We start from the raw sequence: 72,089 nt of genomic DNA on the forward strand, positions 1-72,089 counted from the left end.
CTTGTGGAAGCAGATATACTGACTTGTGTTTAGGCATACCGTTTTAAGTTCACACCGAAGGAATGCTTGATGGGAAAGCTAAGAGTCTAGCTATTACATTTAAAGGAAGAATTGGTATTTTTAAAAATTTCCTGTTAGATCCTACGGCCCATTTCAAAATCCCACATGAGAAACTTCCCCCTTAGCTTCAGCTTCTCCAGGGAAACTGATATAATTTTGACTAATGGACCACACAAAAATCCATCACCGATAGCTTCCACTTTGTCCTTGGTTACCAGGAAGCTCAGGCCTTACAGCATGAATTCCTGTGTTCTAGCTTTTTCTCCGCCTCACATGTCTAGTCCTCCTCAATTTTACTTTATCCCAATCTGTATTTGTATGTAATTGTAGTGTATCATGTTTGCAAGCTGCCTCAATTTCTCTTTGTAACTCTGCAGAAAAGGAGAAAGGACAGGTGGCTCAGAATATTCAGAAGGATTGGCAAAGAGGTCTGAGCAGCACAGACAAAGCAGCACAAATCCATGTGTTTTTTTTTTTTTTTGAGGGATGAACACCAAAAAATGTGTTTTCACTAATTTGTCACATATCCATTATGATTTTCTGAATCACATTCAGCGCACATTCAATTTGGTACAATATTCGATTCTAGGGATATAAAATCAAACTGATATCCGTTAATTTAACACATATTTATTAGGACTCGCCAGGAGATAGAAATATAGCAGTGAACAACCTGGCTACAGCCCTGGCCCTCATGAAGCTTACAGATGGTGGGGGAGGCAGGTGGTTTAAACAAAAAGCTACCATAAAGTATGAGAAAACAGGGACACCTGGGTGGCTCAGTTGTTGAGCGTCTGCCTTCAGCTCAGGTCATGATCCCAGGGTCCTGGGATTCAGTCCTGCATCGGGCTTCCCGCAGGAAACCTGCTTCTCCCTCTGCCTATATCTCTGCCTCTCTCTCTGTGTCTCTCATGAATAAATTTTAAAAAATCTTTAAAAAATAATAATAATAAAAACAAGTGTGAGAAAAGTGTTCCTGGAGGAAGCCCTCAGAGCCTAACCTAATCCTGCCTAGAGTCTGAGAAGCCTCCCTGGAAGAGGGATGTTGAAACTGCTGACTGAAGAAGGATAAGGAGGCAGGCTGGCAAAGTGGAAGAGAAGGGGAAGAAGGTCCCCGTAAGCAGAAACACCAGGCAGGAGTATCAGGAATCAAGGGGGGCATGTCGTCAGGGGAGGGGGTAAGCAATGAGGTCTTTATCCATAAAATGAATACTAGTTGGCCCTAAAAAGGAAAACAAACTCTCAACACACACAACTCGGATGAGTCTCAAGGACACTGTGCTGAGCAGAAAAGCCAGTCCCAAGGAGTCGCCCCCTGCATGGTCATCATGCGGATGGCACTTCTTTCAAAGAAAACTAGAGCAGTGGAGAACAGGCCAGGGCGTTTTCCGAGTTAGGGAAGGGGAGCAGTCCGACCACAAACAGCAACGCAGGGAAGATGTTTCGGAACTAGGAGACTGGTTTGTACCGGGATTGTGCGGCTGGGGTATACACCTGCCCGTGTCATATCTTATGGGGCTGTGTGCCAAAGATAGAGACACACTGTAGTGTTGGTGAATTTCAACAATAAATTTAAAGTCACAAAAGCAGAGTGTATAGTAGAAGGCCTCAAAAAAGAAAAATGGGGTTGGAGCATGGTATACGGTGGATTTCGGCAATATCTGTGAGGTTTTGTTCCTTAACAGATCTGATGGGGGAAAAATCAGCCATGCTAAGGCTGTGTTTGCACATTATCCTGGTGGCAGTGGGAAGCCACTGCGAAGGGTTTTAAACAAGGGAACAGCATAACTGGATTTGCATTTTAAAACAATCCGTCTGGCTGCGGTGTGTGGAGTGGACTAAAGGAGCCCCGAGTGGCCCGTGAGGAGGCTGGGGAGGGGCAGTCGGGGAGGCCCAGGTGGCAGATGCAGCTCGGAGGAGGAGAAGGAAGAGAGACAGGTTCACACAGGGCAGCAGCCTCTGCCCGGGTCCAGAGGTCATGTGAGCACAGGAGGTCAGAGCCTCTGAGGGAACATGGAGGTGACCGTGGGCCAGAGGCCACTGTGCATAGAGCCCCGTGGCATGGGCCAGCCATCAAGATGGGATGTGTAGTCCCCTCCCTCATCTGGTCACTCAGGTGGGGACCTTTTGGCTCTCCTGGCTAGTTGGTCCCGTCTCCGGCTTTGGATAGCTGCATCCTTCAGGCCTGATGGAAAGGCAGGTGCAGGTTGCAGTCTGGCCCCCAGGAAAGGGAGGCTGTCCACTCGAGTGTCTCCTCCTTTCCTCATCCCCTCCCAACCCCTTCCTCTCTAAGATCAGTTTAAATTTGGGAGAGCAGGAGTGGGGGTCCAAGGGCAGAGATAGGGAGGAAGAAAGGTGAGTTATAATACTGTTTCCCACCAAGTCCTGCTGAGAAATGGCTTCCTAGTGCTTTATCTGCCCTGGATATCTGCTGCAAGGATCTTATCAGACTGTAATTACCCAGGCTGGGTCTGTGCTAATTGGTTCTCTGGAGTAAAGTTACCTGCAATCTGTGTGTTATGGGTGCACAGCAGGAAGTGATTTGAGCCAAGGAGGTTGTTGGTGATGACATGCCAGGGAATTGCTGTGGTGGCTGGGACGACGGAGTGGGACCTGCCTTACAGGGGAGGAAACGTTCCATAGGTCCCCATTTGAACCTGAAATGACCAGCAAGCCTCGGGTCACCTAATGCCCAGGGCCCTCTTAGAAAAAAGCCAGTGTGAGATCAGGTTCCTCCGTTTTGAAAAAGAGCAGGATTTGGGGGGGTGGGGATGTGAATTGGGGAGGAAGGGACAGGACGAGGAAGGAAGAAAGAAAAGAGGGCAGCCCAGGACGCAGCGGTTTAGTACCGCCTTCTGCCCAGGGCCTGACCCTGGAGTCTCTGGATCGAGTCCCACATCAGGCTCCCTGGGTGGGGCCTGCTTCTCCCTCTGCCTGTGTCTCTGCCTCTCTCTCTCTCTCTCTCTCTCTGTCTCTCATGAATAAATAAATGAAATCTTTAAAAAGAAAGAAAGCAGAAGGAAGATGCTGTTTGACCCCCCTGACTTCCCTGGTTATGAGATTCTTAAAAATTATCTCAGTTACAAGATCTCCAGCCAAGCCTCGTTACCTTACTACCCACTCCTGTCATCTGCCTTCTGCCTCAATCTGCAACAGAAACCGTACTTATAAAGGCCTCCAAAAACCTAGGATGAAGGAATCTGAGGATTGACAAGGATCTTAAAGATCACCCAGTCCTAAATGTACCTTCGGTACGGCTGCCTTACTAGGGCAGGTCCTACACACCTCAGATGGGAAAGCAATACCCCCCGAGCAGCCCATGCCATGCCCAGAGTCACACTTCTAGAAAGATCTGTTCTTGGGGTGCCCGGGTGGCTTATCAGTTAGGCATCTGCCTTCAGCTCAGGTCATGATCTCAGTGTCCTGGGATCAAGCCCCACATCCAGCTCTCTGCTCAGCGGAGAGTCTGCTTCTCTTTTTCCCTCTGTCTCTGCCCCTCCTCCCCTGTTTGAGTGCTCTCTCTTGCTCTCTCTCTTTCTCTCTCACTCCTTCTCTCTCTGAGCACGAGGTAATGAACAAGCTCTGGAGTAGGACGCTGGTAATGGTTGCACAACAATGGGAATGGATTTAGTGCTACTGAACCGTATGCTTACAAATAGTTAAAATGTTTATACACAATATGCTTTATTTGATCATAATAAAGAAGTCACAAACAAATTCTTCTGGCTGCTATGAAGAGAGTAGATTGTGAGGTTTCACAGGGGAAAGAAGCAGAAGACCAGCACAGGGCAGGGAGCCTGCCATGTGGTCTTACTGAGATGACGGGGCCTTGGACCAGAGAGGTGTGACGGAGATGGAGAGATGGCCGGAGATGGGTTGTAGGCGTATTTTGAAGGCAGAGAGCTGATAGGGTGCATCATACACATAGGATGTAAGGAAAGGGGGATTCTGGGTGACACCCAGGTTCTTGCCATGAGGCACAGGATGCATGATGGTGCTGGGTTCTGATACTTTAGGAAAAATAGCTGAAATGCTCTCAGCGGGAAGAAATATTCTATTTGCTTAGTGCCATCCAAGGGGCAGATGGAATTGTAAGAAGGGTTTGAGATCAACATTCAAGAACAAGAACAGATCTTTTTTTTTTTTTTTTTTTTTGAGATTTTATTTAGAGGCACTTGGGCAGTTCAGTTGGTTAAGTTTACTTCAAACAAAAATTCTGTACCCACAAGACCATAATTCCCCATTTCTCTTCCCCCAGCCGCTGGTAATCTCTGGTCTATTATGTCTCTATGAATTTGCCTCCTGGAGATACAAAGATACAACATAAGTGGAAGCAGATAATATTTTCCCTTTTGTGTCTGGCTTAACATCCCTTAGCATCATGTTTTCAAAGCTCATCCATGTTATAGCATCTACCAAAGTTGCATTCCTTTTTAAGGTTAAATAATATTCCATTCTGCACATGTACCACATTTTGTTCATCCGTTCATCTGTTGGTCTGTGTGATCTTAGGATCTTAGGATGGTTACTTGATCTCTTGGAGCCTTAATTCTCCAACTGTAAAATGAAATGAATAATATCATCTTTTGAAAATGGCTGTAAGGGCTAAATGAGATAGTATACCAAAAGCACATTGTAAGCAGTAGGAGCTTAATAGATGGGAAGAATCACTATCATATTACTGAGTATTCCTTTGTCATCTTCAATGTTTTAAGCCTGTGAATCACTCAGTACCTGCTTAATGCCATCCTTGGTCCATGGTTGGAAGTCAATAAATATTTGCTAAATGAATGAATAAGTGAAATTCAATTTGCCTCCACCTGAACATGTCATTTTCCTGTTTCTACTCGCTTTCTTGTTACGTTTTCTTATTCTTCTGTTGCTGCCATTTCTGTTCTTCCAATTAGTGAGTCTCATGAACAGCTAGTCATTTCTGACCCCATCATTATCTTTATCCTCTAAATCCAAAGAATAGGTAAAGAAATAATAGTCGTGATGCCTCCGTGCTGCCCCTCCCCATAGCTTTTTCTAAGGCCCTGCCTGCAGTGCCTGAGCTCTGTTTTTTATCATGTGACCCAGATCCTGGCCCTCCCACTCCCCCACCCCCAGACTACAATTGATTGGATCAGGAGTGGACATCAGAGCTAGGACCAGCCAAGCCACAGGTTGGTCGACCACCCACAATACTATAATGTAACAGGTACAGAATGCTGAGTCTATCAGGTGCCATGTCTCAGAAGTGTGAAGAAGCAAATAGTGAGCAGCTGAGTCACTCAGCAGTCAGAGGGTTGGAGGTCATGGCTGATCCAGAAAAGCTGAAGTTATTGAGAGGAAAGAGTAAGCGATCAGAGAAAGCCAGTGGACAGAGAGAAGGGAGTGGAGAAGCCGTGTAGGAAGAAGAATTGGTTGTAGGGTCCAGAAAAAGGGAAAGGGAGACAGAAAGAGGAGCCAGTTCCCCGGGTCTTCTTGGCTTCCCCAATAACTTGTACACTCAGTTCTCATTCCCATAATCTGCATTCTTTTAAGAGCTACCCACCCATCACTTTTACTTTGATCAGTGACTCACTGTGAAACAGTGTGACCAGTCCCCAAGTCATTGTGTCCTCCTTAGGGCCTTGACTCCTGTCCCTTTTGGTCCATCTTCATGGCCTCCATGTGGCTGCAAAATCCAGAATCCTTGGTTCTCCTGGCTAGTCCCACTGGGGGCTCTGACTCCAATGGCCCATACTCTCTGCTTCATACCCTCCAGGATCTGTCATCAGGCTACCTCCCTGTGCAAAAGATTTGGTGGCTTCTCAGTGCTTCTTAGAGAAAGTCTAAACTCAAAGAGACTCATGGCCTTGTATCTTTAGGTTCTCAGATAAACCTGCAACTTATCTCCCACATGAAGATCTCACACCAGCCAGTCAAGACTCTTCCCCATCACGCACTTCTCCTCCCTAGTCAACATCTTCCCCTTCAAGTCATGCAAAATTACCTTTTACTCCCTCTTTACTTTTCTTCCTCTAAGCTCTTCCTCTATTCTTCTCTGCTTCCCCCTTTTCACTTCTCATCCAAATTCTACTTCATCTTTTAAGGTTTAGATCGAACATTCCCTAACTAACCCCAGGCCACTTACTTATATTTCAACTATATTGACTTGTCCTCTCACCAAACTCCAAGCTCCTGAGAATATAGGCCATTCTACTACTTCCATATCTTGCACAGCACCTAACAATGTTCCATGTTCTTAGGGTTTTTTATTTAAACATTCTTGTCCAAGTGATTTCAATTATAAAAGTAATGAATGTGGGTATAAATAGGTATTTTATTTAAAGAAGTGGAAGTTGGAATGTCAAGCAAATTACCGTGTGCGTGTGAGAGTGGGTGAGATGTGTCTTTTTGGCATCCCACAAAGCCTACTGAGAATTTGGTTGTCTACTATTCCAACAGTCCTGGTTAATGTCATTCTAGATATTCTTCAATAGGATGTAACTTTTGAACTCATTTTTTAAAGAACTCTTTAGATTAAGGAAGTACATCAGCTTCTAGTCATACAAATTCAATTAAAATTCAAAAAGCACTTATTAAGCACACTGCAGGAAATAAAAAATGATTAATAACACCTAATCTCTTCTTTCAAGATGCTCACAGTCTGGTTGGAGGGCAAATGCATCAGTGACTGTAGTCCAGGTAGGGTAAGACCTGTGCCATAAGAGATTTTTATTGCTATGGTGCTATGGTGGCCCAAGGAAAGAAGCCACGTAAGGTAGGAAAGGGTCTGCAGAGGAGCTGCGGGAAGAGGTATTTGATACAGGTGAATGAACGGTAGTGCAGACAACAAGAGTCCTAGTGGGAAACCTTGAAGGGTGCAGTCGGTACTCAGTGCCTGATTATCAGATCTCTGCCATTTGTAAAAGAGGAAAGTCCTCATGGCCAGGAGGTGTCATCAATACACAGCTGCTGAGCATTTGTTGAGCATGTGGACTTGGACATGACAGACGGGGAGAAGGCACCTTGTTGATCTATTTCTTGTCAAACTCCCTTGACAGGAAATAAATTGTCCACCTTCCCCTTCACAAAGGCACAGAAGCAGAGAAGACTGTTTTCCATTCAATGAAAGTTTGAATATGATTATTACATTTTATTAATAAATGCTATCACATATTCATTAAATACTGATATAAAGAATCATCAAAATTCTGCATTCTATTTTTATCTCGCATTGAAAACACTGTTTCCTTTCTTCTTACCCCACCTCTGAGATGGGCAAAAGCTGGCTGTTTTTCTTCTTACCTGCCATCAAATTGGAGTTTTAAGAACTAGGGATCTAGATGTACCTAGACAGGCAGAGACAGTGCATGTCCCCCTTACAACCTTCCCATTATCATGAGATTTGGTGATGGGCGAGATCTCATGCTGGCTCATGAGAGCTGACTGTGGGCTTCTCTTCTCAGTTCCATAGTCAGTGACATCAGCTTGGCAGCTTGCAATCAGCTATGGTGGGAGTATTTACACCACGGACACTGGCAAAAGCTACAAATAAGGGCTTTTCCTTCCTGGAGAGCCAGTTAAATATTTACCAGTGGATTTCACTGTACAGAAGAGGAAACGGAAGCAGAAACGTAAAGTAATTTGTCCAAGGGCACTCAACCAGTTGGTCACGGAGCTAGCCCTAGCCGGGTCACCTGATGGCTGTGTGTTATTACTCTTTTCACTGGGAAGCTGCAGTTCTGATTAAAGATTTAGGGGATGCTTCTAAATACATAAGAATGTAGACAACAGCACAGATTATTACACAAAAGAAACAGATGCCATGGTCTTCAAGTTAATAGCTTGCCAGGGCTAAATGAGGAGCCCAAACTTCTCTCCCCAGATGGCTCTTTTGTACCCGCCCAAACTCCGACCCTCCTCAGAGGAGGGGTAACTGAGAGTCAAGTAGCAGGAGAAGAAATTTCCATTTCTTCCAGCTTTGCACTGGAAGGAGTGACGAAAGGCATTTCTCGGCCAAGTGCCTTGATGCTTTGGACTCCACGTTGCTCTGCAATTAGTGTCTATTTGTCTCCTTAACTTAAACTGGTTTTTAGCAATTTAGAGCCAGGGAGCCCATGTTATTTCAGTGAAGTGATAAAAAAATGGATATGTAATTGAAATCCCATTCTACTCCTCTGGGAACCTGGTATGTTGCTTCACTCGGCTGAATGATAAAGACTCAGGGCCCTGATCACAGGCAGATAAGTAGGCTGGTTGATTAGATGAATCCCATAGGCAATCCCTAATCTACTAGTCTGTTTGTTAACTATCTGTCTTTTTAGGATATTTGGTTTGCATAATATGATAATATAATAATGCACAAGCTCTTTAAAGGTGGAAATGAACCCAAATTGAGGACAAAACAGCCACAGCTGGCATCCACCCTCCCTGCTGCAACAGATCAATTATCAATTAGCCACAGGTTTGTATTGAGTACTTATTGTTTGCACAGCACTAGGTTGGGGAAGACAAGGTGTCAACTGTCCAGTTCCTGGCCTGTAGGAGCTGACGAAGGCAATAAGGCATACCCCCAGGAAATTAATAAATGCTGCGAGAAAGTGAATGCTCTGGTACGAAATGTGTGAATCAGACCAAAGGAGCTGCTGTAACAGGGAATTTGAATCTTGGCTGAATCAAGCCATGCAGCTCTGCAGAACCTCACAAGCCTCTGAATACTCCCTTCTAGAAAGCACTGAAGTGTCTGGCCCAATGTCAACCTTGGTGGTTTAAATGGTATCTTTGCGCCAGTGCATAGCACTGTCTGTCCCACAGGCACATCCTGAACACGGCCGGTTCCTCCCTCCCCTCTAACTTTCCTGCCTTCATGTTTCTGTCCCTCTTCAATAAACATACCGAGGATGGCCACGATGCCCAAGATCCTGTGGCCCGCCAGACTCTGTGCCAGGTGCTCTCCATGCAGCATTCCAAGGTCACTGCCCCCACAAACCTATGAGCACATTCAATAAAGAAGCTAAGTGAGGTAAGGCAGGGAAAGACAAATACCACACGGTATCACTTTCGCGTGCAACCCAAAGAAAGAGCCAAACTCCTAGAAACAGCACAGAAAAGTGGTTGCCAGAGGCTGGAGGGTGAGGTAAGTAAGGGGAAGGCTGGTAAGAGAATGCAAACGTTCAGCTTTAAGATGAACAGGGTCTGAGGATCTCATGTATTATGTGGTGACAATAGTTGATAACACGGTGTTGTGTGATTGAAATATGCTAAGAGAGCAGAACTTCACTGTTCTCACCAAAAAGAGAGAGAGAGAGAGAGAGAGAGACAAAGAGGAGAAGTGATGGATGTGTTAATTAACTAGATGGGGAGGGGGGATCTTGTCACAGTGTACATGTATATCAAATCATCTCAATGCACACTTTAAATATCGTATAGGGTTGTCAGTTATACCCCCATAAAGCTGGGGAGAGATGGAGAGCCTTGTGTGGGGCCACCCAGCCAACACTCGACTCCAAAGTACATGCTTTCCCCATTGGTCATACTCAGGTAATGCAGGAATTCCCCAATCTAGTCATAGTCACATACCAGAATATGCAGGTGCCCAGCCCCTCCCCGTAGATTCTGACCCTGGAGATCAGAAGCCAGGCATCTGAATTTTTAACCAACTTCCCAGGCTGAGAGTAGGCTCTGTTAGCTGTCCATATGCTGTCCCTTTCCCTTTCCCTCCCCACTCCAAAGGCACCTCAAGGTCAGAGATCCCGCCTGAGTTATCTCTGTGTGCCTGGCACACTTAAGGCACCCAATGCCCTTTTTGTGAAAATGCTGAGTAACATTGGGTGGGTTTACTTTCTCTGCTCGTATTCCACAGGTGGGAGGCTGTCACACTGCCACCGGTTCCTGAGACTCAGCTCACGTGGAGCCTCGGGGGGCCAGTTGGCAACATGTGCAACATGCCGGCATCTGCATTGCACTCTCAACTGCCTAGGTGGGGCTCCTCTTTTGGGTATTGCTGGCTCAGGGAAAGCTAGCTGAATGTCACCTAACCATAAAAAGCATAGTTGGGAAGGAGGTGGCAACAGCCTCCACAGGACTTTCCAAAACAGCACAACGCTGACCACCGGCCAATTGTGGCTCTGAGGCTAGACACCCCCCAACCCCCGGCCCCCAGTCTGTGCGGAATTACCATGTGAGTATCCTGGAGGCACAAAATGCTTGACAGAGAAGAACCCAAGAGCTTTGTCGCATGCCCCCTAAGGCATATTCCTGAGAGCATCAACATCTATAGGATGTTAATAAGGGGTCTACAAAATTCGGGCCAAACCAGGTTAGACAAAAACCGTTCTCCCCATTACAGGCCTTTTAAGAGATGTATTGGGCTAATCTGCACTCCAGTGATCTTTAAATATTAGGCAGCATCCCTCAAATTTTTTCTCAAAATCTTCTTTTTCAGGAACATTTTTCTTTCATGAAATGTTTCATCAACGTTCCAAGGAATACACTTTGAAAAATCATAATCTGGTTTAATTGTCTTTGCTGCAACCTCCAGAGCCCATTTTGCAGGTTAAGAAAGTGAGAGTCCCAAAAGGGAAAAGGAGTTGCCAAGACCTCACAGCTGGTTAGTGTCGGACGCAGGCCCGGGCCTCAGGGACGCTGGGTCACTTCTGTTCCCCGGAGTCCTCTGAGGTCCCCTGAGGTCGTCACATGCCTGCATGACGGTCCCTGTGGCCAAGACCCATGTCCAAAGCCTTAGACTTCAAGCTCATGGGGAGTACCCTTTCTGCCGTGTCCATGCCCAAAGGTGGGAGATGGGATGAGCCTCCATGGGACACTTCGTCCTTTACATTCTCCAGCTTGCCAAGCTCTGACACACTATGCTTTCCAGAGCCTCTCCACAGCCCAGTGGGGAGAAACACACAGGATTCAAGGGTTTCAGGGAACTGTAAGAGGTTACAGAATATATCTGAATCATTCCAGTAATAACATGACAGACCTGGAACTCGAACCCAGGGCTTCCAACCTAGTCTCCAACCACCCTTTGGCGACCACCTCTGGTGCCTAGGCACTGGCTTGCAGCTCACTTCGTAGCACGTGAACATTTGCACAGGGCAGGGCTTGCTACCCTCACCCTCCAGAGACAGGGAAGCGGAGTGAGCGATACCTTCCCCCTGGTGTGGCGACGTGTCTAATTCCTTCTCAGGGCCTTCTTAAGCCCTTGGCCTCAATTATGTTCCACGACCAGCAAGTGACACAAATTAATTATCTGCTGGGAAAAGAAGGGCTTTCTTTTATCTGTTTGAAAATAGTCACCTTCTCATTTCAAGGATTGGCCTTATAAATTCCAGGGAGGGACAAAGAAAATGGTTGCCATAGGAGAGAGGGAGGGAAACAGAGAGAAGAAAGGGGAAGAGCAGGATAGGGGAGTGGGAGAGGGAGGAGGGAGAGGAGAGGGTAGGGGACAGAGTGGGTAAGAGTGAGCGCAAAGTCAAGGGCAGTATGACAGAAGAACTTTAGACACTGGGCAGGTGCACAGGAGAGGCACAAATCTGCCAAGGGAGGATGGATGTCAGGAAAGCGAGTGTCAAATCATTCAGAAAATGTAAGCTCCACCAGGAAAGGAAGCACGGTTGTTTGGTTCACCTTCATGTCCTCAGTGGCTAGCACGGAGACTGGTGCACAGTAGGTGCTCAGTAAACATCCATCTGTTGAATGGATGACTTAAATCAGGAGACGCTGGCCAAGCAAATGGAGCAGGAAAAGCCACTCAGGGAAGCGATGGCTGTGTGGGCGAACATAGTCGGAATGACCGCCAGTGCCCATGTGCATGTTGTGGGACGGCCAGGCAGGTGCAAAGTGGGACAGGCAGGTAGGAACTGAAGATCTAGCTGGGCTGTGCTGGGGGTCCTTGATTATAATGAAGTAACAGAAAATTCTTTTTACATATAAAATTCTATTTCATCCTCAAGGTCACTCTGTAAAGGGTACAAGGAGGCTCAGAAAGCTTACAAGATCACAGAGTAGGAACGAGTACCTGATACTGAACCTAAACCCTGTGATCTTTCTGTGGCAGGTGCTCGCCCCTCAGGTATCTGCCCCAGGGGTGACTCACACACCTTCATGTTTTCCTCCAGCCACGCATTGTCCACTGGGCTGTGTTCAGAGCATGGACATGTGTTTTCATGGCAAATGAAGACGGCAAATATGCTAAAAAGAAAATCCATATGATTCATTCCAGAGGCAAGTAGGTGGTTATTTATATCATCGTCTGCTCTTCCCAATTCCCCAGGCCCCTGTAGCTACCCTCATTTGCTCAAGGTTGGGTAATCCAAGGGGAGCTATAGACAAGGGGATGGGAGCTCTATGTCATTTCCCCTGTTGCCTCAGGATAAAGGGAAAGACAAATAGCCTCATAAGCCCATGGACAGGCACAGGCCCCAAGGACTGGGCATTCACCTGCACACACCCACCAAAAAGTGTGCTCAGGATAGGATGCAAATGGTGTGAGGACACAGTGTCCGGCTTCAAGAGGCCTGAACTTACACGAGGTGGGAGGCCGTGTGGTACCAGGAGAATGGGTAACTGGGAAGCAACTGTACTTGATGCGGGCTTCCTGCTTGGGCACAGGAGGCAGCGATGCAGGGGGCTCTGAAAGCCAGATGGATGTGGGTTGCATCCCAGCTCTGCCCCTTGCTGGCCGGGTGAACTCAGCTGTCAAAATAATACCAAATGAACGTGGAAGACTGAGCAGTTCCATGCAAAATCTCATCTGAACCACATAGCACTGGGAGACAGTGTGGGAGCAAGCCCTTGCTGCAAACCCCTTTTCTGGATCCGGAAACTGAGAATCACAGAGTGATGTGGCTAAAGCTGCCCTGGAAGCAGTAGATCTGAGACTTCCACACTTTGGAAGGCCCCGGCCTCCCACTGTGCTGCACTGGGCAGGAGAAGCTCAGTTCCCTGAGCTACATGCACCAGGAATCTTAGCAAAAACCAGACAGAAGACAGGGTATGGATTTTAGATCCCTGAGGCCTTGTGCCAAGGGGCCCAGGAAAGGGGAAACCAGAGCCTCATTAACATAGAGGTGGGGACCCCAGGACTCCTGGGCTGCCTTCCCAGCTCCCTCGGATCCTTTGCCCACTGCCCTTCTCTCTCAGGTTGCTGCCTAATTATAGAGCTGTTGATGCAAATTATTCTAATAACTGGTGCTAATTTATACACATTTACATATAATTTGCAATTCATTTGCTGTCCACATTTCATCAAACCTCACTAATTCAGACCAAAGTGGGGGAACCTACTCTGAAATGAAGAGTCTAAAATATAAGATAATTCACTAGTTTATCACTGGAGAGTATCCTCTAAAATCAAGCACGCACGGTAAAAAGATGTATTGTCAAAATTCTCCTTGAAAATCCTTAAAATCAAAATGTGGGCTCTCAGAAGCTCAAAAGCCAAAAATTAATAAATTAATGGATAAATAAAAGCCTCTCTCTCTCTCTTTTCCTCCCTCCATCCCTCTTTTTTCTATAATGGAATTCAGAAAGTTGAAGTTCAGTTATGGATTGATTCCACCTACCAACTCAGTTTGAACTAGTAAAACTTTCAATCCCTCAAAATGTGTAGAGTGGAATCACTTCACTGAGATGCGAGAAATCCCAAGGTAAACCGAGCTTAGACATATGTGGGCCGAGTAGCTCATGAACGTGATGTGGGGAGCACAAATGTGACCACAGGGTTCGATGGTGTACACTGGATAACAACGTTGGAGAAAGAGGTACTGTGTTTAAAAATAATAAACACACACATATAATAACATAAGTGATGCATATATTGTCTTAGGCTGAGTACCCTGAAAACAGCTCCTGGGTTGGGATTCTTGCTCTCGTCATTTGTTGGAGGGAACACTCTTGGGAGAAACCAGGAAGGGTGGGAAGCTAAGTGAAAGCGTAGTCTCGGGTGGGCAGTAGCTCTACTGAGCCCACAGAGAAGCTCTAATCTAGAACACTAAATGCACCACAGACAGAGCCAGTCCTACCTTGAATACCTTTGTTGCCCATGTCTGCCAGTCGTTGGCTGAGATGAGTGAGTGCCTAGGGGCAGGGGCTTGTCTTTGCCCAGGTCGGGCAGCCACCATCACGTCATGGTGTCTGGGTCAAGCACCAACAGCATCTATTGCAATCAACCCTTGCACAGCACTGATCCACTTACTTCTCCTATTTGGCTTACTCCTTCCAGACGCAGGATCTCCGGGATTCTGGTAGGTCACAGATTCCTGGAAAACATCCAGAAGGAGGGTTAATAGAATGAACCACAGCCCTGCTGCCTATTCCCAAGGTCATGACCACTCACTGCTCTTTGTCTTTCTCCTCCAGCAGCCACTCTAGATAGATAGCTCTCACATTTCCCTAGCGCTTCTGCTGGTTTGTTTAAGTGACTTACCTGGTGGGTTGACTGGGCGAGAACTGTCCAACCCAAGGACCTCTCGATGCCACCTGATAAATGGGTTGTAGCAAAATTGTCAACTGCTGAATATGCTGCCTCCAGAATCTTCTGCTTCTTTCTCAGTGATCAGGGGTGCAAAGAGATTTCCTTAGGCCATTAGTCCTTGAAAAAAAAAGTCAATGAGATAACAGAATCCTAAGTCTCTAGGGTTTATCACCAGCCCTATGGAAAGCATGAGTCTTCCCATGGCATCCAGAGTTATCTGTCACTTATTCTCATTGGGTCCAACTAACAGGATGGCATCAATGGAGTGGACCATGCTGACATTTTGTAGAAGGTCTAGATAGTCTAAGATACTTTGGACTCTATTATGAATTAAAAAAATCAACAATCCTCCAGAGATAAGATGGTGATTATAAACTATCGTCTGTTCCGCATAAATGCTACTGCATCTGATCCTTCTTGCTTATCGGTATTGAAAAAAAGAAAGCATTCGCCAGATTGAGAGCTACATGACCATTAAAAAGGCCATGTTCATCCACTCTGGTAAATATAGGATGAGTGACACAGTGGCTACAGTTGGAACCACGACTTGGTCAAACTTGCAAAATCCGATATTATCTGTTAGATCTACGTGAGTCTTGCAGGGGCCAGACTATGTGAGACTATGACAAGGAACCATCACCTCGGCACCCTTTAAACTGGTTAGGGTGGCACTAATCTTGGCCATCCTCCCTAAAATGTGATATTGTTTTTGATTTATTATCCTGGTGGAGGAGGGAACCTTCAAAGAGTTCTACTGGCCTTTCCTACTCAATAGTTCTTGCTCTATAGGTCAAAGAACCAAGTAAAGGTTACATCTTCTGCTAACTATATCCACTGCAATTATATTTTAGCAACCAGGGAAATGATCATGAGGTGGATATTTTGAGAAAGTCCTGGGCCAGAACTCCATTCATCACCTGGCCCCCACTGACCTAATAGGGACATCATAATTGTGCTTTATTTTCCAGATATCAGTGTCAATTCAGAACTAGTCTTCAACTGACCTCACAAGGCTCTGGGTATTCCTTTCTCCAATGCCTGGTTATGCAAGTAAATAATTACAAGTCCTTTGGGGAAGGACTGGGGAAATCATTAGTGTATACAGCATGCTGTCGTATACACTTACCGCTGTGTTGCATGACTCAGCCTCTTCTTTAGTCAATGTGTTCTGGCTTTGAAAATAAGCTTAGGTCTGAAAACTACGCAAGGGAACATGACGTTTTTTGGAAAGACTAAACTTGGCCTTATGTTCATCCGTGCTTGATTATTCTTCATATATATGTGTGTATGTATATTTATCCGAGGCCACGTATCCTTGCTGGCTGCCCATCTGTCTGCCTCTAGGAACACTATGATCTCCATACCATTTCTAGAAGTCCCTGCAGGCCAGGCTGTCCTGGCTGTCATGCCAACCTTGTTGCCCATTATGGTAATTATGCTCACCTTGCCTCTCTGACAATTATGCGACCACCTGGTCTCTGCTATTCTGGGACACCCCCATTTTTACTAAGGAGCCCAATTCAGTAACAGAGTTTCCACCAGTCCCACCACTGAACTCTTTGGTGACTTTGGTGCCCCCATCTCCTTAGCAATCAGATTGTTGTCCAGGCCCCCTGAGGAACATGGTTAGTTGCATTTTCCAGATTCTATTACAGACCCACTCTAGCATGCCCACTTCTCTGGGCCTTTGGTCTCTTCCTACCTGTTCATCATGGCAATTCTGACAAATCTATTTTGTTTAATGTGGGTTGTTGCTTTAGCCAACCTTCCAAGAGCCATCTCAGCAGTGCATTAGAACAGATCTCAGGGCCCTTGCCAGGGCATATATCCTGTGTCATGGGAGAGGGCCCTGGATTGGAAAACTGTCCTCATCCAGCTTTGTATTCTGGTCTCCTCCCCACACAGGCCCTTTTCTGAATCCATTCCTGGTTCCTGCCGCTACCCTGCAGCTCTGGGTGTGACCTTCTAGTCCTTCAGCAGGTCCACTACTTCCCCAGTCTGGCTGTGCTGAGATTTAACCCAGACTGTGGATCTGGGAGCCAGAAAGGGGAGGTGGGGCAACCTCTGCATCATCTTCGAGCAAGAAAGAGCTTCTGTCTTTTAACAAGGGAGAGTAAGCCATTTGGTAAGGCCCAAATGGTTCAGGGAATTCTAGAGAATCAGTTCTCAAGTACATCTATCCAGATTTTTGCATACCAAGCATAGGGCCCTGCTCTCAGCACGGGTGACTCATCTTGGCTGAGAATTCATTCTTCTCTGAAGTTCTGTCACAGGCTCGTGCTTGGTTTCTAGCTCTGTCTGCCTCTGGCTGCAGGAATAGAAGGATCTCCTCCTTAAATGCGTGACTTTGCTTTAAATTGTTAATTAGTAGATTTGAGGTTGCCATTTTCTTTTCTTTTTACTTTAAAAATGTTATTTATTTATTTACTCATGAGAGACACAGAGAAAGAGGCAGAGACACAGGCAGAGGGAGAAGCAGGTTCCCTGCGGGGAACCCGCTGTGGCACCCGATCCCCGGACCCTGGGACCACATCCTAAGCTGAAAGCAGACACTCAACCACTGAGCCACCCAGGCGTCCCAAGGCTGCCATCTTCTTTCTTCAGCAAATCAGTGGTGCTTAGTAAAGGCCACCCAATTCTACCGTCTTCACAGTCCTTGTTTTCCCTGTACCTTCTGTTGTGGATTGAACTGTGTCTCCCCCAAATTCGTATGTTGAAGGCCTAACCTCTAATGTGATTGCACCTGGGCCTTGAAAGGGAGTAATTAAGAGTAAATGATAGTAAGTGTGGGGCCCCAACCCAGTATGACTTGTATCTTTATAAGGAGAGACACCAGGGATATACCTGCACAGAGAAAAAGCCATGTGAAGACTCAGCAAAAAGATGGGTGTCTGCAAGATAAGGAGAGAGGCCTTGGGAGAAACCAAAATTATGGACAACCTCGATCTTGGACTTCCAGCCTTTAGGAGCGTGAGAAAATGAATTTCTGTTGTTTCAGCCCCTCAGGCTGTGGTATTTTGTTACGGCAGCCCAAACCTCCCAAGACGTTCTAGCAGCTAGTACAGCATCTTTGCAGCTCACCTAGGTAAAGATCTCAGCCTGCTGGAGTCTAGCAATAATGCCCGTCTATGACCCACAATGTGGTCTCCATCACAACCCAATTCCAGAATCCCACCCTTAGTACCTGCTTTTGTTTTTTGTTTGTTTCCTTGCTTGTTTGCTTTTTTCAGGACCAGCCTTGATAACAAATGTCTTAGTTCAGATTTTCCAAAAAGCCAAACCTAAGATCAGGACTTTCACTCAAGTTCTTTATTGGAGAAATACACTCAGAAGAGGAGGATTGAGGAAAGAGAAGGTGGAGGAAAAAGCTAAGCAGGAATGTGCTCTTGACTGAAAAGAGTCTCCAGTCTGATCTTCTGGGGAGCTCTGCGGTACAAATTCTACTCCAGAGTTTGTCCCACGTTGGGGCAAGAGGGCTGCCCGTTTATCCCAGTGCCAGTCAGTCATTGTCTGAGGTCCGCCACCGGGGAAGTAGGTAGAGTTTTGTGGCAGTTACTAGAGCCTAAGTCTGGAAAGAATAGAATCAACATATCCCTGCTAGATGAAAAAGCATAAATGCCCTCATTGTATTATGTCCCTCCTAAAAAGTCTCTTGGACAACACACTGCAGCACACTGATGATGATGGCCAGAAAGGACACCACAGTAACACAGAGGAGGGTCACTGTCGCAGGGGGAGTTGCCCAGCCACCAGCGTGCAGGAAGCATACCCTGGAGAAGTCACGGGCCCATCACCTGTGGGAAGGGAAAGGAAGCAAGACTGGCCCAAAGGAGGGGCTGGGCTGTGATGCAGTCTCATTAAAGGCCACAACCAACTCCTCAGGAAATCAAAGCTCAAATGACATCTCAGACTTAGACCAAATGGAAACAAAGGACCCAGGCCTTGACACCTTTGCATGGGCCAATCATTGGAGACGGGCGCCCGGTGGAAAGGGCAGGACTCTGGACAAGATGGCTTTCTGCAGCGGGGGCCATTCCTAAAGAGGAAGAGTTAACAGAACTGTCTGCTGACAACCCTCTCAGCAGTCAGCAGAGTGAGCCCTTCAGAAGGTTCTGGGCTGCAAGGCACCACGTCCACTCTAATCACCTAACCTAGTCCAGGGAGCGGGGAGGCTTCCATGATGAGATGGCATATGAGCTGGGTCTTGAAAGGGAGTGGGAGTTCGGATGGGGGCCAGGCACAGCCCTGCTCAGTTCTTCAATGCCAGATTAGGAAGTACTCAATTAGGCTGTTTGACGCTGAAGACTTTTCGGGAAAGAAGCAATTAGGAACCATTAACTAGGATACCTGTTCTCTCTCTTTTGTTTTCCCTTTTAAAAACAAGCTGGAAAATATGCCTTAATTAACCCGCTTTTCATTTGGAAGACAGCAGCAGTGCTTCTAAGCATGTCAGCCTGCTTGAAGATGAAATGGAAGAGAGCTTGTCAAACATCTCCCTACAAGGGCAAGAAAGTGAAATCAGGAGGTGAAAGGTTGGGTAGGAGGATTGCTCAGACTCAAGAAACTATCTGCGAGGCACTAATTGGGCTGCCAAAATGTGCTGGGGCAAAGAGGAGAAATGCGGATAAACAATTTTGCAGCAAGGGGTCAATGATGAGGCTGGGGGCTTGGGGAGGCACAGCCAGGACACCCCCTCTCCTAACCACCCCCCAAAGCGAGGGTCTGAGGATTAAGCAAGGTTTCAGAATGAGGCTGGGGCAGCTCATGGGGCCTATGCCCTTTGAACTCTGTTTCAGGCTCAGGTCCAGGCCCCATCTCTCTCCCCAGCCCACCCACACCCTGCCATCTGCAACATCACCTGTGGGAGAAATTGCTGGTGTGGAACAGGTGAGGATCACCGAGCCTGACCCTCTCAAGGAGGAGGTGAGGAGGAAAGTCAGGAAGCGCAGGATCCTGGTGGCTCTCCAGAGGCCAAGGCCGACGTCATGGAAGAAGGAGAGTGACAGGGGTGAATGCTGGCAAGGGGCGGCAAAGAAGGTCGCTCACAGCTTTGGGGCAGAAGAGAAAGCTAAGGGTAGGGACCAGGTGCATGAAGGTAAAGAGAAGGGCTTGTTTCCTGGCTCATTCTCTACTTGCTGTTCCCCTGCTTCCTTTCTCAGCAAAGCTTCCTTAGCCAATTAGAGGGGTCACTGCCCATCCCCAACCCCACTGCTCCCCACTGTCACCCTCTGACCTCTGCCCAAAGTGAGTCCTTAGAAGACAGGAGGCAAAGCCATAGATCTACTGAGCCTCATGGCTAATTCAACCATCTTGCTCCTCCCTGGTTCTTTTCATGAGGGAAGCCCTGAGAAGCCAAGAGTGCATTTCCCTGATGTCCTGAACATTCTAGTACGGCGAAGTTCCATCCAAGGGTCTGGTGTTATTCATTCATTTATTCATTCATCCCTTTGTGCATTGATTAATTTCTTAAACATGATTCTAGCACCTAGTGTGCCGGGCACCATGGTAGTGGGAGGGTAGCACTCTAAGGTAGTGTGCGTACCATCAGTGGTATCATGCTGCCAAGCGAATGGAGAAATTAATTCTTCAGGAGGGGGATGCAGAAAGTTAGATAGGAGCTGGGGCTTTAAAGGCTAAGCAGGCATTGACCAGACATTAAAGGAGATGAGGAAATAGATTCCAGGCAGCAAGAACAGCATGTATGAGGATAGAGAGGCATGAAAATACGTGCCATGTATGTGATGAGAAAATGGTGAATAATCCTATAATGTCAGAGTACAGTCTGTACAGGCAACTAATAGAAGGTGATTGTGGGAGGCTGTATGTATGAGCCTTTTGCCTTAACATAGTACCCAGACTGGGGGGCTTACAGTACAGAAACTTATTTCCCACAGTTCTAGAGGCCAGAGGTCTAAGATCAAGGTGTCTGCAGAGTGAAGTTCTGAGGCCTCCCTTCCTGGCTGCCGGGTGGCCACGTTCTCCAGTGTCTTCATGTGGCCTTTCCTCAGGGTGTGCATGAAGACAGACAGAACAAGCCCTCTGGTGTCTCTAGTCTGATCATGGCACTAATCCCATCATGGGGACCCCATCCTCACGACCTCCCAAAGTCCCCCATCTCCAAATCCCATCACCTTGCAGGGAAGACCAGCGACACAGGGATTTCAGACCTTGAGTCCATAACTGAGGTAGAAAGGCAATGAGGATTTTTAGAAAGATTTCCTGAGCATGGAACAGTTTGATATGAATGTTTAGACACACTGCCCTGTCAGCAGAGGGAGAGATGAAATGGGGGAGTGACAGTGGAAGGCAGAGATACAAGGTGAGAGGCTGTTAAAGTAGTCAAAGCAAGAGGTGAGGAGGGTTTGGCCATGAATTCCACCAGCGGATGGATCTCTGTCAAATGAGTACAGAGTGGGTTCTGAGAGATTCCGTGGCTGTCCCCAGGCTGGGGAGTGGGTAAGGTTGGCCACAGTCAGAAAAGAGAAGTATTCAACTCAGGACATTCCCTTCTCTTGCATCCATGACTTGGCGGTTCTCCCTCCGGGAGGTGAGGCAATGGATCATTTGGGAGCACGAATGGCAAGGCGCATTACGGTCTAGCTTGTGGCCATATTAGACGACCTCTGATCTGTGACCACCCCTCTCAACTTCTTGCAGGCTGTCAGAGGCTGAGCTTGCTCTTTGGGAATGGGAATGAGAAGAGACATCCTCACAGAAATCATAGGATTAGTCAGCACTGACAGGTCCCTGGCCGACTGGCAGCTGCCACCCACCCACCTGCTCCCTCACCCTAATACCTGGATCACACACACGGTTACTCCCCTAGGTGACCGTGCATCTGGTTGACGCAGGACAGTCCCGGTTTAAACGTGCTGTTCAGGCATAATTTTAATACAGTCCCTTTCACTCTCAAAAGGACCCCAGTTTGGATGATAAAATGTAAGTTTACTTTACACATCAGCTGCAAACTTCCTTCCCGCTGAGCCCAGAGGCAATCTCAAAATCCTTCTGGACCCAGCCCATCTACTAAGCACCAATGACCCAACAGCCAGGCATTGAAATCTACTCGCCACCCTTCAATGAAAGAAAGAACACAGGTCCAATATCAGCCGGGCAATCTCAGGCATGCAATTCCACTTCTCGGAACCTCTATTTCTTTACCTGACACTTGCAATAATGGTGTCACCTACCCTCAGGGCAGCAAGAGGCAGAATGTGGAAGAAGCGCTACAAAATGGTGGTGGTGGTATGATTATTCAGGGGCAGAAACAGCTGGCTTTGCAGTCTCAGGGGTCTGGGCATCTTCCTTCCTTCCTTCTGCTCTAGTAGGAGACCATGATCCTCCTTGGGAAGGAGGCTGCTGATGCCAGCAACTCCTCTTGGAGAATAAACCTCCCCTCCCCTAATCCTCTCCTCCTTTGGAGACAAACAACAAACCCCTCCAGCACCCCCGCCCCTCAGATCAACTCCATCAAGAAGCAAGGCTTCTCTTTGTAGTACAGCAAACACGCGTCTCTTATTGACACTCCCCTGGGACCCTCTGCGGCAACACTTATAGCTTTGAAGCTGTGAGTGTGTTTAATGCGAGAGGGGCCCACCTCAGTTCAAGGACAGTATTTTAAGTCTCCGAGAAGAGAGGAACAAAGTTTCGATGCTGAAAGAAACAGATTCTTAACAGACTTGAATGATAAAACATCACAGTCCCATCTGATTGCCATAGCCAGCTCTGACGAGAGGAAGGGGAGAAATGATCGAGAAGCGTGACTTCTATCCCAGCCTTGAGCCAGATGCCTGACCTAAACCGGTACCACCTCCTTGACTTGTGACAGGCACCAAGCTAAGCATCCAGGGTGTGGACCTCTAAGGACAGTGGGCAGGGAAGCCCGCCTAATGTAAGGTATGAGGCTGAAGATGTGTATGGGGAAATGACCTTTGAAATGTTGCTGCCTGGAGAAAGTGTTCCCTAGCCAAAGCATGAAATCCCAAAGTGAGCAGGGCTCACCATCCGAGGTAGAGCCATTGGTATGAGTGTAGGCAGCCTTTCTCCTTTTCAGATGAGCCACGTTATTTCAAAAACAAATCGTAAATTTAGGAGCAGGTGCAAAGGGAGCCCCGGCTTCAGAAAGGAAGGCAAGAGTTAGTCTTCTGGGAGCTCCTGGAGGAAAGACATATGAGGCAGATGCATCCTGACATTCTGGTCTCCTTATGGATTCTAGAACGACCTGGCCCACAACCCAGGTGGAGAACAGGCTGAGCTTCACGAAACTCACCACCATCTGTGCTGCAGGCAGAGGGATCTGGGGGATGCCTGGGCCAGGAGAAAGACCACACTGGAAGCCAAGGTGAGCTCAGGGGTACCTGAGATTTGGGACGTGCTTATGATTTGAAGGAATAAGGCCAGCAGGCTGGGCTCATGAGCAAGAGTTAGATGGGGAGATCATTTCATGGTGTCCTCAGGAAGCTGGGGTCTCATTGTGATCCTGGACTTTGCAAAATCAGGAATATTATCCCCCTACCTCTCCCGGGGGTGGTCTGGTGCTAGGGCGATGGTTGACACTGAGCAAGGAACATCTTATTTATCTTTGTATCTTCTGGAGGCAAACAGTGCAGGGCATATGCCAGATCAATGATTTCACCCTGGCTGCTCATTAGAACCTAGGATACTTTATACAAGTATCTGTGCCTGGGAGCTGCTCCCGGAACTTGTCAATTAATTAGTCTGGGGAGGGGCCTGGGAGCTTCGTTTTGTGTTCTAACTCCCCAGGGAAGCTAAAGCGGAGCCAAGGCTTTAAACCATTGCACTGGATCATCTGTGAGCATGAGCTGAATGGATGGAAGAATGAATGAATGAATGAATGAATGAATGAATGAATGAATGAATGAAGAGCAGGGGAGACCACCAACACTCATTCACAAAAGCAGCATCTCCTGGAGGACCAGTGGCACTGCCATGACATGGGCTGCTGGACATCTCCCGCAGGAGGCCACATTATCCCTTAGAAGGCTCTTTGGCGAACCCAACGTCAGCAAAGGGACATTGGCTGTGGCTTAAAGAATCTTCACAACAAACCGTTAGAGCTTGGTGTGTTAAGCCTTCTTTCTGCTCATTCTGTCCAGAGTGCTGTTATGCACACCTCCCCATTTCAATCTCATGACAAACCGGGGTCATAGGCAGGATAGGCATCTTTCCCTATGCTGCATGAATGGATCAAACGGCAGGCAGCCCCCGCCCCCAGATGACACAGGTTGTCTTCTGTCCTTCAGCTCCTCACGCAGAACCAAGGGCTCTGCCCTGGAGTGGTTAGCCTGGAAGCTGACCTCCCCTTCCCAGCATCTACCCTCCCTGTTCTTCACCATACAGGCACACATGTGGGCTGGGCCAATACAACCAGGCAGACATCAAACTTAAGAGGGTCCCATTTTCTCCATCATGGCCTTGTAGCACTGATAAGGAAATGCAGGAGCCTGAAAGTTGAATCACAAATTAATAAACATTTCCGCCATTGCCTGGAGCCTGATTTCTGTCAAGGCCTGATGACTTCTTGAACTAACTTGTGGAGTATTTGCAAACTTCTTTGAGAGCCTCATGGGAGATGATGATGCTCAATGCAGGTCAAGCATGTACGCAAACATATGCCCATTTGGATGGATACCCTAGCTCATTTCTCCCTTTCTCTCTCTTTCTCCCTCCCTCTCTCCCACCTCCCCCTCCATGTGCACATGTGCATACACCCTCCTCACAATGCCATAATGTCTATGTAAATTGGATCTTTAATATCCTTCAGATAAATGGTTTCAGAAAGAACACGGATACAATAGTCTGTCTCTGAGTTAACGTGATAGGCTCTGCCTCCCAAATTGGCTCAGAGAAATTAGCAGGAAGGAAGGAAGGATCAGACGAAATAATAAACCTGCTTACCTGTTCATTAATTCAATCTCCCCACACACACACACCCTCTCTTCGCCCTGTGGTTTCACTACCCATAAAATAACTAGATAACTTCGAAGTCCTAGATGAAAGGGGAACTAGGTCTGGAAGCTCTAAGATTAAAGGAGAATTTGTAGGATTAGTCTTTGATTTTCTCCTTCTCCTTTTCTCACTCTCTCTTATTTCGTTCTTTTTATCTCAGAGGTGACTGAGGAGGCTTCCCCTTCTGTTCTCCTGTCTGCTGAGCTCATCAGTCCAAAGCCTCCTCTGGCAGAGCTTACAGGCAATGTGGGGCCTGGGACAGAAGGTGCCATTTCTCAGGGAAATTGCCCACCAGAGGCTCGCTAGAGGGCATCTGTTGTTTGGGTGATGTATGGGTGCAGGGACCTGTTCCCTCCTCATAGTTTGGGTGAGACCTTCTTGCAGATTCTCGGCTACCCTCCCCTTCTGGGTACTTCTAGTGCTTAAAGGGTTTGGGAGGAGGTAAGGAAGACCCCTGACCTTTCTGGCTTGCAGTATCTTAGGAAATTTCAATAATATCATGTCTGCCCTGCCACAAAAGCAAGACTGCAGACATCTCCAACACTGCTCAACAGGGTGGGTTTCAAACCCGTTTTATAAAAGTCACAAAGACCCCTCCCAAGGTCAGACCCCTACCCCTGGATGTAATTAGCAGAAGTGAGACAGCCTGCTACTGTACTTTAGCTCCAATTCAGAGAGTTGTTCTCAGACTCTTCCACTCCTCTTGGGAACTCCTGGCATCTTGGGCAGTGAGCACCTGCCTCTGAGTGCTGAGTAACCAGGTCTTTCATTCAGTCCTCTTGCTCCAAGGCTATCTCTTGCTTCCTCCCCAAAGTCCAGCAAGAAGAAATAAAACAAGGTACATAGATATTGCATTCAACCGGGGGAAGGTGACAGCAATACATTTTAAGACAAAAGGGAGTGCAGATCATCAGCAGGCTCTGTTCAATAGGAAGCCCAGAGTGAAAAAGGCAAGAGCCATGAATCAAAGTGTCAGCTCACCTGATGCTCACATAGAGTGTCATTAGAATGGCTCCCCCAGTTTGATTGAAACCCTTTCATACAAGATCATCTACAACTCATCCTGGGGTCAGGTTTCTTCAGAATGGGAGCTTCTCCATTGCAAGTGTGAGGGTTCAGCAGAGGCACAGAGATGTGACATGAACAGAGGCAACATTTGAGGGAAATTGGCTGTTCTGTGCTTTAAGAAGGCATTGGAATGCAAATGTTTATGAATCTTTAAACCCCTGGTACAGAGGTATCCCCATGGATGATTTGCCACAAAAACTTACCTGGTATTATTCACTTCCAAATTCATGGATCTCCCATTTAGAAGGAAAGTTACTTTTGTCTAAAGCAATAGCACACAAGATTTTTGACCTTAGGTCCTCCTTATAATCTTAAAAGTTATTAAAGCCCTCAAAGAGCTTTTGTTTATGTAGGTTACATGTATTGGCATGTATTATACTAGAAATTAAGACTGAGAGAAAAATTTTAATTTATTACTTCATTTAAATAACACCAGTAAAACCATAACATATTGATATAAATAATTTGGGTTTTTGTTAAATTTTTTCCAAAGCAAATAAGGCCGGTGGCATTGTTTTATACTTTCACATGCCTTGTTAATGTCTGGCATACTAGAAATCAGCTGATTCTTTTATTTGTTTCTGAGTACACCCTGTTGTGATATGTTGCTTTGCTGGAGGATATGGAGAAAATATGGCCCTTATACAGATATGTAATTGGAAAAGCAAAGAGTATTTTGATAGCTTTTCCTGATTATTGTTGATATTCTTAGAAATTGCATCAAAACTCAATAAACATCAGTTTCTTAAAGGTTAGTTGCAGCTTTGCATCAGAAACTTTCCATTTTCTGTTAAACCCATTGGTCTATCTTGCACTTGGAAGGGAACTTCTACATCATGCATTGATCACTTGGAAATATTGGTTCATTGAGTTATGTAGACCTTGCAAATGTCACTACATTCCATCATACAATTTTGGAAAGTCGCATTCATTAATACCACCTTTGATCTCATCTGAAAAGTCTTTAGGTTATTTGGAAGTTTGCAGTGAAAGTGCCACTGTGGTTCAGACTGCATTGGTTGCAGCCCCACTGGGTGGTACAGATCTTTGCTGGATGGCCCCAGGTCCAAAGCTGGGCCACAGTCAATGGGCTGAGATTGGCAAACAGGGAAACCCCCACTTGGGTGCTGACAGAGTCTGCAGGGAAGCCACCTTTGAGGGGTCTTGAACACACTGGTAAGCTATCTGGGGAGTCTATGGAACTCACCAGAAAGCTGCCCTCTGAAAGCTTCCCATAAGGAAGTATCACATCAGTCAAGGCTATTCATTCTCTGGGGTACAAAAAGCAGCCACCTATGGACAGGTGCCAGGCCACTGTGGATGAGTCCTCATTATAGTTTTATAAATAAGCTGCAGGAGATTAACTTTACAATTTAGTCTCCAGGAATTATATAGTGGTGCTGTGGCTAAATTTGAGAAGTTCACATAGCCAGCAATGGATACAGAGATTCTCGGGACCTTGCATCTCCTGATTTGGGGAAAGGGCGAGATCTTCCTATGTTCAGAGATCAGCTCTATCTGTGGAAAGAGAGTTGTTTCTTTCTTTCTTTTTCTTTCTTTCTTTCTTTCTTTCTTTCTTTCTTTCTTTCTTTCTTTCTTTCTTTCTTTCTTTCATGAGACACAGAGAGAGGCAGAGACACAGGCAGAGGGAGAAGCAAGAAGCAGGCTCCATGCAGGAAGCCCAACATGGGACTCGATCCCGGGTCTTGAGAGTTGTTTCAATGTTGCTGGAAGTTCAGCTGTGTGCAGAAGCTGAGCAGGCAAAGGGATAGACTGTACCAGCTTTCCAGTGATTGCCACCCAGCCCAAGTCCATTCCTGCCATGATGGCAGCACACTTCTTCCTAGACAGCTGGCATGAGGTGAATTTTTGTCAGTAGACAGCACTGGGAAGATGCTGGGTGAGGGAAGAACATTTTTTCCTGGTTCCAGTGATCTCAGTTTGTCCTTCTGGCACATGGTAGCCAGCAGCTTCAGTGACACTGAGTGGTGTCACACCCAGGTCTGGTGCCTCCCCATTAGCAGCTTCCCCTGACCCCCCAAAGAGTGGCTATCCATGGAGTTCTGACCACCAGTGCAACACCTTCCTGCAGGCAGCCCCCAAGAACCACGGAGAGGGGCTTCTGGGTGGGTTCTATAGGCGCCATAGCTGCCTTTCCAAGGTGTTCAATATCCCCTATAGACGGCTTCCAGGCAAATTTTGTTGTCACTCTCCAAGCAGCTTCCTTCCAGTCAGCCTTGGTGCATCTAGACCCCAAGTGCAAGTTTCCTGTTCACTGATCCCAGCTCACCATTCGCTGCCTGCCAGTTTTGGCGCACTGACTGTGGGCAGGCTCCTGCCCTGGGCAACTTCATCATCCAGTTGCAGATACATCCTGCAACTACATCATCTCCAATGAGGTCAGAATCCCAGGTGTGAGGAGGGATCCTCTTCTTAAGTGTCTTCCTTCCTTGGGTATCATACTTGAGTCTTAGGATATTCTTCAGGGTTGTCTTTTATTCTTATAAATAGATTGTAATTCTTTATATTTAACCTTCCCTTGCGAGGTAGTTTCTGTCTCCTGTCTAGACCATGACTGATAGAGTACAAATGCAAATTTCCCCAAATTCTAATATTCTTGGAAGCTTGAAGCTCAGCAGCAGCAGCAAATACTGTCAGGTGTTTTCCTTGAAGCAATAGACCCACTCTGTTCATTTGCAAGAATCCAGGTATTTGTTTTTTCACATACCTAAGTCTGGATAGTTATAATTTTTCTGTCAGTCATTCTTTCAAGTAAAATGATGTTTTGGGGGAAAAAGTGACTAATTCAACTTGCAGCTCAAATAATCACACATGTGCTTTTCTTCAAGATAAACATTATTATTTCACATAAATTATTTTGGCATACTTTCCATTTTATTACACAAATATAAAATAGACATGTGCTCAAGGGTCAAGATTTAATACAATTAATATTTTTTTACTGCTTTGTCAGGACATTCTTAAGTAAAATGGCTTTTTTTCCCTGCATGTGTGTTCCAAGAAAATATACAATGTCTAGAAGTAGAAGCTTGATGCTTCTGCCTTGGTCTGGGCTAAGGAGCCAGATCTTTTACCCACCACTGATTTTGAGCCATCAGGGCAGGTGTCAACGTAGTGAAAAAGGCAAATAACATCATGAGCATGGTTTTGGTCCTATAAAGGATCCAGGGAACCTCAGGCATCCATGAACCACACTTTGAGAACTGCTGATCTTGAGGTTAAGCATATATGGTTTGGCATTAAACAGACCTGAGTCTGAATCTTGACTCTGCCAATTTTTAGCTAAATGACCTTGGACAGTGTACTTAGTCTCTCTATTCATTGGTTTCTTCAGATATAAAATGGAATTAATAAGACCACGTCCCTCACAGAGACCCATAAGGATTAAATAAAATGTTGTCTATACAGTACTCGGCAGTGTTCCTAACACATAGTACACTCTCAGTAAAGAGGGAATGATGACAGGAAGACAAAGACAAGAAAGAGTGAAAGGAAAAACAAGGTAGAGTCCTGGTTACCTGACAGTAGAGACATAGGAGACCATGATGGCCCAAGTGAGCTCACAGCCCTGCAGTGGTTAAAACTGGAGCCCTGGGTTCTTCCATCTTGTCCTCAAGAATTCTTGGAGGAGCAGCTAAGTGGTGAAGGAAAAAAAGCAAGATTCAAGGCCAGATGCTCAGAAGCTCACCCACATCTGGCTCCTCTTTAGAAGGCAGCCTCAGAAGGGCTGTCTATAGTTTAAGAGAATATCCCTCCACCTCTCAATAAAGACAGAGAGTATGTATGGGAAAGGTGGCATGGCTGAGAGTGAGCCTAGTTGACTCAGGACTCCTAATGAAAGGGCTTTGTGTTTTCACTAAGGTGCAAAGCCAGTATCAGGGCAACAGTCTTGTTCTCCTGAAGCTTCTCCTCTCCTGCTCTGTGGTTCCCCTCTTGCAATGCCTAGAGACACAGCAATCTCCCCTCGGAGATAATGGAAAGGAAAACGAGTGACACAAGGCAAAGGCATATGATTCAGACATCGCAGTCATATCTTAATTCTTCAGGACTTGCTTCTACATTCAGCCATGCTCAGCTCCTAATTTTATTTGATTTTTTATTTATTTATTTTTAAGATTTTATTTATTTATTCATGAGAGACACAGAGAGAGAGAGAGGCAGAGACATAGGCAGAGGGAGAAGCAGGCTCCATACAGGGAGCCTGATGTGGGACTCGATCCTGGGACTCCAGGACTAAGCCCTGGGCCAAAGGCAGATGCTTAACTGCTGAGTCATCCAGGGACCCCCTCAGCTCCTGATTTTAATACTGTTTTACAATAGCTCGGCAGGCCAAGCCACAGCTCCCCACCATCCTCTAGTTCTTCCTTCATCTTCTGAAGAAAAGGGAACTTCCATCACAATAAATGTTATTGTTGTTGGTTAATCCTTGATAATAAACAGAATGGGTAACACTGAGAACTTGCTTCTTTCTAGGCTAGCGGTTGCATAGATATTACTTCAGTTCATCCTCAAACCCTCCATAGGGAGGGCAGTACAATTTAAGCCCATTTTAAAGATAAAGAAACTGAGTCTCAGAAAGGTTAAGTTATATTTGCACAACAGGTGAATGTCAAATGACGTGTCTCTCTGACCCCAGAGCCTGTACCAGGACCACTTGAAAGTGAATTTTCACAGGAAGTGAGTGAATTTGCTCCTCCTCGAACCTGGTATTTGGGGTCACAATCTTCTTTCCTAGTTTATCTTGTTTCTATGCCATCCCCAAAGTGAGTGGTTTCTTCAGTACCCATGATTCCTTGTGAAGGATGGCTTTCTATATTCCCTCCAAATCAAGCCTCATGCCCAAAGCCCTTGGAACTACTCTTGTCTCCCCATTGACTTTCTTGCCTTCAGCTGGTTCTCCTGCGACCATCCTCCCTGCTGTGGTCACCATGGCCTGTCTAAACCCACAGGTCCCTTCCTAGCTTAAATGCTCCGGGGGCCCCCCAGTTCCCACTGTATAAAGACTAAATCCTCTAACCAGGTGTCCACGGCACTGCATCTCGGCCTCAAGCGGATCTCCCCAAGCTCACCACTGATTCTCTCTGCCTTGTGTCCTAGGCTTCCAAGTCCTGGGTGGATCCTATCACCTCTACGACTTCTCTTCGTGTCCTGGAGTCACCATTCTTGGCAAGTAATAGCTGTTCAGGACATGCAACTGAAGGAGTGCGCGAAGAAGGCTGCATGAATGACTTTTCAACAGCACTTCCTTTATGCCTCTCTGGACCCTGTTTATTGAATGTTTCCTGAATGCTGACCTTTAAAATTTTGGATTTGCTCTATCACTGTTCCGAGCACCCTATTTCCAGATTTTAATAGCTGAGCCTCCCCTTCCACCTTTCCCAGGGCCTAGGTATTCTCAGACCTTCTTACCCGGAACAGCTCCTCCTGGGCTGATCGTTTCCCTGTCCCGGGAAAGCTTCCAGTTCTCCTGTGTGCAGACTGTAGAAGGTCAGATTTGTAGAACAATCCTGGCTTTCAAATGCTCTGCCATTGGCTTCTCCATGGAGTTCCTGCGTCGCTGCCAGTGGTCCCCAAACATCCCTCCCCCCAGAGAAACTCCTTTCTGAGCTATCATCATTGTGAAGGCAGTTTTAGCACAGAGCACATTCACAGCTTAATTCCACTCCAATCCTTGTGGCTCCAGCCAGGCTGGGAGGGCTCCCAGGCCCACTTGGAAATTTCACCTTAGGTTGTTGCATGGAGGGAGGGAGAAAGGTGTTATCACTGCAGAGAACAGAGTAAAAGCAGCAGAGATATGGAGAGTGGGCAAGTTACTTAACATCACAGCCACTTTGCAGAGTTTGGGGCATGCACCTTATCTAGAGGCAACACAGAAACGGCATTTCTAACCCCAAAATCTTCCCGGAGCCCTTCATAAACACCTGGAATACCTGTCTATCCATCGGTCGGCACCTACCCTGAGCACAGACCAGTACTCGTCTGAGGGTTGAGGATGGATGAGGGGAAACCGTGAAGACATAAAAGGGGGTACTTCCTGCACAAGGGCTACACTATCCAAGGTGAGGACATCACAGCGGACCCGAGGCATGGAGTCATGCGATGGGCATCATTCTGGGAAGAGGGAGACCACTGAGACCCACGGTGCGTGGGCTGAGCTGGGGGGTTCCTGAGAGGGAGTCAGAGAAAGGGAGTAGCCGGGGAGGCCTGCGTGGGCTGGGGACGCCTGTCTGGTCCAAGCTGTGAGGATGCTCCAGAGGCAAAAGGTCAGATTCCTATAACGATCACAGCTTTCAAATCCTCTTCAGATAGGTGGTCTCATCCAGCCTCGCCCCTGATGAGATGCAGCCCTGGACCCCTCTCAGCCCAGCCCCCTAGGATCCACTAGCAGCCCTTGTGAATCCCCACCTGAGATTGAATTTCCTTACAATCTTTGAACCCATAGCAACAAGAATAGAAAAGAAAGAATTTGGAAGTTCTCTCAAGAGGGGGATAAAGGCAAGTGAGAAGGTGCATCTGGGAGGTAGCTGAGCAGATGAAACAGATCCCTGCTCCTTTTATGCCTCCACTACTCAGTACATTTGCCAAACAAAACATTTGAGCTGTTTATTTTATGCAGTTGTTTGTTGTCTCACTTAACGATAAATCCTCTGGGGGGTGCGGAGAGTCTTATTCTTCCTTCTGGCCACGGCATTTAGCACAATTTCAGTCTCAGCAGACAAACCCCAATAAACAGGTATTGAATGAATGAATGAGTGAAGGAAGAAGTGAATGAATAATTGATGGCTCTCAAAAAAATGGTGATGCCGCAACAGAAAGAGAAGATGAAGGAGGCCGGTGTAACAAGGAAGCTGTTTAAGACAAACAAATAAAAGAGAGAAAGAGAAGAAAGAACAGGTCTTGTCTCCACGTAGGAGAGAACTTCACAGAGGCCAAGGGCTACTGGAGATGAGCATCGCCTCACAGTGCAGAATAAGACGGTTACCATTTGTCCCCTGTTGGTGTCATGCAAACCTCCCCACAGCGGCTGTGGCCCAGGAACCGTTCCCATCCTCAGCCAACAGGTGAGAAAACACCTAACAAGTTAGGTAACTCACCCCAGCTGCAGAGCCAGGAAGTGGTAGAGACGAGACGAGCCTTAAAACCCAGGCTCACTGATTCTGGAACCTCAACGCACTGGAACAGCAAACCTCTTTTTCTTCCCTGGGGATGCGTATCAGAGGAGCTCTGCACCCTCCGCCCACCACTCCTCACTCAGGTGTCTGGTGCTCTCCCCCCAAAATCGGCCTCTTCCCTCACACTTGCTCTTGGGAGACCAGCCCGTCTCCAGGTGGAGAGGTCATCCCAGGGCTTTCTCTGGGCTCAGATGCTGAGCCACTGAAAGGAGATCTTTCCAAGTGGACAGGGATGAAGTTTGCCCCAAGAAAGTTTGGGTCTTTGCCCAGCTCCCGGAAGGTGAGCTTAAAATGTGCCTGATAAGAGTGTCCTTCTTTCCCCGGAGGCCTTGGGCCACTTCCCATCACCTTGACCTCTGGAGGAGCTGGAGACCGAGTGTGCCCGGCAGACACTCCATGCCTAGGTGACTGACCCCAACAAAAATCAGACAGCGAGACTCAGGCAAGCTTCCCTAGCTGGCGATAAATACCCTGCTCATGTTGCTGCTCATCCTTGCTGACAGAAGTAAGCATCGTCTAGATGATTCCATGGGAGAGGACAACTGGAAGCTCCCTGCTGGGATCTCTGACACTGCCTATGCGCCTTACCCCGTCACTGACTATAATCTGCGTCCTTTTGCTGTAATAAACTACAACTGTGAGTAGAACAGTTTTTGCTGAGTTCTGCGAGTCCTAGAGAACTAGGACTTGAACCTGTGAGTGGCTATGGGGACTCCTGCACGGCAGTCCTCTTGACTATTGCTCCTACCCTCTCCCGCTCACTACCTATTGCTGCAGAGCTAGGCCTGGCTCTCTGCGTGCTCCCCCTGTACCTGCCCCTCTCAGCCTCTTTGTTTCTACATTTGCATTGTCCAGGGATGGTGCATACAGCAGGCAGGAGCCAACCCCAGCCATGCTCATGGCCTGTTCTTGCTCATAGAGAACCCAACCCGGACTAGAGCACTCCACTCTGTCCTCCCCAGGGAAGGGAGGTCAGACATGCTTCATCAAAGCTGAACAACCACTTGGTGGAGACTCCATAGAGACAGCCAAAGGGAGGGCGCAAGGAATGAACCAGATCTTTACCTTTCTCTCCAAGTCTAGAGTGCCGATGGTTAGATGTATCCCTTGGTGTGCAGACATTCAGTTTGAAGCAATGACAGGATTTTCAAATGGTGGTGTCCTCTTCTACGCCCACAGAGAGGCTGGGGAGACAGATGTGGGTGGGAGAGAATAGTCTCAGGACTGGGCCCTGCCTGGGAAGGAGGAGGCAAGCAGGGAGCTCAGCCTGCAGGCAGAGACTTGGGAGCCCAGGAAACCAACCAGTCAGGCAGCTTTTCAAAGCTAGCGTTGGTTTTCCAGAATTTGCTGGGGAAAGCTCCCCTTCCCTGCTGCCAACTCCTCTTTTCCACCTGGCACCAAAGGGCCTAGCCTCAAAGTCACCACTATGAAAGCCATGCAAGGATGCTAATTGCTGTATCTGACCTCCCTTCAGATAACAAGGGAATCGTTCTCCCTAATTAGCCCTGCCGCCGGTAGACCAGCAAAGCCAAATGTTTATTATGGGATGAATGCACTTACTGTAAATTTTGACATATGCTGTGGAAAGATGTTGGATAAATAAGACTTCAGAGGCATGGGTTGTTTAAATAATGAATACCCACTGCTGCGGGTGATGAGGGTGGAGGGGAGAGAGGCAAAAATAAGCAAGGGGTCCTAGGGCAGTGTTCGGGATAGACTGGGGTGCTCAGGAAATGCAGACAGAGGCCTTCTGGGGATGAGGTGGGGACGGGGGGTGCAAGGGCAAGGGGAAGGAAGAGAGGCACCCCCACCTCACCCTCTGGAACCTCGGTGCCCCCGCCTTCCTGCAGCATCTCCTTCCCGTGCTCACCCACTCGCACCCACCCACAGTCCCTTGAAGGGGTTCCAGTCAAACAGTGACAATTGGCTGGTGACACCATGACAGGGAGGTGCTCCCCTGTAGGTTCTGCAGCCCTGCCTGTGTGAAGGGATCCTGTACTTGCTGAGGGTGTCTCTCTTCTTCCTGGGTGTGAGTGTGAGGGGGGCTGACCCTGTGTCTGGACGTCGTGGGCTGGGCCTGCACACGCAGGGGGTGGCTTCCCACCCAACCAGGAATCCCAAGGCACCATGTTTGGATGTGTTCTGAAGGGAACACGTGGATGGTACAGGTTCCCATGAATCCCTGTGGACCTAGTAGAGCAGACCACAGGACTGGATGCCCACTTCTCATACAGGAAATACCACCCCCTTCATCCCCACAGGGCTCAGGCCTGGAGGGCTGGCCCACAAGCAGGGGTCACAATGATTGCTACTGTCGTGTCTCTCAGTTCACGGGGTCCCCACCGACCAAGGAGAGAGACATCCTCTCATTTCAGTGGGTGCGGGTTTGCTGGACAAGCATGTGTAGATGTCAGACAGAGACAAGGCCTCCCGGGAGCTGCAGAGACAGCCCTACAGACACCACGCTTGCTCAGACACACGGCCCAGCCCCAGACCTTGCTGTCAAGTCTACTCAGGAGCCCCTGGGCCTCTGCTAATAGAGGCCTCGCTGCCCTCACCTCCGCTCATCTCTCTCTCTTATTACCAACTAAATGACTCTCGGTGTGGGTCTCACCTGTGAACCCAGAGGGGCTGACGCAGCTCGGGAAGGAGTTGGCTCTTCAGCTGTGATGGCCACTAGAGAGCCACCAAAGGCGTGTGGATGAGGACACACCTGTCAGAACCCGAGTTCAGAGATGTATAGCAGCAGCAGTGAGGCAGCTGGAAAGGGCGACCCTGGGGACACAAGGGCCATTGGGAAGCTGCCACAACTGTGAATCAGGCACAACAGACCAGGCTATGCTTATGTGGAAAACAAGCCCAAATCGCAGTGCCTCACAAACAACATATGCTTACCCCCTGTGGGGGTCAGCTGAGGGTTCTGCTCCACTTGGTCCCGCAGGGAACCAGGCTTTGGAATGTCTTGTGGTGGGGAGACCACCGGAGGGCCACTCACTGGCTCTTCCACGTGTCAGCTTCGGAATGACACATGAGCCACTCAGGGCTCATCCAGCAGATCGAGCCCCAGTGCTCCACCTCAGTGCGAGAGGGCTGACACCCGCGGAGGAAGGTTTGGGGGGAAGCGACACCGTCTATGCCTCAGATCACGTCACAGGGGACGGCAGAAATGAAGGTTCTGGTCATGCTTCCAGCCCTGACTTCCTCCCGTCCACCACCTGCCCCTGCACAATCAGTGACCCACAGGGCATCAGACCTAGATGGCCTCTTAATTTACAGATGGGGACACTGAGGCCGAGAGGGCTGGCGATTGGCTCAGGTTGCATAGGCAGTGACCCCCGACCACAAGGTGCTCCTCCAAGCTGCCTTCCAGCGCACCGGCGACCCTCCCAGCCACCCCGCCCAGCTGCCCTGGTTTGTGCGCTGGCTCCTTGTCCCTTGTCATTTTTATCTCCGTATCCTCCTCCCCCCATTCTGAGGAACGTCCAAATGTCATTCTTTCTTTAGTTTTTCACCTCCGCAGAGCCCTCCTTTTCTTTGCCTCCCCCCTCGGGCAGGCTCTTTCCCGGTGAAGGGCTCTTTTTTTCCTCCTCCCACAGAGCACGTTGACCTTTTCTTCTTCTCCGTAGGACAAAGCCTGGCCTGGCGCGCTCCTAACAGGAATTGGCTCTGGAAGTTCCGGTAATTGCTCCGTCCCTATTACGGAGTCTGTGAAGCCCGTCTTGGCCGGGGTGGCCTCCTCCCTTTTACCCACTCACTTGCTGGAATCAGGCTGCAGATGGGCTGCTAACGAGGTGACCAATTAACACCCGCTAAATAACCCCAAAGGGTATTTTTCTCCCTGGCCTGATTTCCAGGCCCCTTTGTTCCTCCTTGGGAATCTGTCCTCTGTGACAGGACCACAATGGGACTGTTCCCAAGCCTGACCCTGTGAGAAGCTGACCCACTCAAGCCATGGTCACAAGACTGACTCCTTTGCTTCGGGGGGGGGGGGGCATGGGAGCAAGGAAGGTTCCTGCCTCTCAGGAATAATAACACAACCACCCCCACATTATTGACCATTTCCTATGTGTTATAAAATTCCCATGCCACCTTTCATCCACTGCTTTATTCAAACAAACATGAATTGAAGACTTCTGGTGTGCCAGATGTTGTCGTGGGCAGTCTTGACCCTAGATGGGGCCAAAGAGGGCCTGTATGTGAAAGCCCCATGATTTGGGGCCTCTTCCTAGGAATTTTCTAAGTCTCTCTCTGATGCCTGGTACCTGCTAGCAGTGCAGACCTGATGCAGAACCCTGAGTCACATGTGAGTCCCATCCCTGTTCCCCCCCCTTTCAGGGCATCCCCTGACCTTCCACCCTATACCCTACCTCCCCACCCCACTCCTAGACACCTATGTATATGGGGTGGACCAGAGCCTCTGAGGCCACTCACACTTATGGAATCTCTTCCAGGAGTGGAGACTGGTGAGTACATCACTCTTTCCAGCCAAAGTTTTTTTCTTTCCCAGAGTCCCTTGAGATTGGCCTACCGGAGTGGTGCTGGCTCTCTAACTGATTTGCTTGGGACTCTACACACCCTAGGGGTGGCACTAGCACTGGAGATACGGTAGTGAGCACAACAGACACCGTCCTTGTTCCCATAGCAGATGTGGTCACAAATAGTCATCAGAAGAGGACCAGGACAAAGAAAAGAAGGTATGTGAGTCTCCCCAAAAGGAACCTGACCCATTATGTGAGGTGGCTGCTATTATCAACTCCATTTTACAAACAAGAAACTGAGACAAAGATGCTGGCGGCCTGCCTGATGGAACACTCTTGAAGAACCACAAACAGACTGAGGAACGTGCTCACCTGGGATCCCATTAAGTGTACAATTTCCCCCATCTGCTCAGGCTGAAGGAGGAACACTCCGGCCTGGAAGCAGGAAAATGGTAGTTGTGAGGACAATCTTAGTAGCAAGTGAGAGAAAACCTAGCACAATCCGACTCAAGTGCAAAAAAAGGAGGGAGGGATTAACTCGCCCTTAAGAGGCCCAGGAGTGCTTATCTTCAGGCATGGCTGGATCCAGGAGTTCAGATGATATCACAAGATTCAATTCTTCCCTTCTTTTCACTTTTTCTTACTTAATTGAAGTATAACTTAATGTACAATAAAATGCACAGATCTTAGGTGTACATTTCAGAAATTTCCACACACAAAGCCATCAGATCAAGATATAAAATTTCTAGCACCCCACAAGGCTCTCTTTGCCCCACTATAATCAATAACCCCTAAAGGCTAGGCACTGTGCTGACTTTTATCATCACAAATTAATCTTTCCTATCTTATTATTATTACTAAGATATAATTGACACAGAACAATATATTAGTTTCAAGTGTACAATTCAACGATTCTGTATTTGTATATATTGCAAAATGATCACCACAATAAGTCTAGTTAATATCCATACATCCATACTTACAATTTTTTTTCTTGTTGTGATAAGATCTTTTTAAATGTACTCTCTTAACAGCTTTCAAAGATGCTACACAGTATTTTCAACTAGAGTCGCCATGCTATACTTTTCATCCCCATGATTTATTTATTTTATAACTCTGAGTTTGTACATTTTGATCCCTTTCACCCATTTTGCAGCCCCACACCTGCCTCTGCCTCTGTCAATCCATAGTCTGTTCTCTGTATCTATGAGTTTGGCATTTTGGGTTTTTTGTTGTTGTTGTTGTTGTTGTTGTTGTTATTTTTGCTTTCGTTTGTTTTGTTTTTAGATCCTGCATATAAGTGATAGTGTAAGGTATTTGCCTTTCTCTGTCTTATTTCATTTTGCATAATGCCTCCAGGTCCACCCATGTTGTTGCAAAAGATAAGATTCCATTCTTTTTTATGGCTGAACAATATTCCATTCTATATATGCACATGTGTGTATATAACCATGATACATAATATAACATGTAGACTATCCATATATATCATAACATAGCCACATATGTTTTTGAGATACACACACACACACACACACACACATACATAGACACACACACAATACCATAATACCATGTATATATCACATTTTCTTTATCAGTTTGTTCACTGATGGACACAGGGTTGTTCCCATATCTTGGCTATTGTAAGTAACGCTGCAATGAACATATATATTTTCAAGTTAGTGTTTCTGTTTTCTTAAAATAAATATTCAGAAATGGAATTGCTGGATCACGTGGTAGTTCTTTTTTTTTTTTTTTTTTTTTTTTTTTTTTGAGGGACTTCCAAACTGTTTTCCATAGTGGCTGCACCAATTTATATTCCCATCAATGGTGCATGAGGGTTCCCTTTTCTCCGCATCCTCGTCAACAGGCTATCTCTTGTCTTCTTGATCCTAGCCTTTCTGACAGGTGTGAGGTAATACCCCACTGCAGTTTTGATTTGCATTCCTCTGATAGTGAGTGACATTGAGCATCTCTCTCTCTCTCTCTCTTTTTTTTTTTTTTTCTTAGCATCTCTTCATGTGCCTGTTGGACATCTGGATGTTTTCTTTGGGAAAATGTCTATTCAGGTCTTCCACCTATTTTTATTTTTTAATAAATATTTTATTTATTTATTCATGGGAGATAGAGAGAGGGGCAGAGACACAGGCAGAAGGAGAAGCAGGTTCCCTGCAGGGAGCCTGACTCGGGATTCGATTCCCAGACCCCGGGATCAAGCCCTGAGCCAAAGGCAGATGCTCAACTGCTGAGACACCCAGGTGCCCCTCTTGTGCCTATTTTTCAATCAGATTGTTTGTTTCTTTGCTATTGAGTTTAGTATTTCCTCTCATGGTCTCATACAAATTGATGGATATTTTGTGTGGGTATCCTTGTGCGACTGACTTTGCTCAGTCAGGATTATATTTGTGAAATGTATGTTTCTTATTTTGTGTAACAGGAGTTTGTTTCTTTTAATTGCTGCACAGTATTCTATTATATGAATATACCACATATTATTGTTGATAAACACATATAGATTGCTTTCAATTTTGGTTACTATGAATAAAGGTTCTGTGAGTATGTTTGTACACATCTTGGATGGACAAAAGCATTAATTTCTGTTGGCTATATATACCCAGGAGCAGAGTTGACAAAAAAAAAAAAAATAGAAAACGTGTGTGTTTAGTCTTAATAGATACTCCAAAATAGTTTTCTGGAGCAGTTATCCCAATTTATACCCCACTAGCAGTTTTAATTGGATTGTCTGCTGTTTGCCTACTGGTTTGTGGGAGTTCTTTATATATTCTGAATACTGCAGCCTTTTTTCTGATGTGAGTTGCAAATATCTTGTCTCAATCTTTGGCTTATTTATTCTCTGTCTCAGTCATGCCTTTTTATGAATAGAAGTTCTTAATTTTAGGGATGCCTGGGTGGCTCAGTTGATTAAGCTTCTGCCTTCAGCTCAGGTCATGATCCCAGAGTCCTGAGATCGAGTCCTGCATGGGCTCCCTACTCAGCAGGGGATCTGCTTCTCCCTCTCCGTCTACCACTCTCCCTCCCCCTGCTCATGCTTGCTCTCTCTTTCTGAAATAAATAAAATCTTTTTTAAAAAGAAGTTTTTAATTTTAATAAAGTCCAACTTAACATTTCTTTTATATTAGTTCTGTGCATTGGTGCATATATCCTGTAGAAGAAAATTCTATCTCAAAGACATGAATATATTTTCTTTTGTTATAATCTAGAAACTTGATCTAGAATTCATGTTTAGATCTGTGATCCTACATGCATTAATTTTTTTGTGAATAGTATGAGGTAGAGGTCAAGGTTCATTTTTTCCCATGAATACCTAATTAACCCAGCACCATTTATTAAAAAGTCCATCCTCCCCCACCTTGAGTTGTAGTGAAGCATTTGCTATAAACCAGATGATTGTCTGTGTGTCTTCACTATCCCATTCTCCTTACTAGCTGTGGCTGTGGTCACTCCCTGCAGTGTTTAGACAGTCAAGTGTGGCCCAGGCTTACCTGTAATTAATTCAGCAGCCCCAGGTGAAAGGAATGCCTTTCTCACATCAGTAGCCCCAACACTGCACCTGCCTTTCTGCACGCACCCTTGGAGCAATCATTATAGTCAAATGTCGATATGTTCTTGGCCAACATTTGGTCACAGGTCGACCCCTGAGAGTGGGGTGGAGGACATGGAAAGGAGTCACCCAATCCTGTCGATTGGGGTAAGAAATCCAACGCCCCTCAAAAGAAACTTGGGAGTCTATTACCAAAAGAAAGAAATGTCTGCTATGGCAAACAAAAACTTAGAGAGACTCTATGGCTTCAGAGGGTCCTTGGATCTTTCTAATGATCATTCTCCTTTACTAACTTCTTTAAAATTTCATTTAAATTCAATTAATTAACATGTAATGCATTATTGGTTTCAGAGGTAGAATTCAGCAATTCATCAGTCTTAAATAACAGCCAGTGCTCATTCCATCACGATCCCTCCTTAATGTCCATCACTCAGTTACCCCATCCCCCATTACCTCCCCTCCAGCGACCCTCAGTTTGTTTCCTATGATTAAGAGTCTCTTATGGTTTGTCTCCCTCTCTGATTTCATCTTGTCTTATTTTTTCCTCTCTTCCCCTATGATCCTTTGTTTTGTTTCTTAAATTGCACATATAGGTGAGATCACATGATAACTGTCTTTCTCTGATTGACTTATTTCGCTTAGCATAATATCCTCTAGTTTCATCCTTGTTGTTGCAAACAGCAACATTTCAATATCCAAAGAACAAATAATCCAATCAAGAAATGGGCAGAAGACATGAACAGACATTTCTCCAAAGAAGACATACACTTGAGAAAATGCTCAACATCACTTGGCATCAGGGAAATATAAATTAAAACCACAATGAGATACCATTTCCCGCCAGTCAGAATGGTTAAAATGAACAAGTCAGGAAACGGCAGATGTTGGTGAGGAAGCAGAGAAAGGGGAACCCTCTTACACTGGGAATGCAAGCTGGGGCAGCCACTCTGGAAAACAGTATGGAGGTTCCTCAAAGAGTTGGAAATAGAGTTACCCCATGACCCAGCAATTGCACTACAGGGTAGTTATCCCAAAGATACAAATGTAGTGATCCAAAGGGGCACCTGCACCCCAATGTCTATAGCAGCAATGTCCACAATAGCCAAACCATGCAAAGACCCCAGATGTCTATTGATAGATGAGTGGATAAAGAAGATGTGGTACAGATACAATGGAATATTACTCAGTCATCTCCTTTACCACCTTAATCATGGGGCATCCCTGGGCACCAGGCACTCTGTGAAACATCGCAGTGCAGAGATGCTTTAACGCTTTGTACACACCCCACCTCTGAGGACAGGTAAGATTAAGGAGGCCTTAAGAGTGAACCAGCATCCCCAGGTCTCCTGGATTCTCCAGGACCCCCTGGGCTGTGCTGGGCACCTTGGAGTAGCCACTGTCAGGCTGCCCAGGAAAGGCAGGTCTGTAGAGTTGCATGTCATGCCTCATTTCACCAGGTGTGATTTCCAATGAGACATCGCTCCACTGAGGCCTAATGACACGGGGAGAGTCGGGCAGGGAGGCTGTGATTTCCAATATGCACCAGCCCGTCATTACTAGCAGGAAATGGATTTTTGCTGGGTAATCAAAGTCAAATCCCTCACTCTCCCCACCCCTGAGTAGCCCCAGCACCAGCCCCCACCACACACAAGGTGCCCTCTCAGCACCCCGCTCCCTGAGTCCTCAGCGAACCAAAGCTGAGACATTCCCCCTCCATTCACCATCCTCCCCGGGGACATCTGGATTCTGTGTCGGAAGGGGTGTATGGAGGAGGGCAGAGAAGTAGGAGGGGTGAGGTCACAGGAGGGAGGTCTTCACCTGGTGGGGAGTGCAGGAGAAATAAAGCAACAATGTCAGAGGTTTAATCAACCTTTGAAGACTTCACAGTGTTTGGACAGAAGTGTGTGAATAATATTCATTTAGATTGGCACCTGTGCACACCACTGAAAGGAAAATAGCATTTTGTCGCGGCTGTGATGAGGAGCAAGCAGTCTGGAGAGACAGGCTCCACATCCCCTGGAAGCTGTGAAGATGGTTTTTTTTCCCTTTTGTTTCTGTCTCACTGTGACCCTGTGACTCCTTGAAAATCCAGTGGCTCAGAGTCAATGCCTGACATTCCTTTTTCTGCTTCTCCAGACAGAGAAGGAACAAGAAAAGTCTGGCAAGGGCATTCAGGCAGGATGTGAGAGACCTGCCTTCAGCTTCTGGGCCTCGTGCCAGTCAGCCACGAGGCTGAGGCCGTGGAGCAAGTGGGATTGGGACCTCTGCCTCAGTTTCCCTGCATGCAACATGTGGAGAAGTTGTGTGGTCCAACCAGTCGGGGATGAGGGCCACAGCAGGGGAGGCGACCCCAAGAGTGCAGAGGGTTATTTGAGGGTGACACCATTCCCCTGCCCCATCACCTTCACAACAAGGCAGGCATGTGGAGCTGCAGCAGGGGACTGAGCACCTTTGGTGAGGCCTCCTACTCCTACCACCCAGAGTGACAGCCACTCACTAGGCCAACATTGCTCCTCCCTCATCCTTGTTTGCCTTCTACCCGGGCACCCCAGTCTCTACACCCCAGCCACACCATGTGTGAAAGTCAGGACTTGGCAGCCTTTTGTTCTGGGCTCTTGGCCAACCTCCCCAGGCACAGTGGGTTCTGGCCATTGGCCCATGCCCCCCACTGCTCCAGACACTCTTAATCCTGTCCCCACGGACACCCCAACTTCTGCAGATCAGAGGCCTCCTTCCTACTCTTTGGAGACTCCTATCACCACAGCCACGAGGCTGTGTTGACAAGAGCTCCTGGAGGCAAGAACTCCAGAGCTGTGGCCTCCCAGCCTGCCCCAGTGGGGTTCTTGGGAGCTCAGTCTTACTCTCCCAGAGTGCCCTCTCCTGCTCTGGGTCTCTCCACCTGGTCTATCTCAGCCCCTCTGTCCTACAGGAAAAAGCCTCCTGCACCTCCTTCCTCTCTCCCGTTCCTCCCCTCTCTCCCCTCTCCTTTCCTCCCCTTCCCCTCTCTGCCTCTAGCCCTGAGCCTTCCCTATTTTGCCTTTTCTCCCCCACCCACTCCTCCTTCCATCAGGGCCCTTCCCTCCTTCCTTCTTCCCACCCAACTCTGCTCCCATCTGTCTTCCTAAACAGCTGTCCCCAGGGAAAGAGCATGGTTCCTCCTCCCAACCAGCCTCCCCAGCAATTCCAGCAGGTAGGGCTTTCTAAAGGATTGCCACCAAAAACCTCTCAAACACACCAGCTACACCATGCACAGGCTCCCCTACCTGCTAGAAGGTCACACAGTTGGTGGAGGGGGAACGTGTCCACACGCAGCACAAGTGAGCCCACCACCCTAGTCATACAGGATGGTGCTGTCACCACCCCCTGCTTTCTTCTGATTGGCAGCAATCTTTGAAATGTAGGGTGGAAAGGCCCTTAGAGATCCATTGTGTTCCCAGTCAATACCAACAATACAGCCAGTTTGCTATTCAAAATAATATATTTTTAGATAGTAGTGTCTAATATTAGATATTTTCAATATCATTATCTCTTTAATAGAGTATCTCTGTACAGGAGACTACAGATAGACCTATAATGTAAAATAATATTAACTAATATCTAATATTAGATATTAATGTCTATCTAGAGAAAAAAACTACACTGAAAGAGCCAGGAAAACACTAAACGAAAAGAATAAGAGGGAAGTACTACTCTCTAAGTTACAAAACATTTTAAAGTTATCAGAATTAAAATAGCCCATTATTGGGGTGGGAAGGGAGAGACAGTATAGTGGAAGGGAAGAGTGATCGGAAATAGGCCTAAATACAAAAAATAATTTAGCCTCTGACAGAGGTGGCATGTCACATCAACGGAGGGAAAGAGGATTTGACAAATGTTATTGGAGTTACCAATGACCCCTGGACTGTTCAATATGGTAGCCACCAGCCACAGATGGCTGTTGTGTGCTTGAAACGCAGCTAGTCTAAAATATACACTGGATCTGAATACTAAGTATGAGAAAGGAGATGTAAAATAACTCAATTATAATTTTTATATGGGTTATATGTTGACATTATGCTTCGGATATGTGGCAGGATAAATAATATATGTTATTATAATTTCATCCACCTGTTTCTTTTTATTTTTTTCATTGTGGGTAACAACGTTTTAAATTATATATGTGGCTTACTTTATATATCTATTGGACAGCAGTATTCCAACCATGTGTAGAAAGTAAAATTGAATCTCTATCTCACTCTGTATACCAAAAATAAAATCCAAATAGATCAATATTTTAATGTGAAATATACCTGGAAGAAAATATGCATAATTTATCGTACGATTTTATTTTATGATCTTGGAGCGGGAAAGATCTTTGAAAACATGACTAAGCTCAAAGCTATCCTTTAAAAAGACTGATAAATTTGATGTCATAAAAAATAAAATTATACACCAAAACACCCCTAATAAAGCCAAAAGACAATGAAGAGGTCTAATAGGGAAAATATTTGTAACATGTAATAACAAAAAGTTTATGTAGGAAAAACTCTTACAAGTCAGTTTTTCAAACAAAGATGAAAAAGCTATACTATTGGCAAAGTATATGAATAGGATGTTCAAAGGGAAAAAAGAATTAAAAATCATCAGTGCATGTATAAAAAATGCTTCATAAACAAAGGCATGAAAACTTCAAAGCAGTTTGAAAGATCATGAGGATGGGAAGAAACTAGCCCTCTCCTTGGTGGGATATAAATTTGGGCCATCTCTTTAGAAGCCAATTTTGACAAAAATGATCAAAATTTTAAACACATATATCCTTTGGCCCAAAAATTCTATCTCTAGGAATTTAACCTACAAATACACATTAATATTTATATGAGAATACTCATTGCGTTATTGCAAAAGCCAGCCAACCAAACAACCTAGGGATAACTTAAACATTCATCAGTAAAAGGCCCCTGGGTGGCTCAGTCGGTTAAGCATCTGCCTCCAGCTCAGGTCATGATCAGTTCTGGAGATCAAGACCCAAGTCAGGCTCTTACTCACTGGGGAGTCTGCTTCTCCCCCTGCCTCTTCCCCCACTCATTCTCTCTCTCTCTGTCTCTCTCTCTCACTCTAGCTCTCTCAAATAAATAAAATCTAAAAAATAAAAATAAACATTTATCAATAGGGACTGGGGAAGTACATTTTGATACAGCCATGCCATGGAACACTAGGCAGTTATAAAAAGAACAGGTTAGGCTTATGTATATTAACATGGAAAGATCTCCAACCATTATTAGTAAATGACAAATGCAAGTTACAAAAAAATTATGTATAATTCTATGGGTAGTTTTCAAAGATATAATTGTATATGTTGGGATCATATACAACATTTCTTGAAGGACCTATAACTTATTGAATGTAGTTACCTCTCAAAGGTGGGAAGAACTGAAAAGGAAGGAAATTGCTTAATTTATGTTTTACTTTTATGGATAGTGTTTGAAATCTTTTTAAAAAGACCATGTTCATCTACTACTTATAATTTTCAAAATAAAGGTTTAAAAGTCATCTAGCAGAACCCTTCATTTTATTCATCTATTTTTTTAAGATTTATTTACTTATTTGAGAGAGGGGTGGGAGAGGGGCAGAGAGGGAGAGAGAATCTCAAGCAGACTCCCGGCAGAGTGCTGAGCCCAACTCGAGGCTTGATCCCACCACCCACAAGATCATGACCTGAACTGAAATCACAAGTCCGATGCTTAAAGGATTGATTCATTCAGGCACCCTACACCTTTCATTTTAAAGAAGAAAACCAAGACCCAAGAGCAAGTGTTTTGGTAACTATTAGCAAATTACTTCAGATTTTGGCAGCTTATGAAGCCATTTTCTGGTGCACATAATTTTGCAAGTCAGGAGTTTGGGAAGCATTTGGTGGGGTAGCTCTCACTTGCCCACTGCAGTCAGATATGGGCTGCTTGTGGGCATCTGAATGCTCCATTGGGCTGGATGGCCAACAGGGCTCATGCTCATGGCTGGTAGTCCATGCTGCCAGTCAGCTGGGAGCTCAGCAGGGCTGTGGCCTGGAGCACCTCTCCAGCATGGCAGTCTCAGGGCTATTGGATTTCCTACATAGTGACTGGCTTCCCCCAGACACAGTCACGCAGAAGCCGCATGACCTTCTCTGACCCAGCCTTCAAAGTCACACAACATCAGTGCCACCATCCGTATTGGTTGAAGTAGTTACAAACCCACCTGGAGTCAAGAAGGCCCCTCTCCACTTCCCACCCTCAACCACCACCCCATCACAGCCTCTCACTGGGGGGAGTGCTAAAGAATTTTGTGACCATGTTTGTTTCAAAACCACTACAGGAAGCAACTCGCCCAACATAATAGGCAAGAAGTGGTAGAGGTCAATGGGGAATAAAGGAGGAGTTCTCTGGCACCATTGCTGTCCAGAGCTTTCTGAACGTGACTTCCGTACATCCAATACCTGCAACCTGACCAACTCCCATTCACCAAGGACTCCCACCCCCAGGCAGCAGAGCTCACCTAGCCCTGAGGCTTAGCCCGGGCTGCCATCCTTCCATAGTCCCTCCCTTCAGAAAGACCCACAATGGGACTTCGGCCCCATTTTCTACAAACCTCTAGTTGTTCTCTGCCAAGTGTCCCCTGGGGCAGACACACAGGAGCAGCCAGTCTTGCAAGAGCCTCCTAATATCATCTACTTACTCAGTCCAACCAAATGCCGCTGGGGGCCGCCTGGGCTTTCTGTGTTGGTTCATGGTGATAGCTTAATTACTGAACCTGCCTCGTCCTCCCCCGCTCACTCTCCCCCTCCTCTGCCCCATCTCCGCTCACCCCTCTTCTCCTTCTTCTTCAAGAGCGTTGGCAGAAATTGTCAGGGAGTTGATCAGATTTATTCAATTTAGACTTAACAGACCAGGGACTCCTATTTCTCCTTCAGGTTCATAAGGTTTTTGATTCCATTTACAGGTTTATTCATTTATCAGATATTCGTTTCAATTCACTTTAAACACCGGGCACGGGGAGATGAGTTCAGGGGAGATGCTCATCATTTATTGCTCAGGCTTCTTGGGAGCTGCTGGGCTGAGCCCATCTCCACGTGTGCTGTGGCATCAGGCAGGCGGGAGTGCTTTAAAGGGACAGGACACCGGGTGTGTGCATATTCTGGGCAAGGAAGGTTCTCTCTCCGGTGCCTTCTTCCCATGTGGCTTGAGGCGCTCTGGCTGCCTGTGGGATCCCCCAGGCTGAATGGTGCTGTGTTTCCTGACTTTGAGCATGCTCCTTTTCCATATTGGGAGTTTCTTCCCCATTTTTCATTCTCTTGGGGCGAAAGTGAAAATCCCCGATAATGTCTTCTCTTATTTTCCAGAAATCAAGTACCCCATCCTCCAGCCACTGCCCACCTGCCCTCCATCATTATGTCCTTGCACATATCTCAGGGAAGGATGCTGCCCAAGACCCTTCAAGAGAGCTAACACTCCTCCAAGAGACAGGGTGGGAGCAAGAGGGAACGTGTAGGCCTGGGAGGCCTTTCTGATCCTCCTGGCGGGGACCCAGGACCCTACCGTCACCCACCCCAGGGCCCAGAAGCCCCCGCACTTCAAAGAAACCAATCCAATCTTCCGCATATCCAGATTCCACTTCCTTGCATGATTCCATTCTCCAAGTGTCATCTGCCCATCGTCCTCTGAAAGGAGAAAAAACTCCCAATTCTTTAAAAAGAGTCATTAAGTCTCTTTTAATCTCCTTACTTCACTTAATTCTCCCACAAAACAAGTACCAGATCTTTAGCGTCTGTTTTCCTTTCCCTGCCCCGTCTCCCACTATGAAAAGATAGACCCAGACTCTACCCACCCACCCCCAACCCCACCAGTATGTGTCCTGGGCCCTACAGGACAGCTGCTCCCACCCGGGTCCCTGGTTCTGGGTGGGTAAGGCAAAGCTGGTGGAACTCCAGCACCCTTGGCCCTGGAGATGGGGGTGCAGAGAAGAGGAGTCCAGGGGTGGTGCCACGTGGGATGTCAGGCAGAGGCCATGGCAGCCCCACACAGTAGCAGCGTGATGTCCTGGCCAGACGTCTCCTGCTAAATAGCAAGCAGTAGCCCACCTGCCTCTTACACCCCAAGACCACCCTAGTGCCTGACCATTCCTCAGCTTCGTCCGGCAGCCTTCCAAAGATGTCTTGAGCCTCTGATGTCCTTCCAAAAACAATTCCCCTTTTTGTTTATTCCACCCAGAGCCAGCTCTGCCTGCTTGCAACCAAGACCCTGTCCCTTGCTCCAGAGCCCAGGAGGCCAGGCCATCCTGTCCTTAGGGCTGGAGCAAGCAGGTGACAGGTGTTGCTTCAGAGATGCCCTGCCTGCCCTGGAGCAGCTCTCCGAAGAGCCAGGCCCCACCCTGGACACAGGCAAGCAGGCGCGGGCGCTGCAGGCCAGTGCCCCACTAAGCTGCCTAGGCAGCTCCATTATCAGTCCTGTGGCTCTTCCAGCTGCTCGAGGGTTGACATTGTGACCTTCCTCAAGAGAGGCCTGGGGCTTGAGGAGTCTCAGAATTTTTGACAAGATGACAGGCACAGAGAGAAAACAGTTACATTGCTTCCCCGTTCAACCTTGAACCAGGTTTCCACATCCCCCAACACACACACACACACACACACACACACACACACACCTTCCCTCGGAACGGAGACAGGCGAGAGCCCCAGCTCAAGTACAAGCTAATGGGAGGGCAGCGATGCCAACTTTTCGCTGCCATCTGAGGTGGCCTCTGGCAGGTTTTTTGACCTCTTCTTGGCTGGAAGGCTGAGAGGGGGACCTCCTCCATCTTCTCTGTCCATGAGGAAGGTTTGGGATGGAGACGTTGTTCCCAAATGTTGTGTGGTAGACGCTGCAGGCAGCCAGCTGCCTCGCCCACCCCAGGGCTCTGCTGTAGAACATGAAAGTCCTTGGAGAGGCTGCAGAGGAAGGCAAACAACTGCTCGGTCCTGCTGACCTTCTCATGGAAAGAGAGAAGACATTTCTTTTTTCCCCCTTCTTGTTCCTGAAGCAGTATATACGTGGGTCCAGAAAGAATTGCAATGTGGTGATTTCTCCTTTGAGACAGCTTATTCCAGAGAGGCTAAGAAAAGAAGGATCTGGCTACGGGAAGAACTTTCTGGAAAGCCACAGCTCAGAAAATAGAAATAGATTTGAATCAGGAGGTGCATTCTCACTCTGCCTCTAACTAATTTCATGACCACAAGCAAGTCATTTAACCTTGTGAGCTCTCAGTTTACACATCCACAAAACTGGCATCACAGATTTGCCATGTGACTTACAGACTGTTGGAGGGGCTCTGTCTTTGAAGGTTGCCTTTTAAAAATCCCTTGCCTTTTAAAAATCCTCCTCACTCTGCACCGTGCCCATCAGACAAACCTGCACTTTGGGGCTAGTCAATACATATGCATATATTTATCTAGGGCCTGCCTGTTCTAAAAAGACGTGAAGTGCCTGATGTGTTCAATAAACGTGTACAATGAATGAATCAATTAATGGGCTAATGGATGTGAAAGCGCTTTGAAAAGTGTAAGATGAAAGAGATTTTTATTAGCAGAAAAGTGACAGAGGGAGGCTGACTGGTACTTTCAGGGTGCAGACGCCCTCCTGGGAACCCCAGCCCGAGGAGGGGAATTCTCTCTTAAAACCAGGTGGTGGGCCAGTTGACCTCTGAAGGTGACAGTGATTCAGCATTCCTTCTTAAAATGGGTTCCAGTACCCAGTTTTGAAAAATACAACCCCGAGGCTCCTGGCAATAAGTCACAGGTTTCTGTAGGTCATTCTGCCCCCAGACTCAAGCTACAGGCCACGCAAACGGAGGAGTAGGGGTTTCTGTGGGTACCGTCGACCCCTGCCTCAGGGGGATCTGTGACTCCCAAGCATCATCAGGGGCCCCCACCCTGGCCACCAACCTAGACCACTCAGGTCCTTGAACACGGTGAGCCCATGTGGGTCTTTCTTTGAAATCCCAAAGCTGTGACCCCAGGGTTTGCTCTGGGGGACTTGAGTCCGACCCCAGGGATGTGGGGCTGGAGGCTGGGAGTGCTGGTGGCAAGAGTGCAAGTCCCACGGTGAGGGTCAGCTCCTCAGAGCTAGTGCAGTACACAGCCGGCTGGTCAGAGCCATGCCACAGCAGGGCACCGCAAAGGCCTTTGTAGTTAACATTCCTCCAACTGGACACCCCCTCGGAGCTGGCACAGTATGAGATGAAACGGCCGGCGGGAGGTAGCCAAGAATCGGAGCCTTGGTGGAGGGGCTTTAGTCCCCCACTAAGGGAGATGCTCCAGACACCACCACTCCCATCCTCTCCCTGCTCCTGTTACTGTCATCTCATCACCAGACGTTTTTATCTGGATGGGTTCACAGTGACTCCAGGATTGAAAAAGACTACTTCCCCAGACACCTGCCCCCATAACTGGTGGGGGTGAGTCCAGCACTTTCAGAAAAAAGGAGAGGTCAATTAAGGGGAAAAGGAGAACTGCTGCTGAACGAAGCTACATCTACCTGGGTTTATGCTTTTCGCACCCACAAGCCAGCAATCGACGTCTGTGAATTTGCATACGGGCACTCTATGGGCAGGCATATGCGTCTCCATATAGATGTGTGAGTGCAGGGTGTGTGTGTGTACGAGAGAGAGAGAGAGACAGAGACAGAGAGACAGAGAGGAAGGGGAGCAACCCTCCCACTGTAGTCTGGGTTGTCTATAGCCTTGAACCTGGCTATTGTAGTTCAGCCGGAGCCCAATCATTACCACCAGCTGGAAACATCATTTGGTGTCATTTGACTTTGTAGAGCTCCTGTGCCAGTGAGGAGCCCCAGGAGGGAGAGCTCTTTTGGAAAAGAACAAAGGTGAGAGGAGGCAGAGGGAGGCAATTGCGGGCTTCCTGACAAAGGACAGAGAATGTATGTAGGTAAACTGAGGCAGGACTGAGTGTGGGTGGGCTGTAAATTGGCTGACCTTAAGACAAAGTAAGGCCTTCATCCCCCTTCAATAACAAAAAAAAAAAAAAAAAAAGAATTTCTATTGTCTTTTGAGCCATCCGAAATCCCACCTTCCCACTTCACATTTCACAGAGCAGCAGATCCTTTAGAAAAGCTCTCCAGAACACAGGAGAAAGGTCGAGAGGGGGCATACCCTCCAGATTTAAATCCAATCAGCTCCACATTCAGTTTGGCTTTGGTCCTGCCTCTGTGCATGGGGCTTGAAGGAGCTAAAGATGAGGAATATGAACGACTCCATACCTTGGGAGAAGACCTCAGTCTGAAAAGGTAGGCGAGTCTCCCTTGGTGAGTTCTGGGTTTTGAGCCACTGGATTCCTTCCCTACCCTACCACCCCCTGTATCCAGTTAGGGCAATGGGGAAGATTGGCCGGTCAGATGGCTAGATGGAGAATGCCCAGGCAAGAACTGGGTAGCCATCAGAGACCACCCACCCACTGGTGCAGAGGCCGGGAGGATTTATCTTGGAGTTAGGGCTGGAAATAGTATGTTCATCGCCCTCACTCCAGAAATCTCTCCTGCCTTCGTCAGTTCCCAACAATAGAGCATTCATAACTGCCTCATTAACTTAGCCTTGACTGCCAGGCATTCTGAACTCTTCCTCAGCTAGCATTGGTGAAGACTCTTAGTAAGGACAGTCCTTTACCTCGGTACCATCTCACATCCACAGAGCACTGGGATAAAACATGGGTTAGATATGGTCTTTCATAATATTTACCACACACTTAAGTCTGTTCTCAATTTCCTATTCATTTTCATTTAAAATAACACGGAATACAGCTCTGCATTAAAAGGAGGAAAATTCATTGAAAATCCAGCAGCAGGGATTAAAGCATAGTTGACTGGGAAGAGCCGATGTGCATAAGCTGTGGCTTGCACATAATTGGTGCCCTATAAATGTTGAATAGGTGAATGAATAAATGTAGCTCGGAAGAGGTAATCAAGAAAACCCACACACACCACGTCTTATGTATTTTAAATGCACTGGTGCTGCTGAACAGGTGATTGAACTACCCTTTAGGCCACCTGCTTCAAAATAACCAAGATTCCTGACAAATCCATGGCTCCCGTGGCCCAAAGCCAGACTGACAAAATCAGAATCTAGGTGGTGGGGCAGGACTCCTTAACTTGTATTTTCTAACTGGCCTATCAGGATATTTTGGGATAAGATGGCTTGGGTGCCATGTGAGACCAGCATAGGGACATTGAGGTGCTCGGAGGATGTTGATTTGCTCCAAGGACACCCCATTAGGAGGCAGAAGGACTTGGTTCCTACCTAGATGCCAACTGTGTGCTCTTGAGCCAAGACGACACAGACAACTGTCCTCCCCCTTTCTGGGCTTGCATATGGTCTTCTGTAGGGGTTGAGAGCCCCTTCCAGGTACAGAACTCCACCTTTTCCTAACAGATGAGCAGAAAGAGAACTAAGATGGGTTCAAGAGCACATAGGAGGCGTCCCTGGGATGGTGAGGACCTTCCTGGCCTCTCAGCCTCCCCTGCCAACACGGGGAAGGAGACAAGAGGCAGCAGGCAGGTTCCTGGCTGCAGGTCCAAGCGGCTGCTCCCTCTGCAGAGCCTCCGGAAGGAGGCAGGAGGACCAGACCCAGATCCCAGGCACCCTGCCCCTCTGACAGTCACCTAGGTCTTCCGGAAATGGCACCGAGGGGAAGCGCTAAATCACGTGCAGATTACAGCCGTTCTGTTTGCCTTTTTCCGCAGTAGATCCGATGATTTAAATTAGGTCTCGATTCTTGTTTAAATTATAGTTTACTGTTCTGCACCCCGCTCAGAAGTGAATTACCTTAAGCAGCGGTATTAATAACATGGTTATAATTAAGCCTCATTACTGCAGGCAGTTTGCTGAAACAAATTGCTTCTTCATTATTATTATAGCACCTTTGGTAAAAAGACATTTCCCCAGAATGCGACCTTGATGCTTTATATAGTAAAAGCCGAGATATGATAGAGATGTAAGGATGAATTAGCATCTTTTGCCTTCTCTATCCGGCTCATTAGAAGGAAAGGAACGCAAGTCAAATCCAAACAGCCTTGATGGCAATTTTAACCTGTATGAAATGGATAATGAATAGTTGTGAACTTTCCGCGACATTTTTGTAATGGTGTTTTATTTATACGACGCTACTATTAAAATGAAGAAAGAAATACAAGGCGGGGAGTATAGAGACAGGAAAACCCAGGAAGGTCTTACCAGACGGCCGATGGCATTGAACTTGGGCTTGTTATCATCAATTGGTTTGAGAATTTCTGGCCCAGAGCCTGTTACATTGGGGGAGAAAAAAGCGGAGGAGGGTCTGTTATTTATTCTAATTCTGCTGCCTTACTCTGGCCTTGAGGCCTGGGAAAGAAAGGGCCCTGGAAGGAATGACCTAGAAACTTTGCAAACCAAGTTTGAAAGGCAGGTGAACTTCTGAGGATGTGTGGAGCGTCAGGAAACCTGTGATGCCCAGTGGGGCTTTGGGAGCTCCCTCTGGAGAAGCTTGGGGGCCCCCCTCCCGCCCCTCTCACGACCCCCACCGCCAGCAGGTGCTGAGGCCAAAGCGCAGCTTTGAGGGGCTCCAGGACTCGGCTGGGTCATTTTCTGTTCTGCTTATTAATTACTCTTTCTGGTGATAATTAAAACTCTGAAAACTAATTTTGTTTGGTGATTTACTCTTTTTTTCTGTGATTAGATGTGGTGATTAGAACGTGCTTCGTACCACATTAGCGTTTTCTTAGAAAGAGGCGAGCAGAGGCTCTCACACGCAGGCATTGGCACCCGTGGAGGGCGGCCCCCTGTCACAGGGAGAGCTGCCCCCGCCACGGCCACGACAGGACGAGCCCCCCCTCCCAGCCCATCCTGCCCCGCTAGTGGATGAGGGGCAGCCCTGGCCCCTGCGGCCAGCCCGAGACCCTGGCAGGGTCTAACCCATCTCTCCTGACATGATCTCCTGCTAGAGACACATCACCCCTGTCATCAGTGGTGCCATAAAGACACTCTTCATGGGCGTGCCGTGTTTCTGGTCACACAGGCTGCCCCAGCAGAACAACACAGCACAATCCATAAAATAAATCCTCTCTCCACCCCTTGCATTCACCCACCCACCCATCTATGATACCCAAGAGGCGAGAGCAGCCCTGACAAACCAACTGCCCACCCAAAGCCCTAGGACCAACCTCTGGGTGCCATGGGTCCTCCCAAGGAGCAGCAGAGCTGCAGGTGCAAGGCCCCACCCTGAGACCACAGAAGGTAGTCAGTGAGAATGTGGGCTTCTGAAGTCAGACACACCTGGGTGCAGATTCCAGCTCCCCACTTAGCAGCTGCGTGGTCTTAGGCAAGTGACTGAAGTATTCTGAGCCTCAGACCCTTGTCACCCTTACGTGTTGTAGGAGTACACAGGTGAGGGTATGCACAGCACTCAGCAGAGTGCCCAGCACACCGTACATGCTCAGTAAGTGGGGCTGTTATCATAATGCCTCCCCCATGAGCCTTCTTCTTTCTCCAGGAAAGTAGCTCCTGTGCCATGTAGGAGGTGATAACTCAGCCTCCAGGATACCTGCGGAAAGGTCAGCGGGCCAGCCAGGGGATTCTCTTTATTACACGAAAAACTCCCAAGACTCGCAGGACCCATTTGGATCAGGCCTCCAGGCCTCAAACTCTGTATCCCTTAGCAGCAGGGCGACTGCGCTCTGCCTGGCAAATGAATCAGGATAGTAAAAAGGAGACAAGCAACTCACAGCTCCCCTGCTACCTTGCCCTTCCTGGACGAGCAGCATCTGTGGTTCCTTATCATTCACCCCACGAGACGGCTTCTCTTTCATTTATGGGTCATCCCCGGGCACGTGCTATACGCCTGGCACTGAGTGAGGCACAGTGGCCACAGCACCAAATGACTTCTACAGGTTTTGGACCTCAAACAGCTTCCAGCCTCAGGGGCGGGTGTGTCTCTAGTTGGAGAGTCAGGAGGGACGGGGAGCCAGAAATTCTCCCCTGAGATGAGGGGTGGCTTCACCTGGCACTCAGAACACAGGGAAAAGGTTAACAGGCCAGGAAGAGAAGACAGAGACAGAGAAGTCCCCGCGAGCCAAGGCGGATTGGCACGATAGTGCCCTGCGCACTCAGAAAATGGGAAGTGGGATGAGCCAAGCTCAGGGTGTTCAGAGAGATGTTACAGGCCTGGGACTTGAATTGGGTTGAGCCCAATTCCTCGTTGAGCTTTAAAGTCAAACCAAAGAGTCTGAACTTCTTCTGCAGGCCTTTGAGACTCCCTGAAGGATGTGGGGGCAGGTGACACGGTTCCGCTTATGTTTTACAAAGGTTACAGTGACAGCAGGGAGAGACAGGAGTGGAGAGGGGGAGGCAGGCTGGCAGGAGCTCGGGAGGCTCAGCGAGCACTGCCGAGGGTCGGAGTGAAGGTGGGCAGGCCCCAGCCTGGAGCCTGAGCCAAACGTGGGGCCCCACTCTGCTGTTCCCTCAAGGTGTCTCTCAGCTCAGCCCATTCTCCAGGACTAAGCGGTAAGGACCCTGCCATCTGCCTGCCTTGCTGCTTTCTGACAAGTACTCAGGAGGCAGCCAGGCACCTTATACCTCACTCTCCATTTTGCTTCCTCTTGTGTGGATGAGGCCCTGGTCCTTCACCCTCCCTCCCTGACCTGCCCACAGTCAACCCCTGGGGTGAAGGCACCCCAACACCTGGACACAGTCTGATTGCCATTTGGGCTCTGAAGCCCTCCTCAATACCACCTTTGTGGCAGCCAAGGCATTGAAATCATATCTTCAGGGGGTCCTCCCGCTTTCTGGCCTCCTTCTCCCCTCCTTGCCGTGGCTCCGACCCCCTGGCACTCCCACCATCAGGGCATTTAGACAGGAGAGCCATGGCTGCACGCTCCTCCTGCAGGGGCCTGGGTGGCATTTGAGGCAAAAAGTCACGAAGCCAAAGCTGAACTTTCACAGACGTTCAGTCTCTTGTCATTTCCCTACTTTGCAAAGAATTGTGAGTCCAGCTGAATGATGCCGAGTGTGCAATTAGATCAAAGGTTACTGCAAAGAAGAATCTCTGCCATTGTTAAGTGAAGATAGAGACCAGCCAGGGCCTCCTGTAACCTTTTCCTTGAAAGCTTAACCCCTTGTGGGCTGTGTATAGAAGGCTGGAATATGTGCTTTTCAGCCTCTTGCAGAGAATCACCAAGGCCAGCACCACCCCAACCCCACCCTCACCAGCCCTAGGAGTGGGGGGGGGGGGCAGTCCAAACCAGTGTGGAAGGAACAAGATGGAGAAGGGGACAGAGAGTTAGTCTGGGGCAGTTTTCTGATTTGCAGGAACCCCCAGACCTTCCTTTCTTATTTGTGGTTTGTGGGCAGAGCACCAGGCTGTGTGATGTGGGGAGAAGCTGCAGCAATGAGCCGTCTGATTGGCTGCAGGTAAGCAGCTCTGGTCCAAGGCGGGGACTGGGAGGACGCAGAGCAATGGTAGCAGATGGAGAATGACAGGAACGGAGAACCCTGGTTTTCCCAGAATAGCCCCGATTGCATACAGTGCTGGTAGTAAATACATAGTGAAATGTCACATAACATGCATGACATTGCATTTATACAGCAGGAAAGAGACTTTGTGTTATAATGAATGATACCACTTAACACACTCTTTTGATATTTGTTTATGACTATTTTACCCCCTAGACTCTGAGCTAGTAAAGATCAGAAACTGTCATATTTATCTTTGATTCCCAGCATCTAGCGTGGTCCTGACATACATGGGAGATCCCCAATTAATATTTGCTGAATCAATAAATAGGATACGAAAGGAAAGGAAAGGAAAGGAAAGGAAAGGAAAGGAAAGGAAAGGAAAGGAAAGGAAAGGAAAGGAAAGGAAAGGAAAGGAAAGGAAAGGAAAGGAAAGGAAAGGAGGAAGGAAGGAAGGAAGGAAGGAAGGAAGGAAGGAAGGAAGGAAGGAAGGAAGGAAGGAAGGAAGGAATAAGGGAAGGAAGAAGAAACGCCATATTAACACTTTTGTGCATATATTCAGAACCAGGTAGTCACACAGGCATTTATTACTTAGGAATCTTACACTTGTTAACTAAGTAACATCATCTTGCTGCTCTTGTGAGCAAAACGAAGCTCCAAGATGCATAATGGATTTGCCCAAATCACATCAGGATTTGAACTCGTAGTCATCTGGCTCCAAAGTTCATTCTCAATTTTGAAAGTCTGTTCAAGATAGAAATTGCAATGAATGTTTTCTGGCTCCTCAGTAGCAGCTCTCTCTCCTTTTAGTAACACGACCTCAACTTTCCTTTCAAGAGATAGCCTTCCTCGCTCTCCGCCTGAGTGCTGTGGGAAGAACTGACTCAGCTCCCTCTCTTCAGGGGATCTTAGGACTCGAGGACCCTTTGGAACACAGCAGGTCCAGGTCCACAGCTTTGTTTGGACAGTCACCTCATCCTTAGATCAGAACCAACAAAACACAGTCTAGCCTTTGCAAGAGAATTATTGAGAGGGGAGCTACTTGTTGACACCCATCCTTCTCAGCTATCTCCTGGTACACAGATCTGAGGGCCAGGAAATTCTCTTTCCCAGACTCCCTCCCCAGCCCAGTCTCCATGGGAGTGCACCAGCGAGAGGCATCTGTACAAGATGTGGAAGGTAGAAGAGAAGCAGCGACCATTTTTGTGCAGCATCTAGACATTCCCTTGCGAGTCACATATTTGGACTCCCTGTGACCACTGGTGGTCCCTTCCCAAATGTTCCTGCATTCCAGGTTTCCTTGAGGCTAGGAGCTGCCTTCCCAGCCTTTGCTCCCCAATCCTTCCCATGAAGGTGTAAATTTTACTCTTCATATGAAACTCATTGTTCCTCCATATACCTAAGTGGCTTCCAGTTTCTGGAGAAGTTTCCAGTGACTTATATGCAGGGGGGCTCTCCTGACTTTACCCCAGCCCTGCTGAGGGACATCCTGGGGAACCTGAGAAGCAAGCACTGGAGGGAGGGCAGATCTGAGAGATGGGAAGGAACCTGAGACCTGATGACGTCAGGGGAGCCCACGCCCCATCCCCACCCCCACCCCCATCCAGCTTTGTCTGAGCCCCCCGCTGATCCCTGGGCTTCTCCGTGCCCACTCTAACAAAGCTCCCCTTGGCAACTATTTAAACCCATTTCCTCTTGCATTTGGCCAGGGGTATCTACAGCTAAGGACCCCGGCTGAATCATCCTCAGCCTTTGGGCAAGGGCAGAGACTTCAGGCTTCTCCTTAGGCACCTATTTCAGCTTCAGGTGGCCTCTCCAGCAAATTCCTGGGTGTGCGCCCCTTCGGAGCTTCCCCAAATTCCAAAGAGATCAGTGCAACAGTTCTTCACCTAGAACCCTGCAGGCCTCAAGACCTGCCTCCTGAGCCCTCTCTCTTCCTGGCTGAGATATCCTCCTCCTAAATCAGCTTACAACACAAGGAGTTGATGCCTCTTTGCTGTGATTTCAGAAGCGGCAACATTTTCCTCTTCCCTTTACCGCTGTCCTTTCAGTCACCCCACCCCCTTCCACAACTCCCTTCCTCCTGCTGCACACCATCTCTCTGGGGGAGGGGGGGATAAGATTCAGCAAGTAGATATTCATAGTTCATAGTCCTACTCCTAGGACCTCTGGCCACCATTAGCGTGGGGCAACGCAATAAGGTTTAGCAGGGAGCTCAAGACAGGGAAAGAAGAGGAGTTCTAGGCCCCAAGATGAAGGTTGGGCTAATGTCTCTGAGCCTCAAATTTCTTCACTGGCACAGTGAGGGGCAAAGGTCTCCGTGAGGGGTGAGGCTGGCCACACTTTTGCTCACCGTGAGCCGAGTCTTGGCAACCTCGATTCAGAGCTTACCATGAGCCAGACCCTTAAACCGTTTCATGCATTATGTCATTTCATCCCTACAAATCCCACCCCAGGGCCCTATCTCCATCTGCATATTACAAAGAAGGAGACCTCAGTGCACAGTTGTGCTATGTTACTACAGAGAAGAGGAGAGAACATTCGAATCTGAGCAGGCTGACACTAAAACCCACACTACTAATCTTTACTTCTTATGGTGGCTTGGTTGAATATTATACTGAAACATTTTTGTTTGTTGGTTTGTTTGTTGGTTGGTTTTACAGTATGAAAAACCCATGATCTTTGGGAACCACAAACGGGGGTCTGCCTGGGGCAGAGGGGATGTGGAGTTGAGGGTCAGGAAGACACGCTGCCCCAGGGCTACCTCCCACTCCCTAGCCAGCCCAATGGGTTCAAATATACCCCCACTTTTTTTCAGTTAAAGTAACTGTATGTCTATTTGAAAACCACTGCCCTAGATTTTTGTGGGACACATACAGAAGGCTATGTAAAAGAAAAGAAAGTCTAATAATTTTTTTAAAAGACAAATGTGGCTACCACATTTGTTCAATAGCTGCTTGTGTGTGTGTGTGTGTGTGTGTGTGTGTGCGCGCGCGCGCACTCTCCAGACCTACGATAAAGTGTGTATAATACACATGGACAATCCCCTGCAGCTCTGACCTGATTCTGAAGGGCAACCTCCAGAGTAGAAGGGGTTGTGTGGGCAGAAGGAAGCCGGGATGTGCTGTTGGCACTGGGGCCTGGGCAGGCCAGCCTCCCCGTCCAGCTCCTGGTCCAGCTTTCCCAGGGCAGGGCAGCGCCCAGCCCACGGAGGCTGCAGAGAAGCTGCTCCTTCAATTCATTTCTGGGCCGCTAATGGTTTCCGGCCTCTTCATTTGCATCCATAATTGACAGCTCCTTAGCAGCTCATTAGGAAAGTAGGGCTCTTTGTGACCAACAAAAGAGGGGAATGAGTCCCTGAGGGTGGGATTTGAGAACACGTTTAAGAATCTGAGAAAGACAGCAGACAGACTCACAGGAAACAAGAGGATGAAGGAGTTCACAGGAATCAGGGGCAGTGAACCCCAGCTTTGCAGCACTGGACAGTGAGCCTAGAACCTGCGTCTGCTCCTGCCCTGGAGGCTCAGACAGCAGGAGCCCTAGAGAACAACGCCTGGATGCTCCGGGGTCAGCCAGCAATGGTCCTCCCTGCCTCACCAGACCCAGGCTGGGCTCTCTGGGCCTCCTGGCATCCGCAAGCAGTGGCTGGCCCCTTCCACTATCTGAACCCCCATGTGAGGGAGATATTAACAGGAGGAGGCAACCATGCATTCATTCTATAACCACTTATTGGCACCAACTGTTTATCAGCCATAGCCCACACACTAGGTTGTTTTAATCCTCACCATGGAATTATATAACCCAGTTCGTTATACAAAAAAAAAAAAAAAAGAAAGAAAAAGAAACCAAAGCACACACACAGAAGATTTACTAATACATTTAGAGTCACATAGATTTTGAAGCTAGGGCTCACACGTCCCATAAACATTTCCCCGCAGCAGCGCAGTGAACTACCTTAGGACACATGAGGGTGAAAGGAGATGCCTGCACAGCAAATTCTACAGGAAATCAAGGCAGGGAGAGGCTGCTCTGGACTCAGCTAGTCAAGGTAGACTGCCTGGAGTGGGCGGTCCTTGGGTTAGGTTTCAAAGGATGAGTTGGGTTTGGAAAAAAAAAAAAGAAAAAGAAAAGGAAAGGGACTTTAGGTGAAGGTAAGATGCAAGGAATAGACCCAGCAGTGACCCCATAGCGAAAGGCCTCTGCACATCCTGGGAGCTTGTAAAGACCATGTCCCTGTAGCAGAGGGTGCAGGTGAGGGTACGAGCCAGTGACTGTGCGGCTCCAAAGGAGCTCTGTGGCCAGAGCCAGGACGACAGCAAATGCCAGACAAGGAATGAGGACCACAGGTTCTGGGAGTTGAGAGATAGAAAAGATGCTGGAGAAAAAGATATGGAGCTTCAGAAAGCTGACCCAGCCAACAGGGGGCACTCATCCTCTGGGGGCCAGGCCCCACCGGCGCTGGGCTTCAGGGAAGCACAGAGCTCCCCTGGGCTATTTCTAGCAAATTGACTCCCCTCTCAGGGTGCAGCCAAGCCCCCTCCACTTGCCACCTGAGCCTTCCTTTCTGACACGTGCGGCTTGGCCTAGCACCTGACACACTCATCCCCTGCCAGGGCTTGGCTCTACACACCAGGTCTTCCCACAATGTGCTTCTCTGCCCACTGCTGACTAGGGCACATTGTGAACTCCTCTTCTCATCGATGCCACCCTCCTCCTCAGGTTCCTGGTTCTTCCCTTCAACCTGGGTTATCATCACCCCTGATGGACCTCTTCTCTGAACCCCCAACTAGAATTTGTGTGTGGCTCCCTTCACATTTCCTGGCATATTTTTGTTAAAGATTTTACTTATTTATTCATGAGAGACACACACACACAGAGAGAGAGAGAGACAGACAGAGAGAGAGAGAGAGAGGCAGAGATAGGCAGAGGGGAGAAGCAGGCTCCCCGCGGGGAGCTCAATGTGGGACCCCATCCCAGCACCCCAGGATCATGCCCTGAGCTGAAGGCAGACACTCAACCACTGAACCACCAAGATTTCCACCCTGGCATATTTATTGGCCTAAATTACTCCACCATTTTTCATGGTATCTTCTCTCTCACAGTGAAGACCGCCTAGCCTGAGCAAACCCGAGTCCTCCCTCTTCCTTGCCAAGCCTTTTCGAACAATCCCCCGCCCACGGGCCTCTTTCCTCTCAGAGCTCTCACCTCCGCTTTAAACACTGAGGCTCGCTTGCAGAGTATGTGTTTCCCATCCAGTCCTTTACTCATCTATTCACTGCAGGCAGCGATGATTCCCGTGGACCCTGACCTGAGTCTCACTGTCTGGGGGGAAATCACTAGCCAACTCCAGACCACAGTTGTGTCCTGTGTAGGATGGGGCGATAAGCACAAATCTGGTGGGGAATTTTACAGACATTAAGTAAGTAATATTCAAGAATGCACCTCATACAATCCCAGGTGTCTACAGCCAATTGATAAATGTCCAGTGATTCTGAATTAGTGAATCCACCTCACCTGCAGTCTGTGAGAATCCACACGGCGGACACCCTCATAAGCCCGTGTCACATCCACTCTTCCTTTTGTTCGCTTTGCCCCATCATTCCATTTCCCACTCACTGGACCCAGGATACTATTAGGTGCAGAGCAAGCTTCAATAGACACCTGCCAACATTGTGAAAGTGAGTTTGCCTTCTGCAGACCTGGCTCCCAGGGCACTCAGTCCACAGTGACATCAGTAGTGTCAGGGGAGGCTGGAAGTCCTGACCCAATCTTCCCTCTCAATGGTCATTCCCACTCTCTGACAGGAGGTGGCTGCAGGCAGGGAGTGGTGGATCATTTTGGCTACATGCTTGCTACACTGTCAGCCCCAGGAACCTGGAGACAGCAGGAATGCCCCAGCCCTTCAGCAGAGCACTACTGTTGGCACTCGGGCTCCCGCCAGACCTCCCACCATCAGGTGGCCTCCCTAGGAGCCACAGCTCCTTGTCCTGGGGCCTGCGTAAGTCCAGCTGAACTGGAATCTGCCTCTTCTGAGAAGCTAGTTTTGCCCAAGGCCATCTGGGGGTCTTGGCCAGGTAATTGGTTCCAGAAGCCCAACCACCAATCCCAAATAAATCCTGATGGTGTCCCAGCAGGGGAGGTGGGGAGGGCTACACAGAGCTGGGATATGAAACACCTGGCCTCCAGGTGCTGTTCTGCTGATAACTAGCAGAGCAACTGTGGACAAGTCACCACCTTTACCAGGCTTCCCTCTTTTCCTTGGCAAGCCGCGGGATTATAGCACTGCCCTCCGAGCTCCCTGCCTAGTGCAAAGGTGAATGAGGCCTATGTTCCAGGATCGACAAGGCCTTTTGTCAACCAGCTTCCAGCCAGAGAGTCTTTCCCCATATCTAACCTCACCACTTCCTCCTGCAAATTAAACTCACTCTTTTCTGTTACTCACTAGGCTAAAAGCAAATTGTCATCATTTTTTGCTCCTTTTCCAGTGTTCTCAGCAAGCATGGGGGTGAGGAGCTTGTGCTGAGCCAGAAAGAAAGAGAAGGAAGCTTTATTAAGAAGGTCCCTTTCATCCTCAGGTCTCAGATTAAGAGCTACCTCCTCAAAAAAACCTTTCCTGACCACTTGATCCAAATCAGGGCCCCTGACACCATCACCTACACCCATTATTCTCTGTCACACGTCATCCCTACTCTGTTTAACCCCTCTGTAGCAGATACCACTATTTGTCATTCATTGTTTGTTCATTTATTACTTGGCTCTATATTCATTTCCTATTGCTACTGTAACAAATTACTAAAAATTTACTGGCTTATAACAACACAAATTGGGTTGGAGGTCAGAAGTCCAAAACCAGCTTCATTAGGCTAAGATCAAGGTGTTGGCAGGCCTGTATCTCCTCTGAAAACTCCAGAGAAGAATCCATTTCCTTGCCTTTCTACCTTCTAGACACCACCTGCATTCCTTGGCTCAGGATCGTTTCCTCCATCATCAAGTCCACAGTACAGCATCGTCAAATCGCTCTCTGCCCCTACTTCTATTGTCACATCTTCTCTAACACTGGCCCTATTGCTTCTTTCTTATAAGGACCTTTGTGATTATATGGTATGCACCCAGACAATCCAAGATAATGTCCCCATTCCAAAATCCTTAACTTACTCATACCTCCAAAGTCCCTTTTGTCATATAAAGTTGCATGTTTATAGGTTCAGTAATTAAGACATAGACATCTTTGAAAATCAATATTCAGACTATCATAAGCATCAGGAGGTATAAACTTTGGCCTGAATCTTCAGACAATATGGAGAACTGGGCACTCTAACTATAAGTGAAAGAAAGAAGAGGGAAAAAATGCATTTGGTAAAGAGGAAAAAAGTAGCTCTCACCTCTGCTATCAATTTAGGTAGAAAGTAGTAGTTCAGGTGTTTTTGCCTTCCTTATCCAAACAAGAAACCAATATGCCATAAAAAATATGATCTTGGAAATGGAGTGTGACAGAGGTAGAAAATTCTGGGAAGGAGCAATCTGTTCTCCAGCACTGTGGAATAAACTCTGGGCATCCCTGGAGGAGCAGTCCAAACTAATTCACTTGCTGTCACCTGATAAGACATGCCAATGTCCAGCTCTGCCCCTCCCCATATCTCAGCCACTGGTGGTATCTCAAAGGACAAAGAGTGAAATCCTTTTCTGGCAATTTGAAATAATGAGGAATGGATACTAAAATAGCCAACAACTAACAAGGAAAACTCATCTTCCATACAATAAAAAATTATCAGGCACACAAACAATCAAGATAATATAATCCATGAGGAGCCAAATAAATTAAAATCAACTCAAAACAGTAATACATGTTAAAATTAGCTCATAAATTTATCAAACCAGTTACTATGACTGTATTTCATATGTTGAAAAACTAAACAGAGATGTAGACGGTGCAGAAAAGATCCCAACTGAACTTCCAGAAATGAAAACTCAAAACATAAAATAAAAAAGACACTAGACAGGATTAATGGCAGATTAGGCATTTCAGAAGACAAGATTCGTGAATTGGAAGGCATGGTAACATAAACCAAAATGAAAACACAAAAAGAAAAGAGAACTTTAAAAATAAATAGAGCACCAGTAAACTGAAAGACAACTTCATACACCCTGATATATATGTAATTGGGGTCTCCAAGAGAGGAGAGGCAAAAAAAAAAAAAAGATTTTCCAAATTTGATGAAAACTATAAATTGACAGACCCAAGAAGTCCAATGAACCCCAAGCACAAGAAACACAAGAAAATTATAAAGCAAGATACATCACAATCAAGCTGCTGAAAATAAATAACACAAAAATATTAACAGAAGTTAGGGGGGAAGCCATGTTATATACAAAGGAACAAAGATAAGGATGGCAGTAAATTTCTCACTGGAAGCAAGGCAAGTGAGAACACTGTGGAATAACATCTTTAAAGTACTAAAAGAAAAAAATGGCCAACCTAGAATTCTGTACAAAGCAAAAATGTCTTTCAAAAACAAAGGCAATATAAAGACTTTTTAGGCATAAAAAAGCTGAAGTAATTCATTGTTAGCAGACCCATACTGCAAGAAATGTTAAAGAACATCTGCTAAGCTAAAGGCAAATGATACCAGATAAAAATATGACTCTGCACAAAGGGATGAAAAACATTGGCCACGGTAACTATATAGGTGATTATGTAAGTTTTTCTTCCCTAATTGTTTAAATATCTTTGGAAAATAAATGACTGAACAAAAATGATAGTAGTGTAGTATGGAAGTTATAACATAGGTAAAATGTGTATAACAATAGCACAAGAAAGTATATCACTAGAAATCCAACTGGAATGAGAAAAAGATACTATAAGCCCTAAAGTGACTGATAAAAAAATAAAATTACAGTTTATGACACAGCAAGGGGAATGGGATAGAATTTAAAAATATATTCAACAACCCAAAAGAAGATAGAAAAAAGAGAAATATCAATGGGGCAATTTTAATACAAAAGGCCAACATGATAGATTTAAACTTAACCATATCAACAAGCACTTTAAATCTAAATTGACTTTAATTGCCACAATTATGAAACAGATAAAAAATGTAAGATCCTATTATACACTTCCAACAAGGAAAGCATATCAAATATAAAGACACAAATAGTTTGGAAGTAAAAGGATGCAAAAAGTATACCATACTAACATTAATTTTAAAATTTAAAAAATGGAAACAGATTTCCAATCCTAAGAAGGTGGAATAAATGTACTTTTCTCTATTCATCCTAAGTAAAACTAAAGAGTCTAGATTCTGTATATAAAACATAAGATAATCTTAAAAGGTGGAGAGAATAAAGTAGATCAGCTAGGGAACTCAAGACTCCAGAAATAATATGATGGTGAGTTCCCTGGGATTTCTTTTTGCCTCATAATTCCAGAAGAATATATAAAGACACCAGCAACCTAGAAATACCAATAAACACAGATGAAAAAAAAAAAGAAAAAAGCAAGCCTGTTCTTTATAGCCAAAGACCAAGAAAAGAGCATCTTAGCAATACAGAAAAGTTTAGAAAATCACTTCTTACTTGAGCTTAATACCATAGAAAGAAAATTGGCTTTATCACAGCCTGTACTATAAAGGCTGACTGGGGAGCCTAGATTCCACTATCATGAAGCTAAACAAGGCTTCTCAATATCCCCACCAGTGAGGTGTCAGAGAAGGCCAAGTAGAAGCCAGGGCTTTCATTTCCACCAGCTGGTTTAAATCTGTTCTATCTTCATAATATCAGTAGAAACTTCATGGAGGTCCTGACCTTCCACTCACACCTGGCAATAATGAGGAAACCCTCCTCCTCTCCACTGGGGTATAGTCAGAAAAGACCTAGTTAGGACTTTCATCATGACCCAAGTACAGAAACCACTCCCACCACAGCATCACTGGAGACCACCTGTGGAGCTGGAGCCCTCACTATAATGCTATAATGCCCAGTTATAATGAAGAGCCTCTCCTTGGGTGTCAACCGAGGCTGAATGGGGAATCTGAACTTCTACCTCCACCTACCAGGAACAAAGCAGCAACACCTCCTACCCCTAATGGAGCATTATAAGAGAAAGCCGTTAAATAGAAAGTATAAATAAGAACCAGTGTCGAACATATTATTAAAATTTCCATGGCTCAATAAAAAGACACTCATCATACCAAAAACCAGGAAGATTTCAAACTAAATTTAAAAAGATAATCAGTAGGTGCCAACACTGAAATGACAGAGATGTTAGAATTATCTGATAAATATTTGAAAGCAACCATGGTAAAAAAACGCTTCAGTGAGCAACTATAAACATGCTTGAATCAAATGAAAAAATAGAAAGCCACAGCAAAAAGAATAGAAGATACAAAGAATAACTAAATGAACATTTTTGACCAGAAAAACTCATGTCTCAGTAGATAAACTTCACATCAAAACAGAAGGGAGAGAGAAAAAAATATTGAACTGGAAGATAGAACAATAGAAATGACTCAATCTGAACAACTGAGAGAATAGACTAAAACAAAAATTAAGTCTCATGGATCTGGGGAATAATAATAAAAAAGACCTAACATTTGTGTTATCAGAGTCCCAGAAGAAGAGAAGAAAGAGGATGGAGCAGAAAAAATACTCCAAGAAGTAATGGCTGAAAACTCCCACAATTTGTGAAGAGATATAAACCTATAGAGTTAAAGAGCTGAACAATTCCCAATCAGAATAAACCCAAAGAAATCCATGCCCAGACACAGCATAATTAAACTTCTGTAAACTAAAGACAAAGAAAAATCCTTGACATAACCAGTGGAAAAACACCTTATTCTTAGGAGAGAAACAATTCAAATTACAGTGAATTTCTCATCAGAAGCCATGGAAGCCATGAAGAAGTGACACAATATTTTTCAAGAGTTGAGAGAAAAGAACTGTCAACTCAGAATCCTATTGCACAGCAGTATTTATCCTATATTTGGCAAAACTTTCCTGAAATCATGAAAGGAGGATAAAGATAGTCTCAGAAGAAAGAAAACTGAAAAATATTGTTTGCCAGGAGATCTAACAAAAAAAAAAAAAAAAAAAGAAGGAACCTTGGAATATCAGAAAGTAAGAATGAACATGGTAAGCAAATATGTATAAATTCATTAGGATTTATTTCTCTTGAATTTCTAAATTATATTTGACAGTTAAAATGAGCACTATAATATTGTCTGATCTGGTTCTAAGTGTACTTAGAGGAACTATTTAAATGAATGATTTTATAAATCAGGGAAGGTAAAGAAACATGAAGGGAGGTGAGATTCCCATCTAATCTCTTCATCAAACTGGTAAGATGATGATATTAGTCGCCCATGGTAAGTTATCTATATATAATATAATACCTAAAGTCACCAATAAAAAAAGCTATAAAAACAAGTACATTCAAAAACATTATTAATAAATCAAAATGAAATTCTAAAGAAAAAGTCCCACATGAAATCAGGAGAAAGAAAACAAACAAACAAAAAAGAGACCAAACAGAAAACCAAGAAAATGACATAATAGACTTAAGCCCTTGATATATCAATAAACACATTAAATGTAAATGGTATAAATACACCAATTTAAAAAGTGGACTAAAGAACTGACACAACTATATACAGTCTACAAGAAACTCACATTAAATATTATGATATAGAAAGGTTGAAAGTAAAAGGATGAAAACTATATACAACACAAACATTCATCTATGGAAAGCAGGAGTAGCTATATAAATATAAGATAAAGTAGACTTCAGAGAAAAGAAAATTATCAGAGTTAGAGAGGGGTGTTATATGATAGAAGAGCCAATTTACTAAGAAGACATAGCAATTCTAAAGGTTATGATCCAAACAACAGAGTTGAAGAATACATGAAGCCAAATTGTTAGTGCTGAAAGGAGAAATAGAAAAAAATACACTTACAGTTGAGTACTTCAACACTCTACTGTCAGTAATTGATAGAACTCCTTGATAGAAAACCAGCAGGATACAGAAGAGCTCAACAACACCATCAAACAAAAGCATCTAATTGGCATTTATAGAACATTCTACTCAACAACAGTAGAATACACAGTCTTTTCAAGTACCCATGGAACATATATCAAATAGATCATATCCTGGGGCATAAAACAAATTTCAACAAATTTAAAATAATTGAAATCATACAAACTGTCCTCTGACTGCAATACAATCAAACTAAAAACCAGTAACAGAGATATAACAGTAAAAATCTCTGCACACTTGGAAACCAAACCACATTCTCAATAATGTGTTGATTAAGAAGCAAGTGTCAAGGGAAATCTTTTAAAAGGATCGGGAATTGAATGAAAATAAAAATTTGACACATCAGAATTTGTGGGACACAGCTAAAGCAGTGATGATAGGGAAATTTATAGCATTCAATGCAAACATTAGAAAAGAGGAAAAGTCTCAAATCAGCAATCTAAGTTTTCGCCTTAAGAATCTAGAAAAAGGGCAGCCCGGGTGGCCCAGCAGTTTAGCACCGCCTTCAGCCCAGGGCGTGATCCTGGAGTCCTGGGATCAAGTCCCACGTCAGGCTCCCTGCATGGAGTCTGCTTCTCCCTCTGCCTGTGTCTCTGCCTCTCTCTCTCTGTCTCTCATAAATAAATAAGTAAAAGCTTAAAAAAAAGAATCTAGAAAAAGAAGAGCAACTTAAAATCAAAGAAAGAAGAAGACAATAAGGAGCTTAAAGAATAAAATTGAAGACAGAATATCAAAACAAAGAGCTGGTTCTTTGAAAAGATCAATATAACCTGAAAAATTCCTAGTAAGACTGACAAAGAAAAGAGACACAAATTACCACTATCATGAATGAAAAGGGGTATCATTCCAGACCCTGCAGATAGTAGAAGTATAAAAGAAGGTAAAAGATGGTGGCATAGGAAGACTAGACCCAGAACTCACCTCCTCCTACAGACACACCAAATCTACCCCTAGGTATAGAACAATTCCTCTTGAAGAACTAAGGACTGATTGAACAGCTTCTGCACAATAAATACAAAGAAGGGTCAGAGAGAAAGAGACATGGTAACGACAGGAACCTCATCTCCAATGTGGCAACCTGGACTAGCGAGGGACATCACTGAGGAGCCCATGCACAGACTCACCCACACTGAAACACAGTGAAAAAATAGTGCCATAAAGAGCTCTTAGACTATAAGTAAAGGAAATCCATTTACTGACCCTAGAGTGTCTGCCAAATAGGCAGGAATTTCTAGAACTCTCTCCAGGGTCAAAAGCACTGGAACGCACCATTTTTTACAATCCCTCTCCGCCATGAGAGTATGGATGGGAGCAGGGTCCAGGCACTCTAGCCATACTGCTAAAGACACACAGGTTGAAAGCAAATGGATGGAAAAAAATATTCCATGCGAATAAAGACGAAAAGAAAGCTGGAATAGCAATACTCATATCAGACATAATGGACTTTAAAGACTGCAACAAAAACAAAGAAGGGTACTACATAACAATAAAGGGATCAATCCAAGAACAGGATACAGCATTCATAAATATGTTTATGCACTCAATATAGGAGCACCTAAAAAAATAAAGTAAATATTAAAAGACGCAAGGAAGAAATAAATAGCAATGCAATAATGGGGGAATTTAACACCCTACTTACATCAATGGATAGATTATCCAGACAGGAAATCAATAAGTAGACATTGGCCTTAAATGACATATTAGACCAGAGAAACTTAACAGATATAGAAAGTATTCCATCCAAAAACTATAGAATACACATTCTTTTCAAGTGTGTATGGAACATTCATCAAGATAGATCACATGTTAGGCCACAAAACAAGTCTCAATAGACTCAAGAAGATTAAAAATACATCAAGCATCTTTTCCAACCACAGCAGTATGAAACTATAAATCAAGTATAAGAAGAAAATAGGAAAAAATACAAACACATGAAGATAAAACAACACATGGTTAAAAAAACCAAAGGGTCAACAGAGAATTCAAGAGGTAATTGAAAATACCTGAGACAACTAAAAATGGAAACACATCTTTCCAAAATCTTTGGGACACAGCAAAAGCAGTTCTAAAAGGAAAGTTCATAGTGATACAGGTCTACCTGAAGAAGCAAGAAAAATTCCAAATGTAATTAACTTCACATCTAAAAGAACTAGAAAAAGAAGAACAAACAAAGCCCAAATTTAATAGAAGTAAGGAAATAATGAAGATCAGAATGGAAATAAATAGACTTAGAAAAATAGAAAAGATTAAAGGCTGGCATTTTTTAAAGACTTTATTTATTTATTTGAGACAGAGAGAGTGAGAGAGAGAGAGCATGAGTGGGAGGAGTAGAGGGAGACAGAGAAGCAGACTCCCCGCTAAGCAGGGAGCCAGACACCACCAGGCTCCATCCTGACATTCTGGGATCATGACCTGAGCAAAAGGCAGACACATCGGAATGAGCCAATCAGGCACCCCAAAAGCCTGGGTTTTTGAAAAAATAAACAAAAGTGATAAACCTCTAGCCAGATTCATCAAGAAAAAGAAAAGGGAGAAGGACCCAAATAATGACAAGCATACCTCGAGATATTGTAAGTTCGGTTTCAGATCTTTGCAATAAAGCAAATATTGCATTAAAGTGAGTCAAATGATTTTTGTTTGGTTTCCCAGTGCATATAAAAGTTATTTTTTATACTACATTGTAGCCCACTAACCGTAAAATAGGATTATGGCTAAAAAACAATGTATATACCATGATCTGATCTTTCCATGAGTCATAATCACTAGTCACAGATCATCATTGCAAATATAATTATAATG

The 72,089-nt window shown here is 46.3% G+C and overlaps 2 long non-coding RNA genes across 5 annotated transcripts; one reads left to right on the forward strand and one right to left on the reverse strand.

Annotated features, from left to right (window-relative positions):
• Positions 1-4,224: 4,224 nt before the first annotated feature.
• Positions 4,225-17,582, reverse strand: LOC140631015 (uncharacterized). 3 transcript variants are annotated; one of them, XR_012028684.1, is made up of 6 exons: positions 17,354-17,582; positions 14,462-14,626; positions 14,231-14,294; positions 12,135-12,225; positions 8,926-9,019; positions 4,225-4,617 (listed from the first exon to the last, which is right to left on the reverse strand). It is a non-coding gene; the product is annotated as an uncharacterized lncRNA (long non-coding RNA). The 3 variants fall into 3 exon arrangements; XR_012028686.1 differs by lacking the exon at positions 4,225-4,617 and adding an exon at positions 4,630-5,831; XR_012028685.1 differs by lacking the exon at positions 4,225-4,617 and adding an exon at positions 4,633-5,719.
• Positions 17,583-17,748: 166 nt separating this feature from the next.
• On the forward strand, positions 17,749-30,885 carry LOC140631016 (uncharacterized). 2 transcript variants are annotated; one of them, XR_012028687.1, is made up of 3 exons: positions 17,749-22,405; positions 22,725-22,850; positions 30,665-30,885. It is a non-coding gene; the product is annotated as an uncharacterized lncRNA (long non-coding RNA). The 2 variants fall into 2 exon arrangements; XR_012028688.1 differs by having other exon boundaries at positions 17,749-18,040.
• Positions 30,886-72,089: the final 41,204 nt, after the last annotated feature.

The sequence above is a fragment of the Canis lupus genome, chromosome 3 (assembly GCF_048164855.1).
Source record: "Canis lupus baileyi chromosome 3, mCanLup2.hap1, whole genome shotgun sequence".
Lineage (NCBI taxonomy): Eukaryota > Metazoa > Chordata > Mammalia > Carnivora > Canidae > Canis > Canis lupus.